At 32.9% G+C, this 71,283-nt stretch overlaps 7 protein-coding genes and 1 pseudogene across 10 annotated transcripts in view; 2 read left to right on the top strand and 6 right to left on the bottom strand.

Annotated features, from left to right (window-relative positions):
* The window catches only part of LOC124846031 (uncharacterized), a 17,671-nt gene extending 9,043 nt beyond the window's left edge, over positions 1 to 8,628 (bottom strand). The window contains exons 1-3 of the mRNA XM_047323242.2: positions 8,327 to 8,628; positions 1,488 to 1,854; positions 989 to 1,163 (exon numbers count right to left, since the gene is read on the bottom strand). Coding sequence (XP_047179198.1) covers positions 989 to 1,163; positions 1,488 to 1,702 — 390 coding nt within the window. The 5' untranslated portion in view covers positions 1,703 to 1,854; positions 8,327 to 8,628. The remainder of the gene's footprint in view (positions 1 to 988; positions 1,164 to 1,487; positions 1,855 to 8,326) is intronic.
* An 8,708-nt stretch (positions 8,629 to 17,336) lies between these two features.
* LOC124846032 (nucleolar-like protein) lies at positions 17,337 to 30,666 on the top strand. The gene is made up of 13 exons (XM_088097697.1): positions 17,337 to 17,807; positions 18,684 to 18,822; positions 18,988 to 19,055; positions 19,288 to 19,347; positions 19,438 to 19,641; positions 19,712 to 19,840; positions 20,268 to 20,951; positions 27,236 to 27,428; positions 27,529 to 27,722; positions 27,994 to 28,098; positions 29,101 to 29,240; positions 29,557 to 29,835; positions 29,948 to 30,666. The coding sequence occupies exons 1-13, from the start codon at positions 17,418 to 17,420 to the stop codon at positions 30,210 to 30,212; spliced, it is 2,850 nt and encodes a 949-aa protein (XP_087953823.1). The 5' UTR covers positions 17,337 to 17,417; the 3' UTR covers positions 30,213 to 30,666.
* Positions 30,667 to 31,340: 674 nt separating this feature from the next.
* Positions 31,341 to 32,820, bottom strand: LOC124821576 (uncharacterized). Its single transcript, XM_047293485.2, has 2 exons — positions 32,581 to 32,820; positions 31,341 to 31,977 (listed from the first exon to the last, which is right to left on the bottom strand). The coding sequence occupies exons 1-2, from the start codon at positions 32,598 to 32,600 to the stop codon at positions 31,623 to 31,625; spliced, it is 375 nt and encodes a 124-aa protein (XP_047149441.1). The 5' UTR covers positions 32,601 to 32,820; the 3' UTR covers positions 31,341 to 31,622.
* Positions 32,821 to 34,340: 1,520 nt separating this feature from the next.
* On the bottom strand, positions 34,341 to 35,860 carry LOC124821578 (uncharacterized). The gene is made up of 3 exons (XM_047293487.2): positions 35,570 to 35,860; positions 35,118 to 35,171; positions 34,341 to 34,897 (listed from the first exon to the last, which is right to left on the bottom strand). The coding sequence occupies exons 1-3, from the start codon at positions 35,659 to 35,661 to the stop codon at positions 34,546 to 34,548; spliced, it is 498 nt and encodes a 165-aa protein (XP_047149443.1). The 5' UTR covers positions 35,662 to 35,860; the 3' UTR covers positions 34,341 to 34,545.
* Positions 35,861 to 41,227: 5,367 nt separating this feature from the next.
* On the bottom strand, positions 41,228 to 42,555 carry LOC148194199 (uncharacterized; annotated as a pseudogene).
* A 2,214-nt stretch (positions 42,556 to 44,769) lies between these two features.
* Positions 44,770 to 51,119, top strand: LOC124843943 (putative methyltransferase PMT3). Of its 2 annotated transcripts, none has more exons than XM_047320781.2 (8): positions 44,770 to 44,927; positions 45,849 to 46,350; positions 46,918 to 47,082; positions 47,191 to 47,373; positions 47,585 to 48,179; positions 49,036 to 49,148; positions 49,284 to 49,504; positions 50,394 to 51,119. In XM_047320781.2, exons 2-8 carry the CDS (start codon positions 46,072 to 46,074, stop codon positions 50,713 to 50,715), a joined length of 1,878 nt encoding a protein of 625 aa, XP_047176737.1. In that variant the 5' UTR covers positions 44,770 to 44,927; positions 45,849 to 46,071; the 3' UTR covers positions 50,716 to 51,119. The 2 variants fall into 2 exon arrangements, with proteins under 2 accessions (XP_047176737.1, XP_087952635.1); XM_088096509.1 differs by lacking the exon at positions 44,770 to 44,927 and adding an exon at positions 45,049 to 45,064.
* A 3,479-nt stretch (positions 51,120 to 54,598) lies between these two features.
* On the bottom strand, positions 54,599 to 57,919 carry LOC124843945 (large ribosomal subunit protein eL8y-like). Of its 2 annotated transcripts, XM_088096296.1 has the most exons (8): positions 57,811 to 57,919; positions 57,685 to 57,729; positions 57,394 to 57,595; positions 56,827 to 56,996; positions 55,969 to 56,097; positions 55,724 to 55,816; positions 55,469 to 55,622; positions 54,599 to 54,798 (listed from the first exon to the last, which is right to left on the bottom strand). In XM_088096296.1, the coding sequence occupies exons 1-7, from the start codon at positions 57,811 to 57,813 to the stop codon at positions 55,491 to 55,493; spliced, it is 774 nt and encodes a 257-aa protein (XP_087952422.1). In that variant the 5' UTR covers positions 57,814 to 57,919; the 3' UTR covers positions 54,599 to 54,798; positions 55,469 to 55,490. The 2 variants fall into 2 exon arrangements, with proteins under 2 accessions (XP_087952422.1, XP_047176739.1); XM_047320783.2 differs by lacking the exon at positions 54,599 to 54,798 and having other exon boundaries at positions 55,273 to 55,622.
* A 6,265-nt stretch (positions 57,920 to 64,184) lies between these two features.
* Positions 64,185 to 66,113, bottom strand: LOC124843946 (protein LIGHT-DEPENDENT SHORT HYPOCOTYLS 4-like). 2 transcript variants are annotated; one of them, XM_047320785.2, is made up of 2 exons: positions 65,326 to 66,113; positions 64,185 to 64,600 (listed from the first exon to the last, which is right to left on the bottom strand). In XM_047320785.2, the coding sequence occupies exon 1, from the start codon at positions 65,950 to 65,952 to the stop codon at positions 65,353 to 65,355; it is 600 nt and encodes a 199-aa protein (XP_047176741.1). In that variant the 5' UTR covers positions 65,953 to 66,113; the 3' UTR covers positions 64,185 to 64,600; positions 65,326 to 65,352. The 2 variants fall into 2 exon arrangements, with proteins under 2 accessions (XP_047176741.1, XP_047176740.1); XM_047320784.2 differs by having other exon boundaries at positions 64,185 to 64,590.
* Positions 66,114 to 71,283: the final 5,170 nt, after the last annotated feature.

The following is a 71,283-nucleotide window of genomic DNA, read 5'->3' as shown; positions in this document are numbered from 1 at the left end:
GATTTTACATAGGACCTACCTAAAAGGAAAAATTATACTGATACACACATGTATATGCATACAAAAAAATATTGTAAAGAAAACAACCTCTAAAGCAAAACATTAAACTATCTTAAATTGGAAAATCATAACCATAAATATTAATAAGAAATAGCCGATAAATGTGAATACAATTAACCTTCTTTCCTTTCAGTTGATTAAAAACAGCACATTTAAATTTGAAAAGAAAGAAAAAAGTAATGGCAATTATGATATATAAATCAGAAAACCGAAATTCATTCAATTATGAAACATAAATTAGAAAATCACCATACATATTGCATGTACCCGTTTCGGGCTAACTATTGCCAATTTCAGTTCATTACAACCTATTACCCTAAAAAAAGAGTTCTCAGACATCATTTCTACTCCCTAATTCTAATAGAAACAAAAAAAGACAATAAAATTTATCATTCCAATAATATTGCATCATTCAGCCTTTTGCGTAACCTACAGCCAGAACAGCGATGATAGCTGCAATTAAGAATATGGACAATTGCCGTCATGGATCCGACCAACACCCTGTTCTAGCATTAATGCTGAAGGATAAAAGTCAAGGCTATCCACCTAGGAAAATAGAGGGTGAGAGAAAGATGGCTTTGTTGCACTCGCAGAATAGAAAGGCAGAGACTAATAATATAAGTTTTTGGAACCTAACAGAAAAGTGGAAACTCTCGTTCAAGGTCATTGATCCTGTGATTACATGGTCAAGATCACAATCCAGAAGCAATCTGACCTGGCTGCAACTGCAAGTTAGCTCGCTCTAGGGGCCAAAATTCGTAGAATTGTACAAGTCAACGAGTTAAATCACAATTTTAACAACACTTGCTACTATAACATTATTGCCAACATCTGTTAATATAAAAATTATTAAGGTCATACATAAAGATGGTTTTACTTGGATATATAAAGATAGTTTCATTTAAATACATATAAAGATAGTGTATACCTCTCCAAATGCACCCTTTCCAATCATAGTCAGCGGCTCAAAATCATCAGCCCCCATCTTATGTCTCTGAAGCCGCATGTACTCCCTCTCCTTTTTCTCTAAATACTGAAGCAAGTTGTGCTGCTCTTCCTCAGACACTTCGGCATCTGCCAACTTCTTTTCTAGCATATTACGTCTGCAAAAAAAAAAAAAAAAACAATAATTCAGGTCTTATTAAAGACTTAAAACAATCTCCATTTCCGTTAGCTATTAGCACATAATAACACGTCACTTCAGAGACCATTAGAGAAGATCTCACGCAAAACTATATTCCAGAATCAGTTGGAAGAGAGCTTGCTTGGAAAAAAAAAAAGCAGCAGCAGTAAGGAAAACACATTTCAACCAGCTCAGAGATGACAATAAGCATGCTAGAAAATTACTTCATATGTACAGAACTCATCAAGAACACTAGATTGAATTGTCATCATGGCCTAAAATATATAATTTGAAGTAAAGATACCTTTCCTTCCTCTCCTGCAGGCTTTGCATCTGCTTCTTGTAATGATTTTCTATGTACTGCTTTGCAGCTTCAACCTTCTGTTTGGTTACATTTGAAGGCGGTTCTTCATTTGTTGGGGGCTTTGGCCCTTCTTTGGTCACGCCTGTAGTTTCTTTTGCAGACTTCATTTTATCATTTCCCTTGAACTTACTAAACCACCGCCTTGTAGTTTCCATTTTATTCGTTCACCTCTTATGTCTCTGTTTTGTGTTTCTACTTTACTAAAGATCAAAAGCTTTGCCAAATAAGGATCTCGTTTTATCAGACATGAAAAACAAGGTACTACTATTCTTCACCAGAATAACTCAAGGCACATCAATTGCTATGTCTGTCCAAAGAAGAAAATAAACAACACTCAGCTAACAATCCACCACAAAGTAATAGCTGATCGGAATTAAAACTTTAACACTCATTCAAGTATAGAAGCAGCATTCAATTTTCATTAAATAGGAAACACCAATAAAAGAAAAGAAAACAAAAATAACTCAATAGTTCGTTTGTTAAGCAAGTAAAGGATAAATCAGATGAAAAGGTTGATCATAACTAATCCAACTTCAAGTAAAGGAACTATCAGAGAAACTGCAGTACTGAAAGTAAAATTTAAACCTAAACGCATCATTGTCAAACTTGTGAGTCGAAGAAAATAACAGAAACCATGACAGTAAAAAAAGGAAGAAAGGTAATCTGCATAAAACTCTGTATATTCATTCTCAAAATGATTACATCATATATATACTGTGCAAAAAGGGAAAAGGTGTGACCTAAAATCTTGAATGATAAAAGCATATTTTTGTACTACCTATTGACAGCTCATTGTTGTTCTAGAATGTCCACTAATAACAGAAAAGATTCCTCTGCTATGCTACCATTCTGTTATTGATTACGTGGTATTTAAACCAGAATGATATGGTTTTTCTATTAGCCCCCCACAAGCTGGAGGTGCAAAAATGTTGTGCAACTGCAGCTTGGATAAGTTTAGCTTGAAGGAATGTGGAGGTAAGGCTTTTGTGAAAATATCCGCGAGCTGGTTGGCGGAAGGAACAGGGAGTAGTTTCATCAAGCCTTCTTGGGATTTTTCACGCACAATGTGACAGTCTATATCCAGATGTTTCGTTCTTTCATGGAATACGGGATTGGCAGCAATGTGAAGGGCACTGTTATTGTCACAGTAAAGTAGAGAAATCTGAGAGGGGAAAATATGGAGATCTTTGAGCAAATAAATGATCCATTGTAGCTCGCAAGTAGCGGAAGCGAGGGCTCTATATTCAGCCTCGGAGGATGATCGTGATACAGTGGTTTGTTTCTTGGTTTTCCATGAGATAAGAGAGCTTCCAATAAAAAAACAATAACCCGTGATAGAACGTCTTGAATCCACACAGGTGGCCCAATCAGCATCACTAAAACCAGAGACGTGAGTAGGACAGATTCTAGGGAAGAATAGACCTGTACCTGGGCAACCTTTAAGGTAACGAAGAACATGCATGGCTGCAGCATGATGAGCTTTGGTGGGCTTGGACATGAATTGACTCAGTTGTTGTGTTGCAAAAACAATGTCAGGCCGAGTATTTGTCAAATAAACCAATCGGCCGACAAGGCGCCTATATGGCAAGGGATCATCAAGATAGCCAGAAGCATCATTGCGAAGCCTAAGAGTACTGTCCATTGGAGTGGAAGAGGGTTTGCAGCCAAGCATTCCTGAATCCATAAGCAAGTCTAAGCAGTACTTGCGTTGACAAAGTGAAATCCCCTTTGAAGAGTGAGCCACTTCAATTCCTAGAAAGTACTTGAGCTTTCCTAAATCCTTGATATGAAAATTGCTGTGAAGGATCTGTTTAATGTGGTTGATTTCTTGGACAGAGTTACCAGTTAGCACAATATCATCCACATATATTATCAAGGCAGTAAAAACTGAACCATGCTTTTTGGTGAAGAGACTATGGTCAGCATGAGCTTGTTTATAACCACATATTAGCAATAAATTAGATAACTTTTCATACCATTTCCTGCTTGATTGCTTCAGCCCGTAGAGGGATTTGCGCAATTTGCAGCTTTGACCAGAACGATATCCTGATAATCCCGGTGGCATCTCCATGTAGACATCCTCCACAAGGTCTCCATGTAGGAAAGCATTACTGACATCTAATTGTTGGATGTGCCAGTCGTTGATAGAAGCTAGGGCAAGGATTATACGAACAGTGGTCATTTTGACGACAGGGGAGAATGTTTCGAAATAATCGATGCCTTCAATTTGTGAATACCCCTTTGCTACCAATCGCGCTTTGTAGCGCTCTATGCTTCCATCGGGTAACCTCTTGATTTTGTATACCCACTTGCAACCTATGGGTCGAACAGAGGGAGGAGTTTCAACCACATCCCAAGTATGATTCAACTCGAGGGCTTTGATCTCACATTGCATGGCGTCACGCCAACACTGTAGCTTCACTGCTTCATAGAAACTGGCGGGTTCACACTCAGAAGATATGGCCATGAGAAAACGATGATGTGAAGGGGAGACATTGGTGTATGAGATAAAACTTTGAATCGGATGTGAACATCTTGTGGATGATTGTGCAGACTTAAGGGAAGGAAGCTTGTATTGATATTCGGAAAGGTATGGAGGAGGATGGGTGTCACGTTTTGAACGGCGCGATGGTGGGACATCAATTGGGGTTGGTGTGTGGCGGGTTTGGATTTCTGGTGAAATGGAATTAGGGTTGGAGGTTGTGGTTTCAGGGAAAAGGGAGAAACTTTGTTCTGGTAAAGATGAAGACGTGTTTGGGTTGGGGCGATGAGTTTCTGGGGGTTTTTCTTGTGGTGTGGATTGAGAATCTGGGTTTGGTTCTATGGTTAAGGTATGTTGGGTTATAAGTGTAGGGAGTGAGGGAGAAGTGTGGAAAGGAAAAACTGTTTCATGGAAAATAACGTTTCTAGAAATGAAAATTTCTCTTGTATTAATGTCTAGAATAACATATCCTTTTGTGCCATTTTGTAAACCCAAAGAAACACCTTTTCTAGATCGAGGTTCAAATTTATGAATTTGATTGTGAGTGGATGCATAACATAAACAACCAAAGATTTTGATCATTGAAAAATCAGGCGGAACTTTATTTAGAAGTTCAAAAGGTGTTTTATATGAAATGATGGGTGAGGGAACACGGTTAATGATAAACACAGCATGTTTGATAGCATAGGACCAAAAATTTGATGGGATTTTGGATTGAAACATGAGGGCCCTGGCAACATTGAGAATATGCTGGTGTTTGCGTTCCACTCTCCCATTTTGTTGAGGTGTGTAAACACAACTAGTTTGATGTATAATTCCTTTAGAATTGAAAAGGTCTTTTAGAAAAAATTCCGGTCCATTATCGGATCGGATACATTTAATTGTGGTTTCAAATTGATTTTCAACTAAGTTGATAAAATTTTGTATATGCATTCTCACTTCACCTTTTGATTTTAATAGAACAACCCATGTATATCTACTAAAATCATCAAGTATAGTGAGGAAATACTTGTGCCCATGAATAGATGTTTTGGAAAAGGGGCCCCAAATATCCATATGAATCAATTCAAAAATTTTAGAACCTCTACTAGAGCTAGGAGAATAAGGCAATTTCTTTTGTTTAGCTAAATGACAAATGTCACAGATTTCATGAGAATCCTTTGAAATAAAAGGAAATTGTTGATTCAAGACATTAAGACGGCTACTAGATAAGTGTCCTAATCTAAAATGCCAAAGGTTGGAGTTATTGATGGTGGTGGTAGTATTGTTGGTAGATGGGCGTCTTTCCTTTCCGATTGTCAAATGAAAAAGTCCTTCCTTTAAGTTAGCTGAACCAATCATCTTCAATGTGTTCATGTCCTGTATTTGACAAAGAACATTAGAGAACTCATTTGAAAAAATTATACGGCAAGGAACAGTAGTTAATAATTTAGGAAGAGATAATAAATTAAAAATAAAATTTGGAACAAGAAGAACATCATGAATAATGAAATCCGGAGAAAATTGTATGCTTCCAGATATATGGGCCTGAACAGTAGACCCATTTGGTAGATTGATGTTTAATGGCTGGATTTCAGAATACTCAAAAAAGTGATCTAATGAATTTGTGATGTGATCGGTGGCTCCGGAATCAATTACCCATGGTGTGGTGTGTGAAAAATTATTGAGTGTATGTGCGGTGTTAATGGAAATAAACCTACTGTCAAGACCAGAGTTGTGAGATTGGTTTGAGTTTGAGTGAGTGAGATTGGCCCTTGAAGGGATTTCTGAGTTTCCCCCACCAGATCCAGAAGCTTTGTTAAGAAGGCTCATTAGTTGTTGGAATTGGGCCGTAGTAATGTGAAGCCCTTGGCCCAGAGTTGAAACATCTTTTCTTTCTCCTTCATGAATTAGGGCCGGCGCAGCATCTGAAGAGGAAGATGCAGTAACATTATTCACGTTGCCTCCGACGGTTGTGCCGCTGCTACCAAAGGTGTATTTGTTATTGAAAAGGCGTGGTTTTCCTGGATATTTGGGATGTCCAGGGGGATAGCCAAATTTGGTATAACACACATCACTGCTATGTCCAACACGATCACAATGGGTGCACTTTGTCGGGTTGATGTTGTTTTTCTGGAAGCACGAATCAATGGTGTGTCCGAGGCGGCCACAAAATTCACATTTGCGAGTTGGTTTTGTCCCCCCTTGCTGTGGATGGCCTCGACCTTTACCAGAGATGACATTGATGAAGGGATTGGTTTCCATGGGAGAAGACGGGTGATGCTGTTGGCGCTCATGTTGGATGATCATGGAGAAAACACGATTAGCAGAGGGAAGAGGGTCAAGTAATAAGATTTGTGAGCGAACCATGGCAAATCGATCGTCGAGCCCTTTCAGAAAGCGGATAATGAAGTCTTGTGAATGGTAGGTGCGAGCAGAGCAAGAACAAGGGGTCAGGGTTCGGTAGTTGTCCAACTCTTCCCAGAGTGATTTTAGATGGGTGTAGAAGTCGGTGACGGAAAGCGCACCTTGTTTGAGAAAATAGATTTCTTCCTGTAACTCAGCGACTCGAAGCAAATCGCCTTGAGAAAAACGCTCGCGAAGATCAGTCCAGACATCAATAGCTCGTTCAAAAAACACAACACTTTGAGCTATTGAAGGAGAAAGGGAATTGAGGATCCATGACATTAATAGAGTGTTACATCTTTCCCAAGAGGGGTGTAAGGGATCAGTGGGTGCTGGGATGGGGATGTTGCCATTGAGGAAACCCATCTTGTTTTTAGAGATGAGGGCCATTCGGAAGGAACGAGACCATGACTGGAAGTTGTTGGCCGAAAGAGGTGGGGAGACCACAACAGATGAAGGGCTCTCACTTGGGTGTATGTAGAAGGGGCTGGAAGGATTTTGGTTGGGATCAACAAAGAGAGGAGGAGGTAGAATATTTTCGTCCTCATTTCCAGAGGATCCTGAATCGGCCATGAAAGAGGTAAGCTAGAAAAAGCTTGAACCTTTAGATGGCTCTTGATACCATAACAGAAACCATGACAGTAAAAAAAGGAAGAAAGGTAATCTGCATAAAACTCTGTATATTCATTCTCAAAATGATTACATCATATATATACTGTGCAAAAAGGGAAAAGGTGTGACCTAAAATCTTGAATGATAAAAGCATATTTTTGTACTACCTATTGACAGCTCATTGTTGTTCTAGAATGTCCACTAATAACAGAAAAGATTCCTCTGCTATGCTACCATTCTGTTATTGATTACGTGGTATTTAAACCAGAATGATATGGTTTTTCTATTAGAAAACTTATGGGCTCCCAAAAATATATGCTTGGAATACTTACCTAGTATAAAACTCCATATAGAAAACTATTAATGATACATATGCATAGCATAATACACTTAACATGGCAAGAATTAAAATTTCCACTTCATCAAAAAGACAAGTAGCAAATAACAATAATAAAGTTGGATGGTACATTATTAGCACTGAATAAGATCAAACCATATAAATGAAAAAATCATATATAAATTTATCAAAACATATGTTCCAAAATTGAAAATATTTGAAAAAGAGGTAAAATATTGAAATCATTTGAACCCTAGTACAACACTGTCATTTTCAGTTCAATGGGGGGCAAAATTTTCAATCGATTTCAAGCTTGTTCCCTCGCTTGTTCACTCTAAGAATGACATTACTTAAGCTCATCTAAAAGTAGTTTCATTTGCAACTTAACTCATTTTCTCTAATCAGAACCATAAACTCTTAAGAGTTCACAAATTAAGGAGTTAACTCGAGAATTTAACAAACAAGACAAAAATGTTTCAAAAGTGAAGCCACCAGTCACAAATTTCAGAAAACTGAAGCATTTCCCAACAATCCCGATTTCACAACAAATCTTCCAAAACCATCTGATTTTCCATACCATCAAGCCTTTCCATAACTTCTAGGTTTCTTCAAGAGCGCACACAAAATACACACACAAGGATATCATATCCAAAACCAACGAAATCAAAAGCCAGAATACCTATCCAGCGCATTGTAATCAAACAATTCCCTATGCATTTCAAAAACACTCTTCTGGGAAGCAAGGAACATGGTCAAAACACAGCCTTTTTGGATAATCCCAAAAAAAAACGATTTTTTCCCTTTCCCCACATGTTCCCACCGACCCAGTGACAGAAATACGATAGGACCCCCACAGACACACCCAAAAGAACAAATAAACAAAACCAAGAATCAAAGTCAAAACTGATTCAACAGCAGCAGCAAAAGTACAATTTTGGATTGAAAAAGGAGGAAAAAAGGAACCTTGAATCTGGAAGTTGCGAGAGAAAGAAGTGAAGAAAGGGGGGTGGATGAGCGTAGAGAAGCAGTTTGCTTTGTTGTAGTTGTTGTGGTTGATGATGACGATGGTGGTAGTGACAGTGATGTGAATGCGATTCAATTTGCTGGTTTTAGCTTTTTGTTTTGTTGTGAGTTGAAAGTTCACAGTTGAAAGTTGGAAGGCACTTTTAGAATAATATTAAAGTTGGATGGATATTGGATTACACAGCGGAAACCGAGTTCTTTCTTCTTTCCTTTCTTTCTATTCCACCTTACCCAACACAACACACTACGTTTCTTTCTCTTCTTTTCTTTTTCTTCCTCCTTTTGTTGTTACCCTAATAACACGGATTCATTAATTCTTTCGATTTTCAAACATCCACGACTAAACACGCTCTAAATTTATTTCTAATCTTCTAAATTCAATTTCTTTCTATTAAAAGTTACTTTCTTTTATCATACTCACTTCATAAGTGCAAAGCGTTTAACTTTTGTTAATGATCACAAATTTAAGCTTTAAATGGGTTTTAAAGAATTACAAGACTTCAATTCAAAACATTATTTCAAGAATTCAAGGTGAGTTCAAGTTCTCTAATGGTCATTTAGTGTTATTGCTAAACTTTCAAAATATATCAATATTAATAAATTAAATATACGTTGAACATTTAATACATTTAATTTTAATATTTAATTTCATTTTAATGTTTAATTTAATTTTAATATTAAATTTAATTTTAATATTTAATATTTCTATACATGTAACGTGTTTGATATCACTTGTGACTATACGGTGACTAAAAGATAAAACTGTTATAAATAATTATTTTGATTTAAAAAATATACTTAAAAGATAAAATTAGAAACAAAATATATACACCAAAATGTAATTTTATTGTAGGTAATTTTTAATTTTTTTTTAATGTTTTTTTATAAATAATTATTTTAATTTTAAAAAATGGTTAAATTTAAAAAACACGATCAAATGGAACGGTAAAATTTTAAAAATGTCAGCTAAAAAATAAAATTGACAAAAAATAATTATTTATTCTATAAACAAAATATATACATAAAAAATTCATAACAGTATAGATAATATTAGTTATATTTATTGTTTTTTATAATATTTATAATTTTTCACTGCATAATTAATATTTATAATGAATAACTTTGTATAGATTATTAAGTTAATAAAAATAACGTATGTTTACAGTGAATAATTTTGTATAGGTTATTAGATTAATAGAATTAATTATATTTGTAAGGACCGTTCCAAAACCATCTCAGTTAATTACGGTTAGAAATATGAAAATAATAAATAATGTGTGTACCAAATAGCATATATTGTTTGCATACTAAAATATCGGTTACACCTAACAGAAATATTTTTTCTTTGAGATTCGAAGGTTAGTTTAAAGATATATAGTTTTGGGAATATTACTTTATAAGTTTTTAAAGTTTAATAAAGGTTTTCATCTCTCTTGAATTTTAAGCGTGGATTAACAAACAAGATTCTAATAGTAGTAAGTTAAGATTTTTATATGATCATTTATATTAGAGTTTATAGAAGAGTGCGTATTCTTTGAGAAGTAGTTATATTAATATGATCAATTTTATGGATCTAAGTTTTTATTAGAATAATGCATAAATGGAAAATATATTAATAATATGATAAATAATAATTTAACATACTAAATTATTAAAATTTAGTTATAATATATAAATATGTAAGTTTAAGCTGTTACATAATGGAATTTTTTTTAAAAAGGTTCATATTTTAATATGTTTATTGAGTCTAGTAAAAACATATTTTAAGTTTAATTTTGATTCTTTTAATTTTAATATATTTTAAATTGTTTTTCTTTATTTTTTTAATGAATTATTTTCTCAAAATTATTTCTAAAAATTTAGAGAATATATGTTCTTTTATATATTGAAATACATTAAAACACTAAAAAAAGGAGTTTCAGTAGTATTTTAAAAAATTTCACAAATCAATTTTTCCTGATTATTGTAAAGATTATATGATCTATAATAGTTGATACACAATATAGCTTTTAGGAAAAAATTTAAAGCAGAAAAATAATAATATAAATATTTTTATACGGGATTGTTCCAACCTGAACTATGTCTAATTATCCTTTAAGACCTCTTAAAGAGTTTCATTGATTTTTTACAAACATTATAACGAGTATGAATCGTTTCTGATATACAACAAATATTATCAATCACTCTTACTTCAACACTAGTCAACATGACTATACGAGTTTAACTACACTAGACAAATTGTCTATGATGTTTAACACCATTAAGATAAACAATACAAGAGTTTGAATTCACTTTTGAATTTAACACAACAAGTGTTTTTAAGTTCTTACCAGACAAAAGATTATTATTGTATAAATGATATATGAATAACACAATGAATTTCTGAAAACTTGTAATAGTTATTTTTCTTTGAATGAAAAACTTTAGACGATATAAACTTAAAGGAAAAAGTAGCACAGTAAGGATTCAAGGAGTTGTTATTCTATTATTCTCTTGAGTTAGTCCTCTTTATATAGTCTTCTTCAATAGATAATTGTTAGACATATAATTGACTTCCATGTAGACTTCATAGCCTTTTTAGGTAGGTAGTCAGACTTATGTTATAAAGTTGTTATGCTTTATTAGAGTTTTCTTCAAGAGTGGTTTGTACAGTTCTTCAAAGCTTAAAGTTTTGAGGAACATTCCAAAAATATTTTCTTATTTTTTAACGTATTTATTTATCTTGTGAGGGAATTTCAGTAAGGTCTTGTGTTGTCAACATTTGTACAAACAAATAGCAAATCATACAAGCCAAAAACCATTTTTTCGTATATTTAATAAATGTTTTAAACATTAGTGATATTTAAACACCCTCTGTCGTTTAAAACATATTGGCACATGTTAGCTCGTCTAATAAAAACATCCTTTAGTTATGTTTAGCGAAACTTGTGTTTAGACGCTTTATCTTTTTTACCATATAATATGACGATTAGACACATTATTAGCAGATCTATAACATTTAGTGTTTTTATGTATACATTGGATGCTTTTGTGATATCATATGTTATAATCTCATTTGATAATTTTGACACATTTAACTGATATTCTCATAGATGATTAATTTCTTTAGATGATTTTATCTTCAACACTGTTTGGATATAAATTCTTAAGTTTTAGTGTTGAGTTAAGCATTTGTTAAACATTTTCACATGTGAGATGTTTGTTAAATATTGTTTGTTAGATGATATATATATATATATATATATATATATATATATATATATATATATATATATATATATATATATATATTAAAATTGGAAAATGTTATTTTCATAAAATGTTATAAATGTTTATTTCATTCAACACATATTTTGTTTAACATTATTCTTAACAAGTACAATCTTTAGACGTTTCACTCAATAAATAATATTTTCTTAAGTATTTGTAGGTTAAATTTCAAAACATGAATTACTATTAATAATGTAATCTCTTTCAATAATATTGTCTTAACATATATTTCATAACAATTTTAACACATAAGAAGTTTGTTTGGGATAAAAAAAATCTATTTAAAATTTATTTTTTTTATTTTGTTCTTTAAGCTTTCATATCAAGATGTTTGGGTGCATGTGGATGTGATGAGAAAAAATAAATTAAGTTGAGTTTGAGTTTACTATGTCTAATGGTTAGGTTTAATTATTTAAACAAAACAAAATTCTTAAGTCAAAATTGAGGAAGTTTTAAAAATCTTGAATAGATAGACTAGTGAACTTGTAATATTGAAATTGTTTAATTCCATATAGACTTTATCAATATCAATATGTGAAATAAAATTGGTGTAACTTCAAAGGATAATGATACTTTGACAAGATTTTAACATCATCTACGTGTTATTTTGCGATTGGTCCAAAATTACTCCACAATCAATAATGATAATCATAAACATCAACATGAACCAATCACAAAATGATACATAGATGATGTTAAAATGTTGTCAAAGTATCATTATCCAACTTCAAAGGTAGTGAATAAACAATAATGTTGTTTTACTTTCCCAATGTTGTGGGTTTAAAAGAAAGGATAGTGATTTGACAACAATTTTTTTAACAACATTTTAACATCATCTACGTGTCATTTTTTGATTGGTCCAAAATTATTCTACAATCAATAATAATAATCATAAACACCAACATGGACCTATCACATAATGACACGTAGATGATGTTAAAATGTTGTCAAAAAAATGTTGTCCAAGTATCATTATCCAAAATTACTCCACAATCAATAATAATAATCATAAACACCAACATAGACCAATCACAAAATGACACGTAGATGGTGTTAAAATGTTGTCAAAAAAATGTTGTCAAAGTATCATTATACTAAAAGAAATAATGATACATGTATATTGCCAGTGAAGCAGCTTAATACGAACACGAACAGCCTCAAACCCCAACTTCATCGCAATTTAACCATATTTTTTGTCATTCTCTTTTTTTCCAAAAGTTTTTTTTACGTATCTGAGATTGACAGTTACTCAAAATACATTGTTTAAGTGACGTGCTACACTACCCAAGCAACAGCTAATCACGTAAACCAAAATGTCTTGTTTATTTTAACCAAGAACACATTGTCCTAATGAAGGACAAAATATCGCTAAAGTGACAAAGGAATCAAATGTACCATTTAATTATAGATTTAATTATTCTGATAATTTTTATTTATGTTGGATTTTTTTTTTCAAAGTATTTGGTGAGAGAAGTTTTAATATTATAAAATTAGAATAAATATGTTTTCAATTTTTTAACTTTAAATAAAATTTAAAATTAATTCTTTTATGAAATTTTTGACTAATTTAATTTATAATTTTTGGAACTTTGTAAATTTAATTATTTTAATTAAATTTTGTTAATTGTTTTTTTATATTTTAAATATATTTTCAATTAATATTAAAGTAAAAATATGTCAGAATCAGTAAAATCCAAACACGTATCGTTAGTGGAATTCACGTGTCAAGAGGAAGGCTCGACACTCAGGTGAAGAACGCCAGGTGTAAAGCAAAGGAGACCCGGGGAATCAGTTAGTGGAAAGCAGGTGTCGACTGAAGATGGGACGTTCGTTGTGACGTGTGCAGCAAAACTTGGATTTTCAGAAAATCTGCTCCACTCTCTACAGGCACCCTCTTTTCACGTTTCTGAAGAACCTCATTTTCTCCTCCTTCTCTCTACCTCCTCTTCATCTTCTCCCTGAGTAAACACTCACTTTCTCTTCTCCGATCTCCGTTCAGGCACCGTAGGAGCACTTCCGGCGTCCCAAGCTTTAGTTTGATCCGATTGGTTTCAAATTCTGAACGGGTAAGTTTTCCTTGTCTTTAACCGTTCGTTCTTGAAAACATGCAAACCAAGTTCTGCTTACATGGGTCCTTAGTTTCATTCTGAACGAGTTTGGACTGTTGTTTTATTTTGGTTCGAAGAGTTGTTGAGCGTTGAGGGTAGAAAGAATCGTAGTTCGGCAAACTGAGTCTCAGTCTGTAGGACGTACGTTCACGCTCAGAGGTAAGGGAAGCTTATCTAATTTAATTGTATGTTGTTGTACGTTCGTTGATAATGAATGCTTGTTGATGAATGGTTGAATGTATGTATCAAGTATGAATACTGATATGGTGGTTGATGTGGAATATGATTTCTTGGTATGATATGGATTGTATGAAGTAATCAAATTGATTATGATTAGAATTTTATAAAGTTATGAAACTATGTATTGAGAAATGAATTGAATATAAATGAAATCTGAATATGTATTCCCCATGATAGTGTATGTTCGTAACTGAACGGTCTTTGACCGTTCGGTTCTTCTGGTAAATATAGTTGAAATGAGATTCTTTCATTTGGAGAGATTCCTAGTTGAGGACGAGCGTCCTCGTGTGGTAATACTATGCTTGAGCGTTCGGCCAAGCACAGTTGTATCTGGGTATCCTGTAAGAAACTAAATTTCTATATGTAACGGTATATTTTGTTGTTCGTAAACACTGCTTCGATAGTATCTTATTATATTTATTAAGCCTTTTATTATAAGTTCATTAGTGCTCGGTCTTACACCAAGCGCTCGTTCTCGTTTCTTATATAATTTATTTTGATGCAAAGTAGCGTTTGTCTAAATAAAATATTCTCCTTCACCGTGCTCGGTCATTGACTGGCATTCGGAATTCTTGATGTAAATTTAAATAAGCTAAATATTCTTAAGCGTTCGGTTTCTTCAGGTGAATCCTTTTAAGTATTCTACTATGAAAGTCTTGAAGTATATACGTCCATTTGGTTCCGGCTTAGAGCTTTAGTATTTAGCCTAGTTCTTTCTGCGTTCGGTTAGAACTCTCAAGGGTCAGTTCATCTAATTGACTCACTTTGTAAGTAACGTCCGTTCTAGTCATTCTTGCGATATGTAGTTGACCTCGGTTTCTTTCGTAATTCGATAGTAACCCTCTCGGTCTTATTCTATTCTGGAACTGGAGACCTCTCTGTCTCGTTCCAAGTGTTCGTCCTCGTTCTGAGTGAGGATTGAACGTTCGGTATCGAGTATCCGTGAGAATTTTTGAACAAAGATGAAATTTAACTTATTGGTAATGAAAGATGAATTTGAGAAAAATGATAATGAAAGATGAAATTGAGAATGATTATGAATGAAATAGGAAGAGAATGTGATATGAATGAAATGATGTGGATTTGAACGAGCGTTCCAGGGAGGAACGACTCGTGGATGAATATTGGAATTGGTAAATTATGACTGTGGGCATGCTAATGCTGGCAGTTCATCTTGATGTTCCGTGAGTACTCGTCCTCACGTAGAGGAGGGTAGGTCATGTGTGGGAACGGCAGGAGGTCCTAGTCCTTAGGGGTACTTTGGACGGAATGGACTAACCTCGGGTGGCAGCTGATGAGAGTATTCCAGTTACTACATCACCCGGGTGCATGAACGCCTGTAGCTACGCAGATTTCATACAGTCCGGACAGTCAGTTTAGTGATAGGCTTGTGTAATACATACGTTGAAATTTATTTGGTGTTGAATTATTTGAAATGTATGTTTATGCATGAATTAAATTACATAAGCTTACCCTGTGTTTCCTGTCGTGTCTGGTTTTGTACGTCCGTCCTTGTCATTGCAATGATCATCCGTGTGGATGTGAGCAGAAGGAGTCGAGTTGTTGGATAAGGCGCTGGAAGAAGAAAATTTGGAAGAAATCGAAGTAAAGACCGGAGAGTAGGACGTTCGGGCAATAGTCTAGTTATAGTAAGGTGGACGTCCGCTCACCTTTCCTTTTGTTTAAGTATGAATGATCGGTATTGTTATTTTGTAAACCGGTCGCATAGTTTGGGTAGTGAGGTACGACTTTAATTTGTAACTCTTTCTGTAAGGCCGTTCGGCCATGAGCGTACGCTCGTCTCTAGTGTAAGACTAATCTGGATTATTATTAATGTAATTATTCTATCATATGGTTTATTGCTGTATTTTTGGGATGTTACAAAATATATTAAATTATGTAAACAATTCATTTGTCATTATGAAATATATAAAATTTAGTTAAAATAATTAAATTTATATATTTATAAAATTAGAAAACTAAATTAAAATAAAATTTTGAAAATAAATTATTTTTAATTTTTACTAAAAATTAAATGGCTAAAAACATATTTATCTTTACGAAAATTCTATAAGTATTTGATTAAACAAAATGTGAGTTTTGAATTTGTAGGAAAACCATATTAAAGTTGTAAGTCTCTCGTGAGATGAGATTTAATATTATACATTTTATTTTCATGGTTTTGTTTTCTTTTAACTTATTTCATATGCATATTTTGAATTTTATAATAATCATGTTTTAATATGTGAACTCACCATTTTGCATGTTTAACAAAGAATATTAACTTACTAGTTATAATATATTTATTTTACATTTTAAAGTTTTAATTTCAAGTTGTTCTTGAAATATTGTCTATAATACATGATATTGTGAGACCTATATTTATAGATATTTTATGTTTCAGTATATGTATGCATATATTTTAGACCTTGATAGTTATTCTAGTTTAACGTGAATATTTAAATATTTAGTAAAGAATACTAAATAATTTAAAGAAAAAAAATGTCAGAATCCTCAGATAAAGATTTTATATTAGTTCCTGTTATTTGAATCTTACAAATACCACTACATTTTAATCCATGTAACAAGTATTCTTAGCATCTACTTTTAACAAAAATAATTCAATTATTTGTTTACTTACTTTTTCAGACATTTTTTTAAAATAATAATAAAATAAAGATTATTTCAAAATCTAACACTACCATCTTTACACCTAAACACTTCAGGAAAAAGAAAATAGGACCTTTGTATATGTATGTATAATGTATAAAATATAATATTTAAATAAATTATATAATATGAAATCAATAATTTAAATTTCCAAGAAGATTAATCCAAGATTATATAATTATTATCTTCTGAAAGATATATATATATTTTTCTTCTAAAACATCTTTTTGAAAAACTAATAATATTATTATTTATTGAATACTTTAATGTATGTATTTGAATAAAATTTTATAGATAACTATAGCTATTAATATTTACTTTTAAATTTGAGGAATTAAAATGTTTCTTTTCTAAATTTGAGAATTAAATATTTCAAAATTTACCGACTACAAATATAATTAAATTAAGTAATAGTGATGTTTTTGTTTTAAATATTTTAGACTAAATTTTTTAGTATTTCATTCATAATTCTTTAGAGTAAACAATCAATTTAGTTTATAAATTATATTTTCCTATCTTTTTAATCACTACAATTTTAAAAAAATCAAATTAAACTTTGAAACATTGAAGAATTAAAACAAATAGAACTAATTTTTGGAAAATAAATTAAACCTTAGAATATTTGAAGACCGTATCTATTTAAGTTTTTCTTAGTTTGAGACAGTAACATCAACAAAACGCACATACACAGCAAACCAAAGAAAAACCCTAAACTAAACCCTGTGTTGTTGCTTGCAAAATCAATGGCGAAATCATCAAAACGCAGCAGCAGTGGCAACAACACTGACTCGAAGAAGAAGAAGAAGAAGAGCAAGAAATCAGGTCCCGAAGGCGTAGCCATGAAAGTGAAGGCCAAAAGCAGCAAGAGCACTGGCGGCGGGAGTGGCAGCAATCCCTTCGAGTCGATTTGGTCGCGCCGGAAATTCGAGGTGCTGGGTCAGAAGCGGAAGGGCGAGGCCCGCCGCATGGGACTGGCCCGAACCCTGGCAATCCAGAAGAGGAACAACACTCTCTTGAAGGAGTACCAGCAAAGTGCAAAATCATCGCTCTTCGTTGACAAGCGAATTGGAGAGAATGACCACGCACTGGACGAGTTTGGGAAAGCCATCTTGCGATCCCAACGTGAACGTCAGGTTCTGGATAATTTATTTTTATTTTGTAGAGACTCAGAAAATAAGTGGATACCTGTGAAAAAATGATTAAGTTTAGTTTTGGTACAGCGTAGACGATGACATCCTGTTAATATTACTGGTTTTTAATGTAGTTATGGTACTATTCGAGAACCTTAGCTTTGGAGGAGTGCTGGCTACATATTTTGGTTAAAAGACATTCAAGCAAAAATTTTTAAACGAGTGAGAAACTCACTAAAGGCTATGATTTTAATGGATTTTTGTTAATGAGAGAATAAGTGTTTACGAGAGTGATCTTGAAGATTGGGTTGCGAGTATTTTTTTTTTTCTTTTGCACGCATAGATGGTAATGTAAATTTTGTTGGCGAGTCTCATCAACATGTGCTAGTTAAAATTCCTTCAAGTAAGACTTTTTTATATAAGAAGTTAGAGACACAAAAGTTTGTTATTTTGAAGAAGTTTTAACTAATGACGGAAATTGAGTTAAAGTGAATATGTCAGAGATTGTGCTGTAAGCATTTTTCTTTAGCATTCATGAATGGATGACAGTGTAAAAAAGTTTTGAGAAGTTCTAGTAACGCACTGTATGTTAGAGTTTTTGTTAGCATCTGTCCGATGTTTTATACTTTTCAGTGTATTTAATTTAATATTAGTATTTTGTAAATTTATTTTAGAATAAATAGCACAAGCAATGGTGATGGATTACAATGTTTTCCAATCATAAACTGCCTATATGTTGCAAGTATGTTGGTGTTTATCATAATTATATTAGAATTCATATGAATTTTGATTAGTTGGCAGTGAAAAAACTATTTTTTTTTAGTTTAACTCATTGTTGCTGATGTGCCATTACTTATTTATTTCTTTGGGTGTTTATAGTTGAACATGAAGCTGAGTAAGAAAAGCAAGTATCACTTGTCAGATGGAGAGGAAGATGATTTTGAGGGAATTGATTCTCTTGGAAGAGATGATTTTGAGGAAGAGATGCATCCTGACGATGTTGATGCTGAGACTTACGGTATTTTAACTATGTGATAGTTAGGTGATTTTATGCAATGTTTTTTCATGACTGCTGAAATCAATGGCTTATTTGTGAACATTCTGCTTCAACTGTAACGAATGACTTGGTAAGCTGGTGAGTTGTTTTTGTATGTTGGGTTTATATTGAGTGCCGGTTTTGCAGAGGAAAGAGATTTGGTTCAGCATAGGATGCAGATACCTGGAGAAAATGCAGTTGATGGGGAGGAAAATGTAAGGCCTGTTATGTTATTACTGTTGACATGCTTACTTTTTTTTTTGCTGTTATGATGGCATTGTGCCTACATAATGTGTTATATCATGTATGGATTGCCTAATCTGCTAGTGATTTCTAATGTGGTGATTATCAGAAATTTTAATATCCTGTCCATCCTAAATTTTTGCAATTGTTGCTCAATATTTGAAATACTTTGAAGTTGGTTCTTAAATTTGACATTTTCTGCAGAGACACAAAAGCAAGAAGGAAGTGATGGAGGAAATCATCACAAAAAGCAAATTTTACAAGGTGGGAAATATTTCTCTTTCATTAGGGCTAAAATGGTTTCTTTGTCTTTTATATTTGTTGACATCTTTTCTTCACTCCGATATTTTCCAGGCTCAAAAAGCTAGAGATAAGGAAGAAAATGAACACTTGGTGGAAGAATTGGACAAGGACTTTACTTCCTTGGTTCACTCTGAGGCCTTGTTATCTTTGACTGAGCCAAACAAGATGAAAGCTTTGAAGGCTCTAGTGAACACAAATGAACAAAGTAGTAAGGACCACATACCTGCCAGTCGTACCATAGAAAATTCTGTGCAGGTACCATTTATCCATGAACTTCCTCTTATTATAAGAACATCCTACGTTCTAACTTTCTCTTTTATGGCAGGAAAAACCTGACGATTATGACAAACTTGTCAAACAAATGGGATTGGAAATGCGTGCTCGCCCTTCAGACAGGACAAAGACACCAGAAGAGATTGCTCAGGAAGAAAAAGAACGTCTAGAGCAATTGGAGGTATGTTTGAGCGACTTTTAACTCTAGTTTGTTTTTGAACATTTGATAAATTAACTTTACATATGATGGAGCATTTTCCCACATATTTGGATAATAAAGCTCTGATCTTAGCTATATAGCTAAGCTACATTTTAAAGTGGTTTAGACTATTGTTATGGTTGAAGTGGAGGAATGGGACTGAACCCTGGGCTAGTAAACTAAATTCATGCATGAATCATGAGTGATATTTGTATTTAGTATAATATTTTGTTTTTGGGGGTGAGTGAACCTGGTGGCTCTGTAAGGTTGCTGCCTTTTTAATCCTGCGGTTGTGAATTCCAATCATGGACTATGTGCACAGGGCAAAGTTATATATATATATATATATATATATATATATAATTTAATTTTAGAGTAAACTAATGAATGCTTTTGTTCATTAATTAAGGAAGAGCGGCAGAAGAGGATGGTTGCTGCTGAAGATTCAAGTGATGAAGACAATGATGATTCAGAAAAGGCATCTGAACAGAAACCAAGATCTCTCTCTGGGGATGATCTAGGTGATTCCTTCTCTGTCAGTGAACAGATTGTGACTAAGAAGGGGTGGGTTGATGAGATTCTTGAAAGAAAAGATGAAGATTCTGCTAGTGAAGATGGTGATGATGACGATTCTGATGATTTGGGAAGCTCTGAAGATGCTGATGAAGAATCAGACGAGGGGGAAGAACATGAGAAGGATCTTTCTTTAAAAGATTGGGAACAAAGTGATGATGATGATATTGGTGCAGATTCAGAAGACGAAGATGATAGTGATGAGGACAAAGAAACAGATTCAGAAGACCCTGACGGGGTAGAAAGATTAGATGATGCGGTTCATATAAAGGCAAAGAAAAATGATTCTGTTAAAAGTGTGAAAAGGGACAAGGATTTTTCAAATGGGAAGAAGATAGATGTTGCAGGAAAACAGTCAAAAGAGTCAGAAATTCCTTATATAATTGAAGCTCCCAAGACCTTTGAAGAATTATGTACACTGGTTGATAACTATTCAAACTCCAACATTATTTTGATTGTCAATCGGATTCGGAAAAGTAATCCAATCACACTTGCTGCAGAAAATCGAAAGAAAATGCAAGTATGAAACTCATACCTTTCTTACTTTTTTGTCTAGACTTTGATATTCTCTTTTCACTTCTTGTACATACGTGTACTGCATCTATAATTGTTTTATTGGAAAAGTGCAAACTCTTGGATGTTTTCAACTTGGCGATACTTTTCCTATAATATGAACTTCAAAGTTTCATTGACAATTAATGGAAAACCTGTATCAATAACTAAAATATTTCCCTCAACTGTGTAAATATATTGGTTTTTACAGCTTTCATACTCTATAATTTAATGAAACCTAGCTTAGGGAACAAAATATTGTTGCTGTAGTTACTGCCTATAGGATCACTAATGTCTATAGTTTAGTGATTGAAAAATTTTCCCGAATTGATTTGATTCAAATATGTCATTTTTTATTGAAGGAATGCTGCATCGTTGTTTTGGTCAAACTAATGGATTAATAATACAGGCCAGATGATGACTTGTGTTATTATATATAGACTTAGTTTGTATGCATGTGCTTGTGTGCCTATATTATGTTGTAACTTTTTAATTGTTTATTCATCTAAATTTAATTATTTTTCTTTTGAAAGCCATTCATGTAGATGTACACTCTTTTACTATCCTCTTTTGGTAAGATCCTGGAATTAAGCATTGAGTATTTGAAATGTGGATATGAAGGTCCAGTTTGTATTTCCATTCATGGGGATGAAATGTATAGGTATTATGAATAGCTCACTATGTATTTGAAATTTGTTAAGATTAGGAGCCTACGGTGACATCTTTAATACTTGAGATAATTTGAGAGAAGAATTGACCTAGAGATACAAGCCAACAGATGGCCGATCTGGTTATCAGTCAGGAAAATAAGTTAAGGACTGTTAGGATATTTATCCTATTTTATCATCATTATAGTGTGTCAAGGGTTACCCTATTTATCATGATTATATTGTGTCTAGGGTTACCCTATTTATCATGTATTTGTGTATCAATTTATTCTTATAAATAGAAGATTGTGAGAGGGATCAATCAAGCCCTCAAGAATTATTTCTTTTCAATCTTAAGTTGGTATCAGAGCGGGTCGATCCCGCTCTGGTTTCTGTCTCGTAATATATATCTATCCGGCGCCATAGTTCTTCGTCGCCCGCCGCTGCCCGCCGCTGCCCGCCGCTGCCCGCCGCTGCCCGCCGCTGCCCGCCGCTGCCCGCCGCTGCCCGCCGCTGCCCGCCGCTGCCCGCCGCTGCCCGCCGCTGCCCGCCGCCGGCCACCGTCAACCGCCGGTCACCGTCGCCGCCGCCGGCCACCGTCCGGCCACCGTCAACCGCCGGTCACCGTCGCCGCCGCCGGCCACCGTCCGGCCACCGTCGCCGCCGGCCACCGTCGTCCGTCGCCGGCCGCCGTTCACCGCCCGCCGTTGCCGGCCACCGTCGTCCATCACTGTCACAGTTTCCTTCGTCTAAACCCTTAGGGTTTTTTTGTTCCTCGCTAGTACTATTTGTCTTCTTCAGAGATGGCGTCTGGCAGTACTCTTTCCTTCTCTGGAAGTCCATCAATTACCTCCGAGAAGCTAAATGGAAAAAATTATCTATCATGGTCTGCTGCTGTTGAAATGTGGTTCCTTGGCCAAGGGCATTATGACCACCTTGAGCGAGATGGAAGCCATGTGCCTACTGAAAAAGCTGATCAGTGGAAACAAGCAGATTTCCAGTTGTGTACCCTGTTATGGCAATCAGTGGAACCCAAACTTCTTGTATCTTTGAGGGCTTTCAAAACTTGTCACTCCTTTTGGAAGAAAGCCCAAAGCATTTATGCCAACGATATTCAACGTCTCTATGACACTACGAACAAGCTTGCATCTCTTAAAATGGCAGACCATGATATGGTGTCCTTCATGGCTGAAGCCCAATCTGCTGTCGAAGAACTTAGGATGTTTTTGGAAGTAGATCCATTAGAGGATATCAAAAAGAAACTAGACAAATTTTACATGGTGTTGATCCTTCGTGCCCTACATCCCGATTTTGATCATCTCAGAGATCAACTTCTAACTAGTCATGAGGTTCCCTCTATGGAAACATTGACCACTCGCCTTCTGCGTGTCCCGGTATCTCAAACTCAAGAAGCGCATGAACTAGTGGAACCATCTGTCATGGTTGCCACACGAGGAAGAGGAGGACGTGGCACTAGAGGAGGAGGACGAGGAGGTCGGGGACGTACTCAATGCACATATTGTAAAAGGATGGGTCATACTCAAGAGAATTGCTACTCCTTACATGGTTTCCCTTCCAAAATCGCCAATATTTCGAAGACTGAAACTTCCACTTCGAAAACTGAAACCTCCACTTCTATGTTTTCTGAGGATGAATATCAAGAGTATTTAAGGTTAAAGTCTAACAGCTTGGCACAACCATCTCAATCTCCCAATACATCAACAGCCTGCGTTTCTCAATCTATGGAATGTCAAAATTCATGGGTAATTGACTCAGGTGCTTCTGATCACATTTCTGGTAATACCTCTTTGTTCTCATCTATTTCCTTTCGAGAAAAACCTCATTTCATAACCCTTGCAAATGGATCTAAAACTTCTTCCAAAGGAGTCGGTCATGTTTCTTTGTCTCCCTCCCTCAATCTCAACTCAGTCCTTTTTGTCCCTAATTGTCCTTTTAATTTAATTTCCTTAAGCCAGTTGACTAAAATGTTAAATTGTTCAATAACCTTTGATCATAAATCTTTTGTTATACAGGAGCGTGGTTCGGGGAGCCAGATTGGAGAAGGATATGAAGCTGGCGGATTATACCATTTTGGATCTCGTCCAAGGGTGTCTTGTGTTGCTGCTCCTAATCCTAAAGTGCTACATGATCGACTTGGCCATCCTCATTTGTCCAAATTAAAAAAGATGTGTCCTGAACTTAGTGGTCTCCAAACTTTAGAATGTGAGTCATGTCAATTAGGAAAACATGTTAGATCTTCCTTTCCTAAAAGGTCTCAATCAATATGTAATTCTAGTTTTTCCATCATCCATTCTGATATATGGGGACCTAGTCGTATCTCCTCCTTTGGTTTTAGATATTTTGTTACCTTTATTGATGAATATTCAAGATGTACTTGGGTTTATCTTATGAAAAATCGTTCTGAATTGTTAGTTATCTTTACATCCTTTTTGAATGAAATCAAGAATCAATTTGGTCAAGTAATCAAAATATTAAGAACTGATAATGCAAAAAGTATTTCTCATCCTCCTTTTCTGCCATCTTGAGTTCCCATGGTATCTTACATCAGTCTACTTGTCCTCATACACCACAACAAAATGGTATAGCAGAACGAAAAAATAGACACTTGGTTGAAACTGCTCGTACCCTTTTGCTTGGTGCCCATATTCCTGTCCATCACTGGGGGGATGCCATCTTAACTTCATGTTATCTTATTAATAGGATGCCCTCCTCCTCTCTTGATAATAAAGTCCCTTTCTCCATTTTGTTTCCTAATGATCCTCTCTTTCATACATCTCCCCGAGTGTTTGGCTGTGTATGTTTTGTTCATGACATGTCTCCAGGTCTAGACAAACTCTCCGCTCGCGCTCTCAAATGTGTCTTCTTAGGCTATTCTCGACTTCAAAAAGGATATCGGTGTTACTCTCCTGAAACTAAGAAGTATTACATGTCTGCCAATGTCACATTCTTTGAACAGACTCCTTACTTCTCTCCATCTGTTCAGGATGTTTCTATCCTCCAGCAAGTCCTTCCTATTCCAATGGCTGAGTCAAATAGCTCCACTGTCTCTGTCATTCCAAGTCTTGATCACAATCCTTCTACACCTGTTTCTCCACATACTGAGATCATCCCACACAGGGCCTCAATGGATAGTCCACCTCCCCAAGACAATGGTGAATCTCCTACTTCAGATTCTTCTCCCTCGTCACCTCCTCCCACGCCTCCTGGTGCAAATGATTCAGCATGGCCTATTGCCCTCAGAAAAGGTACTCGTTCCACTCGGAACCCTCATCCCATTTATAATTTTCTAAGCTATCATCGATTGTCGCCCTCCTATTTTTCTCTTTTATCCTCAGTGTCCTCTGTTGTTATACCCAAGAATGTGAAAGAAGCACTTGATCATCCTGGATGGCGACAAGCTATGATTGCAGAAATGCAGGCTCTTGACTACAGTAATACTTGGGAGCTGGTGCCCCTTCCCCCAGGAAAAAAGGCGGTTGGTTGTCGATGGGTGTATGCAGTTAAAGTTGGCCCTGATGGTGAAATTGATCGGCTCAAAGCTCGGCTTGTTGTCAAAGGTTACACTCAGGTTTATGGTCTTGATTATTGTGACACTTTCTCTCCTGTAGCCAAGATGACTACTATTCGTCTCTTCTTTGCCATGGCAGCCATTCGTCACTGGCCACTTCATCAATTGGATATCAAGAATGCCTTCCTACATGGTGATCTTGAGGAAGATGTTTATATGGAGCAACCTCCTGGGTTTGTTGCTCAGGGGGAGTCTGGTATGGTATGCAAATTGCATCGATCTCTATATGGCCTTAAGCAATCCCCACGTGCTTGGTTTGGAAAGTTTAGCTCCATTGTTCAAAAATTTGGGCTAAAACGCAGTGAAGCAGACCATTCAGTTTTTTATTGTCATTCTTCTCTCGGGAAATGTGTTTACTTAATAGTATATGTTGATGATATTGTCATTACAGGAAATGATGCTGTTGGAATATCTCAACTAAAAGAGTACTTGTGTAGACATTTTCAAACCAAGGATCTTGGAAGTCTCAAATACTTTTTAGGCATTGAAGTAGCGCAATCAAAAGATGGAGTTGTAATCTCCCAAAGGAAGTATGCTCTTGATATATTACAAGAAACAGGCATGATTGATTGTAGACCGGTAGACAGTCCCATGGACCCAAACCAGAAATTAAGGACAGAAGAAGGTGAATTATTCTCCGATCCAGAGAGGTATAGGAGGCTGGTTGGCAAACTGATTTATCTCACTATTACAAGGCCAGATTTATCCTTTGCAGTTGGAGTGGTTAGTCAGTTCATGCAGGCTCCATGTGTTGACCATTGGAATGCTCTCATTCGCATTCTAAGGTATGTAAAGAAGGCTCCCGGGCAAGGATTGTTATATGAAGATAAAGGAAGCATTCATGTCTCTGGGTATTGTGATGCAGATTGGGCAGGTTCACCTATTGATAGACGGTCTACAACAGGATATTGTGTTTTTCTGGGAGGAAACATTATTTCATGGAAAAGTAAGAAACAGAATGTAGTAGCTCGATCAACCGCGGAAGCCGAGTATAGGGCAATGGCATCATTAACATGTGAACTTATATGGGTGAAACAATTCCTTCAAGAGCTTAAATTTTGTGACATCCATACTATGAAGATGTATTGCGACAATCAAGCTGCTCTCCACATTGCATCAAATCCAGTGTTTCACGAGAGGACTAAACATATAGAAATTGATTGTCATTTTGTTCGTGAAAAGTTGTTGACCAAAAAAATATGTACTGAGTTTATTGGGTCAAACGATCAACTCGCAGATGTATTGACTAAGTCATTAAGGGGTCCTCGGATTGAGTTTATTTGTTCCAAGCTTGGTACATACAATTTGTATGCTCCAGCTTGAGGGGGAGTGTTAGGATATTTATCCTATTTTATCATCATTATAGTGTGTCAAGGGTTACCCTATTTATCATGATTATATTGTGTCTAGGGTTACCCTATTTATCATGTATTTGTGTATCAATTTATTCTTATAAATAGAAGATTGTGAGAGGGATCAATCAAGCCCTCAAGAATTATTTCTTTTCAATCTTAAGTAGGACATCTGAACAATTCCCTCTCTATAGGTTTGAAATCTTATTTAAAGACAAATCCTAACCATTCGGATTCATTTAATCGTAGTTTTCTTTATTAACTTGGATAAAATGTAAGTGGAAGGTTAAAATAAAATATCAACTAAGAATGTTACAATGCAGTGGACTATATGTAAACTAAAAAGATTGTACAAAAATTATATAATGGCATAATCATTGAACTCTAACTCAGTCCTCCTTATCCTGTTTTATTTTGCTTTTACTTGCTTCTGCACCACAGAGTTAATTTAGTTTGTTTCCATTGATGTATATATGGCAATGTAGTTTGCCTGAACGTTATTTTTTTTCTTTTTGTGGTAGACCAGATTGTACTAGCACTATTTTTGGATGAAACATTTGACACTTTTATATTCTGTTTCTAAATATTTTGTCAGGATATTGTGGTTTGTTATTGTTAAATCTCTAACTATTAGAGGTGCTCATGCTATATCTTCTCTTTTTAGATATTCTATGGAATATTGTTGCAATATTTTGCTGTTTTGGCAAATAAGAAACCACTGAATGTCGAGTTACTCAATCTGCTGGTGAAACCATTGATAGAGATGAGTACGGAAATCCCATACTTTGCTGCAATATGTGCTCGCCGCAGAATTGAAAGTACTAGAAAGCAATTCATTGAGAGTATCAAGAAATCAGGTCAAAATAAAACATAGTTGAACAGTTGCATTCTTTATGCTAACATGTTGAGAACTATTTGTTAGATGTTTTGGTAACACTAATTATTCTCTTGGCACAGAAAGTAGCTCTTGGCCTTCTTCAAAAACATTGTGCCTCCTGCGTTTGTGGTCCATGATATTTCCATGCTCTGACTTTAGGCATCCAGTTATGACCCCCGTGGTATTGTTGATGTGTGAATATCTGATGCGTTGCCCAATTGTATCTGGTCGGGATATTGCCATTGGCTCTTTCTTATGTTCTATGCTTCTCTCAGTAAGTACTTCTTCAACATACTTCATTGAGTTTATTTTGTCTAACTTATATGCTTTTCATCTGCTTTTAATCTATTTGAATTCTGTCGTTGAATGGTGGCTATATGTACAGTCAAAATGGAAAATTTCATTAATGGTATATGATTCCACAAACGAGTTTAGTTTTTGAATGATTACTTACTAAGATATTTATTGTATTGCGGAACTTCAATTTTCACTTTTCTCCCTTGTTAAATTTTGTGCTTGCTTATGTACTAAATATAAAATGGCAGGTATTTAGACATTCTAGAAAATTCTGTCCGGAAGCAATAATGTTTCTTCGAACTTCACTGCTGGCAGCTACTGAAAGTAAACATATTTCAGAAGAAGATTCCCAGGTAATAATATTTCCATTGATCATCTGTAGTTTGAGTCATATTATGTGACGGGTGTATGTATGTTATTGGCCTCCTCCATTCTTCTTTGAACAAGAAAACAGTTGTAGATATTTTAGTTTTAGCCCTTTGGTAGAAAACTGTCGTCCTCACAAATATTGTGAATATTCTACTCTTTTCATTTAGACTGTACCCACATTTCCTTGTAAAAAGTTTTGTTTTTTTTTGCTACTGCAAATTTACTTGAGAAAACGAGCATTCTGACAGTTGCTGTACATTTTTTGGGCTTCTGTTCTGATGCCCTATACCATACATTTTCTTTTTCCAAGTTTACAATTCCAAGGATAATTTAAGTTTCTCTTGATAATAAGTAATAAATATGGGAAGAACCATTTTACTTTTTCTATACTTTTAACATAATAAGAGCAGAAGATGATGGAGGATAATTATGATATCCCAGCCATGGTTATCAAACTCTCGAGTTAACTCGTACGAGTTTACGGTCCCAGACATGGTTTCCGAGTTAACTCAGAAGTAAACTCGTTTTTTGCATAAACTTGGTAGAATCGACTGGGAAATTGGTAGAATCGTGTAAAATCGTGAGTTTGGAGCGATTTTGCGAACTTGAAAGTTATATATTTAATGAAATGCATCAAAATTAATGGCAATAGTCCAAGTATTTATGTTTTACAATATTTATTTTTATGAACAATATAACTATAAATTTTGTTTATTTTAAGTTATATAATTTTGTAAACTTATTTGAATTAAGATATTATTTATATAATTTTTTTCATCTGAAGTAAACTCTACGAGTTTACGAGTTGAGTTTACTCGACTCTCTCGAGTTTATGTAAACTCTCGAATTTGATAATCTTGATCCCAGCACTTGGTAAATCCACAACCTAGTTATATCATCTTATGGAACTGATATCCCAGTACTTATTAAATACTACAGCTTCATGTTTGGACACTGAAATGACCATATAATTTGTTTTATCCCAGTTATATCATCTTATGGAACTGAAAGCACTCAAGCCTCTCCTGTGCATACATGAGACAGTGAATGCGATTAGCACTCTGAATTTCTTCAAGATTATAGACATGCCAGAAGACTCCTCTCTCTTCAGTGAAGTTGATTTCAGGTAACAATAAGTTGTTAGAACCATTTATCCAAAAAGGAAAAAAAGGTTACGTCCTTGTTATTATGTTGGCAATCTTTGTTTTGAATGGGGTCTCGAGGCTTTTTAAACCAAAAAATGTTAGTATGAATACTGTATAATATGTGCTTGATTTGCATTATCAAGAACTGGTCATTTAGATTGTGTTATAGCTATAGTCTTGATAATTAATACTGGCTGCTGCTAATATTGAAGATTGTTCAGAGTATTGCTTGTTCATTTCTTTTTGAAGGCTTATGGTTTTCATTTATCTTGGCTAATTATTATTCATTCATTACAGGGCCAGTGTGTTAGTTACAGTGGTTGAAACTTTACAGGGATATGTTGACATCTATAAAGGCCTAAGTTCATTTCCTGAAATATTCTTACCAATTTTGAGAATATTAAATGAGATAGAAGAACAGAAAAATATGCCAAATGCATTACGAGATAAAATAAAAAATGTGGCTGAGATTATTAAGTTGAAAGTGGATGAGCTTCACTCTTCGAGACGACCACTTCAAATGCGGAAACAAAAGCCAGTATCGATCAAACTACTGAATCCTAAGTTTGAGGAAAAGTAAGTCCCTCCTTTTCCTTTGCTTGAATTTGATGACATGTTTCCTTAGTCACGGTGAATCTGAAAAATAACATAAATTAAGCACTTGAATGTAATATTTTTTGTTCTGCAGCTATGTCAAGGGTAGAGATTATGATCCTGACCGGGAACGAGCAGAAATGAGAAAATTGAAGAAGCAGTTGAAGCGTGAAGCTAAGGGGGCTGCACGAGAATTGCGTAAAGACAACTACTTCCTGCTTGAGGTGAAGGAAAAAGAGAAGTCTTTACAGGAAAAAGATAGAGCAGAGAAGTATGGAAGAGCTAAAGCTTTCCTTCAAGAGCAAGAACATGCCTTCAAATCAGGACAGCTTGGTAAAGGGAGGAAAAGAAGGAGATAAAAGCTTGCATATTTTCCCACATTCACTGTGTTAAAGGGCTTTACCTTCGTATTAATCAGCTCAAGGAGTGGTTTTCTACTGCCTAGCTTCTAGAGTGGATAAATGATGAACAAGCTTGGAAGAATATTTATGGGGTGGTTAGAGAATAAGCTAGGCCTTACTTTCCCCACTCAATATTGAAAGTTGAAGCAAATAGTAATGATAAGAAAGGGTATAAAGAGCTGAGATCATTCATTTGACAATACTCTTGCCTTCCCAACTTCATCTCCTGGGAAGGTGTTACTCATGACTCATGTATTCAAGTTTTGGGATTAGGAGGTGCAACTTCATGTAAGTTCTCTGTAAACAATATCAGCCGCCACATGGGTTGAACTAAGTTAAAAATTTTGCAAATGAATTTTCAATCTAATTTGTACTCTATTTTCTTTCTACAATTATATGGATTCTTCTATCACTCATGATGTAAGGATTTTTGTTAGTAAGCCATTTTTTAGGACTTCCACAAGTGTGGAGTTTTGAGGCATATGTGGATCATGACGACAACAATTCTTGAAAATTGATTTTTTCCTGTATTTAATTGAAAAATACGTTTGGTAGTGTAACATTTCTTGGTTTATTTCTAAACGTTATTTAAGGCAATGCTATAAATTAAGAAATATAGTTAGTATTTTTATTTATGATATTAAAATGCTAGTTATTATCCTCGTAAATTTTTATTTGCAGCATTTAATACTGTGGCGGTTTTTAACGTAGTTGTTGCCCTCCCTATCCTTATCTTCAAGTTAGCTGAATTACGAGAACAACTAGTTAAGAATAAAAGGTTCAAATGTGTAAAATAATCAATTTTTTAAAATTGCAGCAAAAATATGAAAAAAAAAATTAATAATTTCTAAAAATTACATTCAAACGTAAGAATTACTTCTGAAATATAAAACCAAACAGGCCATAAACCACATCTTATACACTTGTGCATTGTCAAGCAAATCAATGTCTGCAGATTGTTTTTAAATTGTACACCTCTTTATACATTTAGTTCCCAGGAATTGAACTTAAGATGTTCTGAAAAACATTAAAACAAAACAAAAAGTGTCCTCTTAATTCAAATAAAAAAAAAATTCAAGAACAACATGCAAAATAATTTAACCATACAATCATTCATGAACAAACAAGAAATGTTTAACCAACAGAGACTTCAGTCTCATCAAGTAAAAGCAAACATGGATACCACACTTCAAATATCAACACAAATTACAACACATTTTGTACAACATCAAATCACCCAAATCATGCCAAACATGCACCATCCAAACACAAACAAGCCTCAATAACAACCAACTATATATGTTCATAATTTTTCACGTCAAAGAAGTAAAAAGTAGTAATTTGTCGTGGGTTTACTTCTTCAAAATTTCAAACCAAACACGCATGTTGATCACTGCGCAGTTTACGAAAATAATCTCTAGGATTGCGCTCAAAGTCGTCCCTTAAAATGTAACAGTCTCTCCCTGGAGCCTTCATTGTCCTCCCACTTCTGCAACAACATGGATAAAAACATCTGAAAATCACCACAATCATCTCCCAAAGAAACCAAACAACAACAATGACCATCAGAGCAACCACAACAGCAACAGCAACAAGCAACCACATTTCTCCATCCATTCCAGCTTCATCACAAGAGTTATCCTTAACATTAAATGTATATCCTGTGATTTTTTCAAGTATTGGATTAATCTTTGACCCTAAGCAACTTATCAGGGACACCAACCTGAAACATAGTAGCATTTGTCTTTGTTTGAGTAATCCATATCAAATTGGATTAACAGAACCAATATAAAGATACCATCAAATTATAATAAATCTTATTCTTTAATGTATATATACTATGTACCGCTCTTTATATGTATATATGATCAATTTATATTTTTATATCAATTAGTAAAAGAATTACACTGTCTCGAATGAACGACATTGGGTATAATCTCACCAGTTGATGACATAATCCATCATAGTTTGAAGACTCCGGAGAAAGCTCTCAATAGTTTGAAAGAACCCCAAACGAATATCACTTTTATGAATCTTATTAGCCACGTTTAAAGTTGGGACGATTTCATTTCTGTCCTTAAAATGAAAAAAAAATATATTTGAAAAAGTTGTTTTAGTCCCAACAGAGATAATCGCATCGGGTGCTTTTAAGGATTAAAAACGGATTTTTTTTTTCAAAAAAAAAAATAACTAAAGTTCTTCTTCAACTTAAGAGAGAGAAAAAAAATCAAGATCTAAAACAAGATTAAACTAAAACTAAAATCTGCACAGTGTATGGAAATTATCTCATAAAAATATATATAATATAACAATGGCATAATCTTACCAATTGATGAAGCTATCCATGGTGGATCGAGACTCTAACAGTGTAGACGACCTCAGAAGAAAGTGTGAACCCTTGAAGACCTAAAATTGTTGGGAAAAGAGAAGGAACCAAGGATTGGTGGATAGATAGTGACAGGAAGAGAAGCGAGTGAACTGTTTTCAGTGGCTATGCACTTGCAAGAATGTTTGATTTAATGCTAAGCAAAACAGGTAAATGATGAAGTTTTAATTTAGTCATCCAAAGAATTTCTATATATGTAAAAAAAGTATAATAAATAAGGTTTTCTTATTAGGTTTTATGATAACAATTTAGTATTTCCAAAACCAATTTGACATGAAGTTGAGTTGTACGGAGAATTCAAAAGTCAGTCAACACAATAACTTAATTACTAAGCAGCTCATAATATGGCAGTATTAAGTACTTTATAAGATGTTTCCAAAGTCACAGAATTTGACATTGGTAATGTTATGTTTTTCAGAGGTATCATATGTGTTTATTATTTTATTTTATTTTGCAACACTCTACAAATTAACTTGTTTTTTCATGTAAAAATGTCACTTTTATCTATTTGTTTATTTTACACAACATGCTTATTAGAAAGATATCATTTAATCAATTCAAGTAATTAAATTATTAAATCTTTAATGGATCATAATTAACTTCACGCAATATGATAGCTGATTTATTAAATTTTGTTGAATGATTTTTTATAATTATAATAATATATTTCATATTAATGACATTATTTTATTTAGGTTTAATAGAATTTTAGTTTTGATGTTTCTTTCACATTCATTGTGTTAAAACACACAAGGCTTTACATTCTTATTAATTATGAAATAACGGATTTTTACTACCTAACTTATTGATAGATCTTTCATAAGAAAATCACAATGGAGATACAACAATAATGAAAGATAAGTTATGAAAGCCCAGAGAAGTATTTATAGATCCATAGTAGTTTTAAAATAATAACAATATAATATTTTGAAATTTAAAAGGTTCAAATTGTGAAACAAATTTCTAGTAACTTAAATACATAATTATAAAATTTACCTCTTAGTTCTACCTGTTTTTTCTCTAGAATATTAACTTACGTCTTCATTCATTTGAAGATTAGAGACGGTAGAAAATTGATTTTTTTCAGTATATTTTTTATTGAAAAATACGTTTGGTAGTGTAACATTTATTGGTTTGTTTCTAAACGTTATTTAAGGCAATGCTATACATTAAGATATATAGTTAGTATTTTTATATATGATAGGAAAATGCTAATTATTATCCTCGTAAATTTTTATTTGCAGCATTTAATACTGTGGCAGTTTTTAACCTAGTTGTTGCCCTCCCTACCCTTATCTTCAAGTTAGCTGAATTACGAGAACAACTAGTTAAGAATAAAAGGTTCAAATGCGTAAAATAATCATTTATTTTTTAAATTGCAGCAAAAATATGATTTTTTTTAATAATTTCTAAAAATTACATTCAAATGTAAGAATTACTTCTGAAATATAAAACCAAACAGGCCATAAACCACATCTTATAAACTTCTGCATTGTCAAGCAAATCAGTGTCTGCAGATTGTTTTCAAATTGTTCACCTCTTTATATATACATTTATTTCCCAGGAATTGAACTTAAGAAAATGTTCTGAAAAACATTAAAACAAAACAATATAAAATTTCCTCTTAATTCAAATAAAAAAAATTCAAGAACATGCAAAATAATTTAACCATACAATCATTCATGAATAAACAAGAAATGTTTAACCAACAGAAACTTCATTCACATCAAGTAACAGCAAACATAGATACCACACTTCAAATATCAACACAAATTACAACACATTTTGTACAACATCAAATCACCCAAATCATGCCAAACACAAACAAGCCTTAATAAGTTCATAATTTTTCACGTCAAAGAAGTAAAAAGTAGTAATTTGTCGTGGGTTTACTTCTTCAAAATTTCAAACCAAACACGCACGTTGATCATTACGCAGATCACGAAAATAATCTCTAGGATTGCGTTCAAAGCTGTTCCTTGAAATGCGATAGTTCCTCCCTGGAGCCTTCATTGTCCTCCCTCTTCTGCAACGACGATAAAAACATCTGAAAATCACCATAATCATCTTCCACAGAATCCAAACAACAACAATGGCCACCAGAGCAACCCCAACAGCACCAGCAACACGCAACCACATTTCTCCATCAACTCCAACTTCATCACAAGAGTTGTCCTTAACATTAAATGTATATCCTGTGAATTTTTCAAGTATTGGATTAATCTTTGCCCCTAAACAACTTATCAGGGACACCAACCTGAAACATAGCAGCATTTCTCTTTGTTTCAGTCAACCGTATCAAATTGGATCAATAGATTATCTCATTAATATAAAGATACCATCACATTATAATAAATCTTATTGTTTAATGTATATATACTGTGTACCGATCTTTATATGTATATATGATATATTTTTATAATAATAAGTAAAATAATTACAGTGTCTCGAATCAACCACATTGGGTATAATCTCACCAGTTGATGACAGAATCCATCATGGTTTGAAGACTGTGAAGAAAGCTGGAACCCCTGAATAGGAAGAAAACAGGCTCTCAATAGTTTGAAAGAATCCCAAACGAATATCACTTTTATGAAGTTGATTAGCCATGTTTAAAGTTGGGACGATTTCATTTCTGTCCTCAAAATGAAAAAAAAAATGTTCTAATTTCTGGAATTTGAAAAAGTTCTGTTTTAGTCCCAACAAAGATAATCACACCGTGTGCTTTTAAGGATTAAAAACGGATTTGTTTTAAAAAGTAACTAAAGTTCTTCTTCAACTTAAGAGAGAGAGAAAATGATCAAGATCTAAAACAAGATTAAACTAAAACTAAAATCTGCCAAGTGCATGGAAATGATCTCATAAAAACAAGAAAACAATTTAAAAATCTGTATATTATCTGGATGCATCTAAAATGGCATAATCTTACCAGTTGGTGAAGCTATCCATGGTGGATTGAGATTCTAATAGTGTAGACGCCCTCAGAAGAAAGTGTGAATCCCTATTGATGAAAGCATCCATGGTGAAGAAATGATGAACCTTTGAAGAAGAAGAAGAGGAATTTGGATTAATAGTGTTGAAGTAGACTAAGGGTCAATTCGTTTGTTGATTTGAAAATGTTAAGAAAAGAGAAGTAAGCAAGGATTGGTAGAGATAAAGTGAAAGAAAGAGAAGCAGAGTGAACTGTTTTTAGTGGCTTCCTCGAAACTATGCACTTGCAAGACTGTTTGCTTTAATGCTAAGAATTTCTGTATATGTAAAAAAATATAATAAATAAGGTTTTTTTATTGAGAAATGGTATCATGACTTTTACATTCTTTTGAGGGTAAAATGGTCTTATTTTGTACTTTTAATAAAGAAGAGAATAAAAAAAAGTAAAAATAATTAAAAGATTTGTGTACGTCAAAATATTTTTTTATTAGGTTTTGTGATGTTAATTCAGTATTTTCAAAACCAACTTGACATGAAGTTGAGTTGTACGGATAATTCAAAAGTCAGTCAACACAATAACTTAATTACTGAGCAGCACAAATTAAGTCATAATATGGCAGTATAAGTACTTAATAAATAAGACATGACAAACCAAGCTTTTATAAAAATTATGAAGATGTTTCCAAAGCATAGAATTTGAACAAGGGACAAACCTGAAATTGGTAATGTTACACTTTTCAGAGGTATCACATGTGTTTTTTTTTCAAAACTCTACAAATTAGCTTGTTTTCTCGTGTAAAAATGTCACTTTTATCTATTTGTTTATTTTTAATTATAAAATACACAACATGCTTATTAGAGAGATATCATTTAATCAATTCAAATAATAAAATTATTAAATCTTTAATGGATCATAACTTCACTCAATATGATTACTGATTTATTAAATTTTATTGAATGTTTTTTATAATTATAATAATATATTTCATATTAATGACATTATTTTATTTAGATTTAATTAATATTTTAGTTTTGATGTTTCTTTCGTATTCATTGGATTAAAATACACAATACTTTATATTTTTATTAATAATAAAACAACGGTTTTTTATTATTTAATTTATTGATAAATTTTTAATGAGAGAATCATAATGGAGATACAACAATAATGAAACATAAGTTATCAAAGTCTAGAGAAGAATTTATAGTTTTAAAATAATGATATTGTAATAAGGTTCAAATGGTGAAGTAAATTTTTAATAATTAAATTTATTATTATAAAACATACATCTTAGTTTTTTCTATCTTTTTTCTAGGATATTGACTTATGTCTTCATTCTTTTGAAGATTATAAATAGTTGAATTGATTGTGGTGAAGAACTCAACACAATCATCCAAGATAGAGAGTGAATTGAGAAAGTTGTTTCAACAAGTGATAATCTCCATATAGGTTGATGAAGCTTCTTCAAAAGTAATGAACTCCATGGAAGAGACGATGTAGCAGAAGTAATTTGATGAAAAGATGAAGATGATGCTTTGAATGGTGTGGTCTAGTGTAGTTCCTCTAAGAAGGTTGAGCCAATCTTGAAGGAGAAAGTATGAAGAAGTCTAGTAGAAAACATATCCTAAGTGAGAACTAAAGAAGAGACGATTTGCAAATTTGGCAAAATATCTTTTAAAGTTCTAAAAATATACAAAGAGTGTCTCTCCTTTTATAGGTGTAGGAGAAAGGCTAAAGTACAAAAGGCAACCTAAGACATTTAATGAAGGAGCCTAAACATTAAATGTGAGGATCCTTATGCTTTATAATTAACTAGTTAAAGCATTTCTCCATCATTAAATGAAGAAACCTATGCTTGTAACTAACTTAGTCAAAACATTAAATGAAGAGGCTCCTTTATAACTAACCCCTTCTAAACCCATTTTGAAACTCATTTTTAAGCTATAATTACCTTATTAAGGCACTAAAGATGCCCTTAAGTTATTCTTAAGGTCACCAAGCCTTATAAACAAAGCTAAACCATGTTTTTGGCCAAATACAAGGTCTGAAATGAACTATACTACATATTTATAAGAGATACCTAAGATAAAAGAAGGCTAAAAATGCGATCCTCCACAAAAGTAAATTTCTTGAAGTTTCATCTTTCTCTTCCATTTTTTTGACAATGGTTCTTTATGAGAAGTCCAATGTCCTCTAAGGTTTGAGGGAAAACAAGAACAAGCTTGAAAGTCCTTCTTATTCTTCCAATCTCCTAGCCTTAGCTTAAGTTGATGGTCCCTTGATTGATCTCCGTTTATTTCCCAAGATGGATTCCATCATAGTCAAACATAACAAGTTTTATTTTCTCCCTTTATGAGGTATTTCCTTCTATTAAGGTGCATGTAAGGCCCAGCCCTTGCATGTAGCTCAAGAAATCTCTTAATCAATCTCTATTGTTATATCTTCTAAATGATGTGCATAACTTTCTAATTGAGGTTCTTAATGTCAAATCAGGTCTTCCTTTGTGAATAGAGTTCTAGAGATTACTTATGAGAGTAAAGACTTTTTAAACAAGGTATATAAAGTTAGTTTTAATTTCTTGTCATATGAATTTTTTTTTGGTTAATTAATGTTGTGGTAATTTGAGTTTGATTACTAGATCGTGTTTGCTGTAATTGGTTTGATGAATGTAATGTATGTGTGAGAAATAGAGAAGATTGGGAGAAAATATCCCTTGTATCTTTTGCATACACATAGGGTAGTTTATTTATAATGTAAGATATGGGCCAATGCCCTTAATACATAATGGGTTGAGCCCAATTAACAGAAACACACATTTTAACATCTAACACTCCCCATCAAGCTGGAGCATATAAATCATATGTTCCAAGCTTGTTACAAAGATAATCAATTCTAGCTCCTTGTAAGGACTTAGTGAATATGTATGTCAACTGGTTGCTTGAGTTAACGAACTCAGTCTTGATATCTCCGGATATGATTTTTTCTCGAATAAAATGACAATCAACTTCAATGTGCTTGGTTCTCTCATGGAAGACAGGGTTAGAGCTAATATGGAGAGCAGCTTGATTATCACATATAAGTGTCATGTGAGTGACATCTCCAAATTTCAATTCACTAAGTAATTGTTTAAGCCCCACAAGCTCGCAAGTAGCTGATGTCATAGCTCTATATTATGCTTCTGCACTGGACCTTGCCACAACACTTTGCTTCTTACTTTTCCAAGATATCAGGTTGCCACCAATAGAGACACAATATCCAGAAGTAGACCTCCTATCAGAAAGGAAACCAGCCCAATCAGCATCTGAATAGCAAACGATTTTTGTATCGTTGTTAAGACCATATAGCAAACCTTTTCCAGGTGATCCTTTAATATACTTCAGTATGCGAATAAATGCATCCCAATGGTCTTCACATGGGGAGTTTAGGAATTGACTCACCACGTTAACTGCGAAGGAAATGTCAGGTCGTGTAACAATAAGATAGTTTAATTTACCAACTAATCTTCTGTGCCGTTCAGGATTTGAGAAAGGCTCCCCCTGATTTGGTAGGAGTTTGATGTTAGGATCCATAGGTGTCTCAACAGATTTAGAGTTCATTAATCATGTTTCCTCCAAGATGTCTAACGCATACTTCCTCTGAGATATGACAATACCGGTGTTGGATTGTGCTACTTCAATACCCAACAAGTACCGGAGTTTGCCAAGATCTTTGGTTTGAAAATGATGACAAAGGTGTTGTTTCATCTGAGAGATGCCAAGATAGTCGCTTCCTGTGAGAACAATATCATCGACATACACTGTTAAGTAGATACATCCAGCACTTAAGTGGCGATAAAACACTGAATGATCCGCTTCACTGCGAGACATACCAAATTGTTGAACAACACAGCTGAATTTACCAAACCAGGCCCGAGGAGACTGTTTTAGGCCATATAAGGATTTGCGAAGACAACATACCAATCCAGATGACTCCCCTGAGCAACAAAGCCAGACGGTTGCTCCATATAAATTTCTTCATGCAAATCACCATTAAGAAAAGCATTTTTGACATCAAGTTGGTGAAGAGGCCATTGGCGAAGAGCGGCCATGGCAATGAATAGGCGAATAAAGGTCATTTTTGCCACTGGAGAAAAAGTACCACCATAATCCAAACCAAAAATATGTGTGTAGCCTTTGGCAACCAGTCGAGCTTTCAGACGATCAATAGTGCCATCAGGGCCAACCTTGATAGCATACACCCATCTGCAACCAACAACAGACTTTCCAGATGGTAATTGGACAAGCTGCCAAGTTCCACTTTTCTGTAAAGCACTTAATTCATCCAACATAGCTTGAGTTAAGGCATCACCCACAGACTTGGGAATTGACACAGAAGAAATGGAGGAGAGACATGTATAAAAAAATGGAGATAATCTGTGGTAACTAAGAACAATATAATGGTGGGAAGGGTTATAGGTAAAACGTATACCTTTACGGAGGGCAATAGGCAGATCATACTCATTTGCTGGAGCCGGAGGAGACACAGGAGGCGACACTGGAAGTGAGTCATGAGGGAGACAATTGCGACGACTGTAAACCTGAAGGGGTGGTGGTGAAGGACGATCCTGTGGTGAATGAGAGTCTAAAGAAGGAGGAGACAAAATGGGTGGAGCATCACCAGGAGGATCACAAAAAATAGGAATATCAACAGTAGTAGGTAGAGGTACAAAACTAGAAGATAAATGTGAAAAGTAAAATGAAGATTCATCAAAAGTGACATTAGCAGAGATAAAATGACGATTGAGGGAAGGGTAAAAACACTTATAGCCCTTTTGTGACCCTGGAAATCCTAAGAAGACACATTTGTGAGACCTAGGAGATAACTTATCAAGACCAAGACTAAAATCATGAACAAAACATGTAGACCCAAAAACTCTAAGAGGTAATGGATGTAGAGGGTCTTGAAGAAATAAGATAGAATGAGGGATTTTGTTATCTAGGACGGAAGATGACATGCGGTTTATAAGATAACATGTCGTGGGAACTGCATCACCCCAAAAACGTGAGGGTACTTGACCATGAATTAGAAGAGTACGAGTTGTTTCAATAAGGTGTCTATTCTTGCGCTCAGCCACCCCATTTTGTTGAGGGGTATAAGCACATGAGGTTTGGTGAAGAATGCCATGAGAAGCCATAAAATGTTTAAACGATTGAGAAAGATATTCACGGCCATTATCACTACGTAAATTTCGAATAGAAACCCCAAACTGTGTTTTTATTTCATTGAAAAATGATTGGAAAATAGGAAACAACTCAGAACGATTCTTCATTAAAAACAACCAAGTACATCTGGAATAGTCATCAATAAAAGTAACAAAATACTGAAAACCTAAAGTGCACTTAACACGACTAGGTCCCCAAATGTCAGAATGAACCAATGAAAAGGGGGACGACGCCCGTTGTGAGACACTACGAGGAAAGGAACTACGAGTATGCTTTCCTAACTAACAAGACTCACACGACAAACTTGATAATTTTGACAACCTCGGGACAAGTTGTTGTAGTTTGGCAAGACTAGGATGACCTAACTGAGCATGAAGAAGGGATGGTGACTCCATGATTATGCCAACACGTGGAGAAGGGTGGAGGGTATAGGCCATGAGACTCACATTCTGTGTCAATCATGTGTTTCGAACTCTGGTCTTGCAACCAAACAGAATCTTTAGTAAATGAAATAACACAATTAAGGGTACGAGTTAGATGACTTATGGACAATAAGTTGAAGGGAGACCCAGGAACATAAAGTACATGATCAATGGATATGGACGGAAAAATATCAACAGTACCAACACCATGAGATGAGACTCTAGACCCATCAGTCATTGTTACCGAGGGTAAATTATCCGGACATGACAAGGAAGAAAACAAGGACTTGTTACCAGTGATATGATCGGTGTCGCCTGAGTCAAGGACCCAAGGTCCGAGAGAGTGAAAGTGAGTCAGACCAACAAAAGGTGTACCTGTACGTGCAATAGATACGGATGTAGTGGAACTAAAGTGCTGACGATCCTCATACCATCTGAGAAATTCGTTAAAGATTGCAGGTTTTTCTACGGTATTAGATGAAGTAGGATGGTTTGCAAAAGGTGATCGGGGAGATGGATCAGAATTAGCCATTGCTACAGGTCGAGGAGGACACCCATGAAGCGCATAACATCGATCAATTTTGTGGCCTAACTTGCCACAGTAGTCACATTTTGGACGTCCTTTACTTGGCTTGCGAGACCGACTTCGATCATCACGTTGGATAGCCATAACTGAGGAATCATCAATATGAGGAGATGTCTCAGTGACTGGTTTGCTCGGTATACGCAAAAGAGCAGAACAAGTAGAAGTAAAGTTGGGTATGACAGGAGAACCCAAAATCTGATCACGGACATGAGAGACATCATCAGAGAGTCCGTATAATGCCAACAACATGAAGAACTTTGATCGTTGTTCCAATTCTTCACCAGGAGTGGAAGCAGGAGGTAATATATCATTAAAATCATGAACAAGGGCATGAATTTTACCCAAATATTCTGCCATGGGACCATGATTGCGCGGACCAATAACAGTTAATAGGTCCTGACAAACACCATAAAGGCGCTGAGTGTCATTTGTGTATAACAACTTCGCTTGTGCCCATACTTCTGAACATGTTTCATATGATCGAAACATTTGTTTTAGTGAGGAGTGAATGGTGGACTTTATAACAATGCATAACTGAGCATCAATTTTCATCCAGCGGGAAGTGTCATCTATGGTAACAGTAGTCACATTTTGAGTAAGGTGATCTAAGTACCCCTGACTCTTCAACCAAAGTTTGATGTCGGACGCTCATGTTGCATGATTTGTGCCATCTAACTTGTCAATGGACAAATGTACATTCACATAATTGGTGTATATTGAGGGATCAGAAGATGAACACCCAACAAAGGTGTTTGTAGACGAGGAAGATGCCATGGAGAAGGAGAAACCCTAAAAATCCAAAGTGCTCCAATTGACGCAACGACCACAGATCCAGAAAGAGGAAGAGGAGGCGATCACAAAGGTTTTGATCGGCGACGGAACTCTCCAGCGACGCGCCGGCACGCGCGGCGGAAGCGGCGGCGCCGACGACTGTTGCGGCGGCGCGTGGGTGGTCCACTTGCTGCGATCTTTGTACCACGGTGGTCGCCCGGCCGAGGCAATTCCGATGGTGTGGTCGTCGGTCGATTCTGAAACTCCGGCGACGGTGGCGGTTGCGGCGGCGACGACGACAGCGACGACGGCGACATCGGCGATGATGTGTGCCGGAGACCGTGGAGTTGGCTGGAACTAATTCTATGCTCTAGATACCATGTGAGAAATAGAGAAGATTGGGAGAAAATATCCCTTGTATCTTTTGCATACACATAGGGTAGTTTATTTATAATGTAAGATATGGGCCAATTGCCTTAATACAAAATGGGCTGAGCCCAATTAACAGAAACACACATCTTAACATCTAATAGTATGTAAATTTGAAAGCTTAGATAGGTGTAGAAATTGGGTTTTGAGATGCAAAATGTTGTTTGAATATGTAAAGGTAGTATGTTTTCTTAATATGGAGTTGAATGGATTGAATTTGGTATGTTGGTGTATCGAATGAAGCATCTTATGTGAGTTGGCATTGTCTGAGATGCAAATTATTGTTTTGCATTATGTAGGCTTATTAGGCGAGCCTTATTCCAACTAAGCGACAATCAAAATCGAATTTGATAGAAAGTTAGGGGAGGCCTACTCATTGGGCGAGTAGACTCTTGCTGAGCAACAACCCAACTCGAATTTGACAAAGAGTTAGGTCTTACTAGGCAAATAAATTTCCATTTTGGTTTTAGTGCTCCACTTACTGAGTAAAGTTATTAGTCGTTAAGCGAGGGTTCCCCTAGGGGAACTTGTTGGGTGAGTAAATGATCTCTTTAAGCGAGACTGATAATTTTCATGGTAAGTTTTTGGTTAACATGAAATGTGAGAACCACGTAGGAAAATGGATTTATGGAATGAAGAGTGGACTGATGGGTATGAAAGAGACATGATGGAATAGAAATCTTGTATGTTGAATGTTATATTTGGGGGCCTTGACTTTTAAGGGGTTAAGAAGTGGACTTTAAGCCTAACTCAATCCTACAAAATCGACTTATAAGGTGAGGTTTGCACCCACTTATATATTATACATTGACCTTATCTCTAGTCGATGTGAGACTTCCAACACCCCCCCCCCCCCCTCACACTAAAGTATAAACATCACCGTGAGCGTGAGACTAAACATTAATAGGTGGTTCGATAGCGGATGAAACAATGTGTCTAGCAAACAATATATATCGCTGAGATATGCTTTAACCATAACTCTGATACCATGTTAAGGAGTGAACTTTAAGCCTAACTTAACCCCACAAAACAAACTTGTAAGATAAGGTTTGCATTGACCTTATCTTTAATTGATGTAAGACTTCCAACATAAAAAAAATCTTATATACGTACATATATACATATACACGTACATATATACATATATTTATCGTAGATACATATATTATATTTTTTGAGATATTAATTGTGATACTCAAATGTACTTGTATATACTTATCATGGACAAAAACATAATGCTCTATAAAGAAAAAATAAAATATCGATGCTGTAAAAGTCCATAATGCAGTAAAAAAACAGATACGTTTCAACTGTAATGGCTAATATTCTTTTGTATATGCAACATTTTAATGATTTATGATTACGATTCTACATAAATTTAACATACGATTGAAAATGGTAGCAAAATCTAACTCTAGAATAACATGGTTTTATTTAATTATATGTGATAAGAGTAATAATTTTACAAACAAAAGCTTAAACTAAAACTCATACAAATTTAGCCATCCAGGTGATTTTACCTCTTAATGAAATTTAAATTCTACAAAATAAGACAACTATATGGAAAAATATTTTTTTCACACACATATATATATATATATATATCTATATATATATATATCTATATATATATATATATATTATAGAAAAATAAAACTTTTCTTGTACATTTTACATTTGAATATAAATTTTTATAATTCAAGTGTGGTACTAAGGACAGTGAAACAGAAAGAGGAAGAGAGTACCTTAAAATTTAACTACCTTAACCATGGAACAGTGTGACACATATTTCCTTTTTCCCCTGTGCCACTTCCCTAAATAGAAAATCTAAAGCCAACACTCAAATCTGATACCTTCCCTCATTCCATATCATATACCTTCTCTCTAAATCTGACTTCTTTAACTTCCTCTTCTCACACCCCAAACTAAGATTTCATCCCATCCCAGTAAGTTTTTTCTTCTTTTCCTTCCCTTTCCCTGCTGATTTTGCCTCAAGTTTTCGTTTTTTGCTCGATCTGGATCGTTTTTCCTTCTGGTTTCGTCTGATTTCACCCTTCCAATGCTCACGGAAATGTCTGCTTATGTATATATTTAATGTACCCGTGATTGCAATTTTTTATTTTTTTAATTTCTTGTTGTTGTATTGAATGGTGGTTGAATTATCAACTAGTTCTACCCTTTTTGATGTTGAGGTTGTTTCCCATTGTGCCAGATCTGGGAGTTCCATTGGATTCTTTGACTGATATTTGATTTAGATCGAATGATGTTTCATAATCGGGTTTTCATTATTCATGATTCATTCAATTATCAGAGTCGTGGGATCTTTATGGATCCATCATTTTCATTGGTTAGGTATCAATGGATTTGAGGTCGTTATCGCTTTCTTTCATCTCATTTCTTTTAATCTTTTATTATTTTTTGTTAGCGCGCACAATTTGAGGAAAACTAGGAGTGAATGTTATGGAACGGGTTTCACCTTTCTGGTGGAATTAATTAGAATATCTTCACTTACACTCATTTATTGCATGTTAGAACTTCTATTAGATAAGGCCATAATTCTTTGATTCCTATGGATGTTAATTATCCTTGGCCATTTAGTAGGATTACTTTAGTTGACAGGGTATACCGGTACATTTGATCATGTTACCAATTATTGCTAGCATCATCTTCTATTTCTTTCTTTTTACGTGCTTACATCTCATCAAACTCACATCACACTAGAAAAGCAAAAAAGTTTTAAATTGGTTTTTGTATTTGGACCTGTTATTTGTTTTAATTATTTTAGCTCTATGATTTAATTAAGAAGACAGATTTGAAATGGATGTCTGCATTTATTTGCTGACTGCAATCTCCTTCCTTTTTTGCAGGTTAATCTTTGAAGCAGTTATCAGGAGGTCAATTTCTGACAAACTTTGTTAGGAAGCTGGACCATGCTATTTAGTTTGAACTGTTGGGGCTTGCTAGTTTAAGTGTTGTTTTGGGTGATAAATTTGGTGCCTCATGTCTGGTGAAACAATATCTGTGCTGTGATCAGTTTCAGTTCATAACTTAGCCGTGAAAAATATATTTGGATTTGCATTACTTTCATAAATGTCGAGGGGAAGATCTGATGGATCGCAAAAGAAGCGTGTAGTTGCTTATGCTTGTGGCGTGGCTATCTTTATCGGATTTTTGTATGTGTACCAAGGATCCATCTTTGGTTCTCAGAATGTTAGTTCATCTGCACTTGAATATGGCAGCAAGTCATTGAAAAGACTTGGGGTATCATATCTGGGCACAGATGATGCTTCTGATAGCAAGCAAGAGGATTCTTCACCAAGGATTGGGCTGGGAGATGGTGAGGATGATATTGTACCGAAGAGTTTCCCTGTAAGTGTTTGTGCAAGCTAATACTCAAGTCAGATTTCACTCTGTTTTTTCATGAACACTCCTTTTTGCTTCTGAGCTTGCACTTTATGACCCTGCTATTATATATCATGAAGAGTTATTTTGGTTCTATATTCTAGTTGTTTTAATTTAGTTGCTTACGGTTATTTTGATCATGTTACAATATTAATAGTTCGTAAGTGAATACGTAACTACACATATTATCAAGTTACTAATAAACAATGCAGGTCCATTGATACGAGAAAACTTGAACAAAACTAATAGCAAACTCAAGCAACTGAGGTCTTGATTACATAATTAAAATAAAATTTGTAGTTTCATGATATAATCAAGAGAGCACAGCCTCGCCATAGTGCAAGAGGTAAAATTAAAATTTTCATTATTTTCCTCACCATATTTAGGTTCTATTTCTTGGTCTCTGATGAGATACATTCACCACATGTATTGTAAAGGTTATCTAAGTCAGTAAATTTTTAAGTCCCATCTACTTGAAGGTGGTTCATGCATATCAACAAGATAGTGGAATTCATAACATTTCTGTTTTTGTAGGTTTGTGATGATAGTCATTCGGAGTTGATTCCTTGTCTAGACAGACATCTTATCTATCAATTGAGATTGAAGCTGGATCTTTCTTTGATGGAACATTATGAGAGACACTGTCCTCCTCCAGAGAGGAGATTCAATTGTTTGATTCCTCCTCCGGCAGGATATAAGGTAAAGAGCATACTGAGAGTTGATGTGATTTGCAACTTCATTTCCTTGTCGATACATTTGTATTGTGTTTGTCAATGCCAAACAATTGTTGTTTCTTTGGTGTTGCAGATCCCTATAAAGTGGCCACAGAGCAGAGATGAGGTATGGAAAGCAAACATACCACACACTCACCTTGCACATGAGAAATCTGACCAGAACTGGATGATCGTAAAAGGTGAAAAGATAGTGTTTCCTGGAGGAGGGACACATTTTCATAAAGGAGCTGACAAGTACATTGCATCGATTGCAAATGTAAGGCTTACTGGTATATGTATTATTTTCTACAATTGGTAGCATCATTGGACTTTTTGCATGTTATGCCGTTTGCCTTCGTTTGATTGACAGAAATGTGATCTATAATTTGACGGGCTTTCCAGTATCATGTTCCACAGTGTTTATTGTTTGCTGCATTCTGATTACTAAAATTCACGTTACGGATCTCACAGTGAGTTTGTATTGACAGATGCTCAATTTTTCACAAAATATTCTTAATAATGAAGGAAGATTGCGGACAGTTCTTGATGTTGGATGTGGTGTTGCGAGTTTCGGAGCTTATCTTCTTTCATCTGATATCATTGCAATGTCCTTGGCACCCAATGATGTGCATCAAAATCAAATTCAATTTGCTCTAGAGAGAGGAATTCCTGCATATCTTGGTGTCTTGGGAACCAAGAGACTCCCTTATCCTAGCAGATCTTTTGAACTTGCACACTGTTCTCGGTGCCGAATCGACTGGCTTCAGAGGGATGGAATACTACTCCTTGAGCTAGACCGGTTGCTTAGGCCAGGAGGTTACTTTGCATACTCATCTCCAGAAGCATATGCTCAGGATGAAGAGGATAGAAGGATATGGAGAGAAATGAGTGCCCTTGTGGGACGTATGTGTTGGAGAATTGCTGCCAAGAGGGACCAGACTGTCATCTGGCAAAAACCTCTTACAAATGAATGTTATATGGAGAGGGAACCCGGCACTCGCCCTCCTCTTTGCCAGTCTGATGACGACCCAGATGCAATTTGGGGAGTAAATATGGAAGCTTGCATCACACCTTACTCTGACCGTGGGTACCTTCTTATCTTCTATTTAGGATATATGATGTTTTTTGCACTTTATTTCTATACCCTGTATACATTTTATAGTTATTTTTATTTTACTAGAAATATATTGTTGCTTTGCTTCTTTTGGTTTATCTGCAAATTGTATATTTTTTTTATGGTATCATGAGCCATACCACAAATGTCTTCGCTTTCTTTTATTGCTATTTTAGTTTATCTCATAAATGAATGTAATGGCCCTGTTAATAAGCTTCCACTTGGTTTGGTAATTTTAAATTATGGGTACTTATAATAAATTGTAGACACTCAATGACCATTTTGATTATTTGTTTCATCTTCATCTCCCTAATTAGATTGAGCAGTATTCTCTGCGTTCAATATCGAAAAGGTGATTTGATTGACACGTGATTGTGAGAAAAAGAGAGGAAGAAGGGAAAGAGTGAAAACATTGACTTACAGGGCTGTTTAGTTTTAGAGAATGGCCTAATAAGAAACTATGATATTATGGTAATGTAATAGATATTTACTGAATTAAAGTAAATTAGATTAAGCAGTGCTCGTTCCCCCTTTTATATTGAAGAGGAATATGTTTACTTAGGCCAACATATTCATCTTGGCTTCACTCACAGTACTCATTCAACACTCGTTATTTTGTATTGTATTGTCCGTGGATTGCTTTTGAGCTGATACTGATGAGCTCGTTGTGAATGTTCCTAGCTAAAGCATTATTTGAAATACTACAGTTTTTTTCCATCTTCTTAGCCACCGTTAGTGAACTTGTCCGGTTTGAGTGCATGCAACCTATGATAAATTATGATAACAACTTTTATTGAGGTTTAACCATTTTGTTGATTTTATCAGATGACAACAAAGCCGGGGGTAGTGGATTAGCTCCATGGCCTATGAGACTGACCACTCCTCCTCCTAGATTAGCTGACTTTGGCTATTCAAATGAAAAGTTTGAAAAGGATACGGTAATTGGAATTTCAATTTATTCTCTGGCTTGTTATAATGAAGTTCTTGTTCTTGTAAACAGCATATAAACTTTTGAACTAACAAGATACAATTAGATAAATGTGCTATAGGCTTAATTATTTCTTGTGGTGTAGGAACTATGGCAAGGAAGAGTTGAGAATTACTGGAATCTGGTGGGTCCTAAAATGTCACCAAAGATGGTGAGGAATGTGATGGACATGAAAGCAAACATGGGTTCATTTGCAGCTGCTCTCAGAGGCAAGGATGTTTGGGTGATGAATGTTGTACCACGTGATGGACCAAACACGCTAAAGCTTATATATGACAGAGGCCTCATAGGGTCTATCCATGACTGGTATTACAACTGGTTCTCCTGAAGCATAAATTTATTATTGCATCTTTGATATCTTTCACTGACTCACTCCACCTTTTAAGTCTCATTTGAATATACTGATTTCAAGACCCATCTAAACTTATTTGACTTAGCTGATTGGGACAGAACTTCTTTATTTGACTAATTAAGCCACTGATATTTGTTACTTCATTGCTTTAACCTGTCGTGTGTCTCCTTGATTCAGTTAAAGTTTTTTCCACTCAAAAGTAGTTACCACTAATTAGAAAAAGGGTTAAATATGTTTTTAGTCTCTAGCATAATGCAAAATTAGAATTCGTCCCTATTCCAAATTTAGATTCAATTTGATCCTCAAACTTTAAAAATGAATAGATATAGTCCTCTTGATCCAATTGCGTTAAATTATTTTTATGTGTCAAACAACATCTCGGGCTTTGAGTTGTTTACACTGTTTGATATATTCCAGTTTAAGTGCAAGTCTTGAACATTGTTTAATACATAAAAATAAATTTAGCGTCCTTGAGTTAAAAGGACTATATTTATTTATTTTTAAAGTTTGGAACCAAAATATATCAAAGTTTACATACATGTATGAATTCTAATTTTTTGTCTAAGTTTAGGGACTTCAAATATATTTAACCCTTTAGAAAATCAACCATTGAGATTGTAATTAATTTTAGAATTTGTTATATATGTTTTAAATCTCTTAAAATTTAGTCTTCAAAGTTTTAAAAATGCAACGGGATTTTATTCTCTGAAGTGCTTTTCTTCAATCTGAGGAACCAAATCCTTTTACTAGTAGCTCCTACTTGTAGTGTCCAAAAACAAAATCCGAGTACGGATGTGATTGACAAAAGTGATGCACTGAAGAGTGAAGAATATCTTGTAACAGGTGTGAAGCATATTCAACATACCCCAGGACTTATGATTTACTCCATGCATGGAGTGTGTTTTCTGACATTGATAAGAGAGGGTGCAGTCCAGTGGATCTACTGATTGAGATGGATCGTCTATTGAGGCCTACTGGTTTCATCTTCATAAGGGATAAGCAAGCTGTGATTGATTTTGTGAAGAAGTACCTAACAGCATTGCACTGGGAAGAAGTTGCAACTGCAGATGCAGGTTCAGACTCTGACCAAGATGCCAATGAAGTGATTTTGGTTGTCCAGAAGAAATTGTGGCTCACCAGTGAAAGTTTTAGGAATACAGAATAGGACAAGACAACCACAAGAACCATATATGGCTTTTCCATTTCCACTTTCTTATAAATTATTCTCTGCTGCTACAAGGGATCCAAAGCATGCATGCCCTCAGTGTTGGAAGCAGTGAACAACAACTGCATTTTGTAGCATTATTACATAATATTTATCATTTTCCTTATTTAACTCATTTTTGTGATAATGATGCAAGTTATTATTAAGCCAAAGGCATTATTATGCTTCTATAGGCTATTCATTATTTTGCCCTTCATTAGGGTATAATGTAAGCTACTTAATAATCAACACATAGTAAACTTTGTCTTGGTGATTGAAGATTAGGACTTGTCACACTAATGTGTAATATTTATGCAGGTCTTTTTCTGCTTGGAATGAAATATTATATAAGTTTCTTGCTTTCACTTTACTACTTATTTCAATGTAGATCAATCAAAGATTACAAAAGTCAACAAAAATTTAATTAACACTAACCATAGACTCTAATCTTTAATTTGTCTTTAAATATTCTAGGCAATAATATACATTACTAAACTAAATGAGAATCTAATGTAATATGGTTTTGTGGCGTATATCATTGCAAGAGTGTGGAGTGTAACATTTTAAAATCCTTTATTAGAAGTAACATTTTAATATATAAAACATGATACACTTCTTCTTTTGTCCTATTTTGTATTTTTAATTTTATCTTCTTAATAACTACTTAATAATTATTTATAACAAAATTATTTTTCAGTTTTATATTTTAGTAACTACTTTTTTAAATTTAAATAATTACTCATTATAAATAAAATAATTTAGAGTAAAAAGTTAATCAACTCAACTATTGAATTGAAAATAATAAAGTAAACTAATATTAATATATAAACACTACTGAGAATAATTGAAGTAGGATGATTATGTAATTACAAGTGTTTTTACTTAATATATACAATACAGATACTGAATCAAACATATTATATACTATTTCAATCAAATTTATCAGATAAAATATTTATATACATTTTCACATCATATATATCATACAACTTTCAATTTATCTTGCATCATAAAAGAATCAATACATAAAAATATATAATCAATTTTAATTCATTAATATTCAAATAAATGTTAAAATAAAATAGATGCAAAAGACATGAATAAATTATGTTTCATATCATTAAACTTATATATCCAAGTATACTCATTCTAATCATTCAAGTAAGTTTAAAAAGTATTCGTTAACACAATAATAATATATTCCATGGAATAGCTAATATTGTTCAAATTGACCATAAAACCCAAATTCAAGGAAAAAGTTAACAATGTCTAATGACACAATTTAATCCAAACCTGAGCCCATTAAATGACTAGTTCTAACTCTTTTAACAAGTTTTACACTCCATTATCTATCAACACATTTTCCACATCAAAGTGCATATATAATCACTTAATTCTACAAAACACTCAAACATGTGTATAAAACATAACCTTCAATGTTCTAAAAGTAATAGTAATAATGTATTTTTCTCTAATCAATTTAATTATCCCTAAATACCAAATAATTCTTATACAACAAAACTACCTAAAGAGATTTGAAGTTAAAAAAAATTTCCTTATTTAGAAGTTGGTTGGATTCCAATTAATTAAAATAAGAGAGTAAAATGACACCAAAATTTTAGGAACCTAGTACAAAGTTTTAGTGACCTAATATACGTAACCAAACAAATTTTAAATTTCAACCAACACCAAAATTTTAACATCATAGTACAATACAATATAACCAAACAAATTCCAAATTTCAATTAAGAATTAAACTTGATCAGATAATCTTTTTTCTCAACTTATGACTAAACAAATTTTAAATTTCAATCAAGAATTAAACCAATTGAAAGAATAACTTTTCTCAATTAAATAAACTAATAGAATACATGATCTCTATAAGTGTTTTTATATTGGTTTACTCCAACAAAGCTACGTCAAGTTCTTCCTTAAACACACTTAAAGGGTTCATCTTTAAAAGATTACAAAGAGTTTTACCACTCTTGTTTACAAACTGTCCAACCTGGATAGACAAGCTTATTCATTCCTGATTTTATCTAACTAGACCATTTAGTTCAATAGAACTAAACAACCAAGTGTTTTAATTCATTTATGAATATACTAACACAACAAAGTTGTTTTTGAAAGACAAGTACATATTCAAAGCTCTCAAAAGGGAGGATAATTTCGATACAAAGAAATCTGAAAACTTGTAAAACTTTTTCTTTTACAAAGAAAGCGTTAAATGATGAAAGCTGAGAGAGAATAACAACTTAAGATAGAGTGTTATTCTTGTTGTCTTCTCTTCATCCATTCTTTTTTATATAGCCGTTTTCGAGTAAAATCTATTACTAAGAGAGTTGACTTCGGTGAGAGTAGGTAGCATTTAGGTCAGGTGCTAGGATGTATATTGGAAGAACAACAGTGTTTTTAGTAGAAATGACGTGTACGACTTATTCAGAGCATATAGCGTTAAGGAAACATTTCAAGAATGTCTTCGTATCTCTTAATGTCTTTCTAATTTAGTGGAAGACTTTTGAATAAAGCTTGGTACTTTCATGATTTGCACAAATAAAGAGAACAAAGCACTAAATACAAAGTGTACATGCATTTAATGTTTTAAACGTTATAGACCGTTTACACATGTTTTGTGTACTAAGTATTTAATACAGGTATTTTTTTTAGTAACACATAGTTTACAATAAAAGGTATAATGTTTAATGAAACTTTGTTTTAGATGGTTTATAATGTTAAACACATTTTCATCAAACATTATTGTAAGTTATATAACATTCTATACAAACTTGTCATAGATGATTTGCTTATGTTGTTCAACACTATTTTTGTTAAATATATCTAAATTTAATTAATGAATGTTATTACGTTAATTATTTGTTTGTTAAATAAACTATGAGAATGTAAGATTTTTAATAGAGACTATTTGAAAAAGAGATTAAAGAGCATGTAGAAAACTGAGAAAAACAAGAAAAAGAAAGGAAAATAATTACCATTTAAAAATAAAAATTACCATTTAAAAATTCAAAATCCTAAACACAATCATATACTTTTACTTTATTTTTAAATTGCAACACCCTTATAAAACAAATTTTCATACAAAATGAAAATAACATATTATATTATTAAAAATATAACTTGTTATCTTTTTTAAGGACCATTTTATTACATATAATATTTCTATGTTATTTATAATTTTTTTTTAAATTCATATTTAATAATGCTATTTTAAAAATTTAATAACCCATAGTGTTTCCATTATCTAAAAAATATCAACTTCATAACTATTATATATCATATACGTGAATATTTAATAAATTTGTTACTTAATATACACATATATAAGAAGCTATATATATTTATAAAAGTAACAATTTAAATGTATCCGTGCTAAAATTTATAGTGATTATTTTTTTAAAAGAAAAGAAAATAAATGTCAAACGTGTAAGATTAAATGGGTGTTGTTAAGTTATGAAGCACAACATCTTTCACTTTGTGAGTAAAGAGTAAGAAATATTTCTTATTCTTAGATTGGAAGATAGGAGAGAGAATGAGATGAAAGTACTAAAATTTCAGTATTTGGCTTAGAAACCAGATGAAAGTCATTTAAGATAGTGGACGTATAGTTTAGCATCCACACATGAGCCAAATTATCTCACAATTAAAATTTAAAGAATAAGAACCACATATAATCATTGAGAAATTTTAACTTCAAAAAATTGCTAATTATATTTCTAAACTTTAATAATTATTTATAAACAATATACTTAGAAACCAAACAAATATTCCCTTAATAGCATGATATTTATGCATTTTCTAATCCATGCAGGGACAAGTGAGACCAAAATGATATAAAGTATTTTAAGGATAAAATATTAGATTACAGTTACAAAGTTGCAGGTAAAATAGAGTGAAAGCACCAGTGCAACGACATAGAGTGGAACAATACGTTTCGATCTTTATGCCCTGTTTTGTTTTTATCTTAAAATACACCAACAAATGATAAAAGCATCATGTGATTTTTCTGCCCGATGAGGAAAACAACAGCTGCAGAACACAAAAATATGGAGTGACATCAAAGCCAAGAAAAAGTGACATGATCCAATGCCTAAGCAACATGGATCATAATTTTACATTGAAGTTTATTTATGAAAACATTTTTATAATATTAAATCCATGTACTGGCTTGCCAAATAAAGATATCACAAGAAAAGATAAAAACATCAAAAAAGTATAATCCCCTTTGGCCCTAGTTTTTTATATATCCTATTCTATAGACATTTAAACTTTCTAAACAAGTTTTCACTTGCCTCGGAAAATAATTACTGTTCATTTGAAATAGAAGTTGAGACTACAAAGAAACAGATACCCAAGTTATTTATTTAAACAAAAATATATTTTTTAAACATATTCCCGTCAAAAAGATGAAATTTTTATCTCATTATTTTTTTTCAGAAACACACTTAAATCATAACCATTATTTAACAATTATAAGAAAATAATCTATTTAGAACCACAAAATTGTAGCAAAATCTTAATGGTATTAGTATTCCCGAGCAGAAAAAAGAAATACATTTAATTAATTCTAAAATAACTATTGATAATCATATATCAAGGATCAAAATCGGGTTTTAATGGATTACGAGCTACCAAAATGATGTTAAACCTCACATTAACTTGTATAGGCTCCCTTAAAATAAAATATAGAAAAAATGACCTCAAACTTATAAAAACTGAATCTAGGACATTCTTTGGGCTGCTTCTTTTGCAAGGAGCTTCTCCTTGGCCCTGGTCTTGGCTTGGGATTTGGAACCCATGATTCCACCACCCCACTTCTTTCTGTACTCGTCATACTTGTCATTGAAGTTAGCCTGAAAAGAGAAGCAAAGACCAAAAACCAAGTAAATTCAGTCAACATCATCGATTAAAAGAGTAATTAACTATAGGCAATCGAAATGTAAAACTACATCACCTTAATAGCTTCTAGGATTCTACTGAACTCCAATTTATCTTCATTCTTGACAGTTGTCAAGCACAAAACTGAAGCCGTTTTCTTGTGGACAACCTGTCAAAAGAGCATATTAATCAGCCGAGTAAGTAACAAATCATAGATTCATACACATGAACTTTCTAAAAGCATCAGCGGCAACGTTTCAAAAAAACCAAACACCGGTGTTCAGTTTTGAAAACATTGTCTTGTTCAATAAATGTAAGTACCGTTCCCAAGCGTGCTTTGCCCTTGACAATGCAGTATGGAATTTCCATCTTCCTGCAGAGTGCCGGAAGCCAGACCACAAGTTCGATTGGGTCCACATCATGAGCAATCACAACAAGTTGCGCTTTATTCTGAAAAAAGTAATCAAAAGAACTGTTACTCCAACATCACCTGAAAATTTTTATTCATGTTTCATTATTTGCCTTGAAAAAAACATCCCTTGAAGCATCAATTAACAACAATAACACAACATTATGGTATTGGGTACAGTTGTTTGAACTGTCTATATACAAGATGAAATTGAAAGGAATGGAATGAAAAACAAAATATAACATTCCCTCAAATAAGCCTCTTTTTCTTCTCCACCAAAGGGTGAGCTGGCTACAATAAAACACTCCCTTCTCCATTCCATCAAACAAATATCTAAACAATGGAACGAAACTGCGTTCCACTCAATTAAATTCAACTTATTCTATATCAAGTATCCAAACATATGAAACTTCACAATTACGGCAACAATGGCATCCTAATCTCTAAAGCACTGGACCCCACTTAAAACAAAATTCTCGCTATTCTTATTCAACATAGGCCAGGAGTCAACAATTCTTAAGAGTACTTCAAATAATAAGAAGATCCCAAAACATAAACACAAATTGCATTCTTTAAATTACTTCCTTTAAATAAAATGATCCACATTATCTTTTGCAGTTCTCCACAACCACAACTCTGGTCAAACCTTGGCAATTTCCCACAATGTTTGAGGATTGTAGTTCCAACATTGGCAATTTAAAACCTTGGCACTACAATTAATAACAATGAAAGCGAAAAAAACAGCAACAATAACAGAGAAAAAAAAAGACCTGCTCAATAAGGTAAGTAACGTGATTGAGACCATATTTAACAACAATAGGCTTCTTGGCTTCAACACTTTTCCCATCAGCCTCGGCCTGAGCCCTCTTCAACAAACGCTCTTTCTTCTCTGCTTTGTCTTCTGGCCTGTACTTCAGCAGCATCTTGAATAGGTTCGTTGCTGCTTCCAAAAAACCAGATAGTTAATATTAAAACAGTGTTTAACTTTTAGATGAAATCTTTTCCCAGTCCCCTAAATTTGTCAAAAATCAGTTTTAGTCAATCTCCGGTTGAGTTTGCTTAGAAGTGATTTTACCATAATTAATTTCCATTAGAAGCCACAAATTACTATATTCGAAAAATTAACTTATTTTTAACAAAACAAAATTTCTTTAGAAATTACAGCCAAGTTCCAAGCATACGGCTTCTAATCTCCCATAAAAAATAGCCTTCCCCCCAAGCATGCCCTAGCGTTTCAGTCAAACTCTGACAAAATCCGTAAAAAAAAAAAAAGAAACTCAATTCAATCATTTAACATTTTATATTTGTATTAGTGTTTAAGGAGAAGTTTATTATACCGAGATTCTTGTCGAGGGTTTTGGTAAACTGATTGAGTGCGGGAGGGACCTTGAGCCTCTGCTTGAGGATGCGTTTTTTGCGTTGGATTTGAACGGTCTTCGGCCATTTCACGAACCGAGTCAGGTCTCGCTTTGGAGGCAACGCCCCTCCGATTCCGAACTGCTTCGGACGCTTCTCGAACAACGGGTTCGAAACCTTCTCCTACACCAATCAACAGAGCAAAACAAATCAAAATCACGTTTATATCACTCCACTCACTCCTCCATTTCCCCCAAAACCTTAAAACAAACCTGAATAGTCGGTAGCTTCTTCTTCGCTGGTACTCTTTTCGGAGCCTGTGAGGTCAAATCAAATTAAGTAAAAGAAAAAGTGAATGAAGATGATGATGAATGAAGCAGGTGTTAAATGCAACACACCATTGCTTAGCGCTGGTAAACGCGACGGAGTACGAAGTGCAGTGGCGACGGTGAACGAACCAAAGATTGAACCCTAAAAGAAGAGGTTTTAGAATTTAAAAGATTGGGTTGAAGGTTGGGTGAGGCCCATATTTGATGAACCCAGACCGCAACTTTCCAAGGTCTATAACTACTAAATACGCCTCTTCATTGTACTTGTACACCTCCCTTCCAACTTCTATTATGTTTTCCTAAAATGCCTATATTGTTTTTCATTCAAGAAACTACGCTGCTAAAAAAATGTGTCAAGTTGGTGGTTTGACCCAGATTGTAAATTTTAGGTTAAGTTCAATATTATATAAAAATAATTTGATACATAAATTAATATTTTTTAATTTATCAAAAATTATAATTATTATTTTAATAACCTAAATTTATTGGTCATTTTTTTATGTTAGCAGTATATTTGAATAGAAAATTTTAACAAAATAATTATTTTTATATAAAATTTGAAATGTTTTGTGAAAAAATATATTTTTAAGAAATTTAAGTCACTAACATACTAAAACTTTAAAATTTTCTAAGATCAACTCTAATAGTTAAAATTAAAATTAGAGAATCTCAAATCAAATATAAAAGTTAAGAATTTGTATTTTTTATATTCTCAAATGTATGCTTTTGTTTTGGGTACATTCTAACATTATTAAAACAAAAAAAAACAGTGTTAGTTTACCTATATTTAAGTGCCATAATTTAAATATTGTTTTTTTTTAAGTCTTAGGTGTCTCGTTCATGCTAAAGTCAATTATATCTAATTTTATTTTATTATTACTGTAAGCTAAAGTTATTTTTCAAACCAAGATTGTGATCAATAGAAATAATATAGTGAAGTTTATTTTTTCTACAATAATTTAACATCGAAATACAACAAGATTTAAAAAAATAGTCATTTGTTTCATTTCATAAAGCATCACTAGATTTCCAGAGGAGATGTTTAAACTTTTTACTGATCAAAATCTCAACAATTTCACTTTTTTCTTTATTTTGAGTTAATTTAATGTTTTCATACACACGTAGATAAATGCATATGAATAAATTAGTTGAAAGTAATTTTTTGTTTAATTTTAATCGTAATAATATGCGTACACCTTTAATTTATTGTTTGTGTTGGTAGTTAGAACATCATACTAGAATTAAAGATCTAAGAACTACATTAACTTAAGGGTGTTTCCTATACAAAGTAAGGGAAGCTAATTTAAATTTAATTCTTATCGATGATTAATGAGTCTAAATTGTATGATGATGATTCGTGATGAATTGATTTTTGCATAATTTGTTTTATAATGTTAATTTTACATGTTTGAAGTTATTAGTTGAATTGATGCTTAGGACCATGAATTTTAAGTGTGTGCAATGATGTTGTCTATGTATTGATAATGTAAATAGAATTTAATTTGTCTTATGTTAATTTATGAGTAAAGATGTGTATATTTTAAAATTAAGATAAGTAAAAGCTTAGACAAGTTTGTCCATATGACTCATTGGGCGAGGATACATAATTTGTAAGTGAGTGAGTTCTAGCATTTTGGTTCATTGGGCGAGTAACCCTCTCATTGGGCAAACTTATTAAAAGTAGTCCTAGGGTGCTATATTAGCTAAGTGAATTAAAGCTTGTTTAGGAGAGTCTGAAATTGTTGAAAGCAAGATGTGTACTTGTCTCTCTGAGCGAGATAGTCTTGCTGGATGAATTTTTGAAGAATTCAATCCCAATACTTTGTTGTTGGATGAGCTTGTAAGTTGTCAAAGCAAGGAAGTTTTAACAAAGTCAAAAAGCATCAAGATAATTTTCTCATTAGGTAAGTAATGTGGTCGTTGGACAAGCCTCCTTCCAAAGGACACTTGCTAAACGAGAATGTATAGAATTAGTTTAAATCTTGTAAAGTCTTATATGTTTTTATGTGAATTGTTTTATATGTGGTGTATTGTTTGAAATATGGTTCTCAAGTGATAATGTATGATTTGTAAGTGAAAAAAAAATATGCAGGTATTGTATGAATATTGATTGTGATTTGATATGAATAGGACAAAATGAGGAAGTAATGGTTCCTAGGTAGGGATACTGTTGTGGTTGTAATGTGTGTGGTGTATTGACAATAAGGACTAAAATTTCATCATAACTCTACTAGTAGTGGATTCATAAAAATGAAGATAATTAGTGTTGAGAGACAAAGGAGATTCATATATAGAGTATCAGAATAGTTGAACTTGATAAAGATAGAATTTAATCTATCATACTTTGTGGATCAGAGGTGGCCCGTACACATTATAATTATAGCTCTTGAGATGTCTAAATGATTGAGCAATTATATGTGCAAGGTCTCGGGGTGCTAGTCAATACAATAGTCTTTTAAATATTGTATTTGTTGTTCTTGGTTTAAGAGAGTCATAAGAGTCTTTATGTTTTGATGTAGATTGTATGATTGATGTAAAGTTAAATAGTGATTTTTTTAATGTTTCTATATAAGTTTCCTTTTCTTCAAAACTAATAAGTTTTAAACTACACTACTTTATCCTACCATGTGATGTGTTGTGATTTGTCCACTTACAAAGATCAAGATAGTCAGATGACACTAGTTAAAAAATCGCGTACAACGTCGAATATTTTGAGCTTTTAACGGCAAAATCGTGAACAATGTCATCTCAGGAGACGTTAAATTAACGTCGAATTTTCTCAACATACGACGTTAACGTTAGCGTCGAATTTTGTCAATATTCGACGTTAATCAATTTTTTTTTGTTTTTTTAATTAATTGTGATCATTTTTTACAACTCTACGAAACCTGAAAAGCATAAAAACAATAATTTTCACTTTTTGGTATTTTATAAAGCATGAACTATGAACGTCGTGTAGTGTAGTATCAACAACAAACAATAATAACCAACAACAAACAAGTTCAATCAAACAACAACAAACAAGTTCAACCAAACAACAACAAAAAACAAGTTCAACAAAAAAAAAACCAAACAAGTTCAACACATAAGTTCTTCAAAACGAAAAACGAAAAACGAAAAACGAAAACTAACCTTCAAAAGGTGGGTTCATCGGAATAAAGTTTCGTCACCAGTAAGAGACAAAGCAGAATGCACCGATGAAGGACGAGCACGAAAATAATCGGTTAAAACAAACAAAAATCATACATAAAGTAGTTAATTAACATGCATTTGTATCAAATGAAAGAAAGATTGCATGTGATGCACGACAAACTTCGTTCGAGAAAAGTTTGAGAAGGGAAGAGAGTATCGCGTACTAAGATAAAGTGAATGAATTTTCAATCTCTCGCTCAAATTTTTATTGAATTCACTAACCTTTTGACGAATTTAAAGGGCATTCGATGTTTTATATCATTTTACGTCGAATTACAATTCTAAACGACGTTTAATAATTGCATTTATTTATAAAAATGTCACCGTCATTTTCAACGTTGACTATTTAGTGGTTGGACGTTAAACGCATGACGTTATACGCTGGTTTTTGTACTAGTGTGAGAGAACTCTGAAGTGATACAATGGGTAATGGTCTTCCTATAAAGTGTAGTTGTTATTTAATAATATATTTTTGCAATGTATATGAAGTGTTATTTATCTTTCAAAAGTTTATTTTAGTTTTTCTCAAGGATTTGTGAATGCATTTTATATACTTTTATATCTTGATTTATGTTTTTTTATCAATTGTGTAATGTTTCAAATTAGTAATGTAAATCCTACTAAATTAAGATGTTACAATTATAAAAGTTATTATTATTAATATCTTAATTAATAAAATTTATTTAGTTATTGAAAAATATTTTCAATTAATAATAATTAAAATACATTATTAAAAAACTATAATTCAATTATTTTAAATTATTTAATTAAAATAAAACATTTCAAAAATTATATTTTTTAAATGATGTCAAGTGACAACTAGTGAATAATAATAATAATAATAATAATAATAATAATAATAATAATAATAATAATAATAATAAAAACTGTTAACAGGAGTGACAAAAATTTAAGAATTTAGTACTACATTTCTAAAAACATAGGATCTTTTAATTCGTATTAGTTCCTCAAATTTGATATTCATATTTTACTAATTTTGAAGGATTAAAATAAACTTTTCTTTTAGTTTAAGAACTATTTGTCAAACTTCATAAATTAAAAATATAATTTTAAATATAAGGTCATCATTAGGGACTTTTAAGATAAAAAGACACATATATAAAATTATAAAAAGTACCAAAAACTTCTTCAATATGAGAAGTAATATTACTATATATTGAGTTTTTCCTATGAAACATTGTTACACCACAAAAAAGGTGTTTTTCTTACAAAACCATAAATTAGAATATTAAGTAATGTAGACTGATACTCTAATTGAGAAGTAAGCAATGTGTCTGATTAGTGACAGTAAACCCACTATAAAGCATACTTAATTAAAGACATTATTGCTTTAATAATTTTCTTACACACCTTTATCTTTTTCTTATTCAAACATCAAACATCTCGACAAATTAACATTGGGAATCTGTACGGAAAGATCTGTAGTTAGTGTAATCCAAATCCCAATTGAAATCAATCTCTTAAATTATGTATTTATATCTCACTTCATCATTTTCTTCAATCCTCGTCTTTTATCCCCTAAAAAGTAATGTGAACGTATATTATTAAAGATTGACTAAAAATTATAATGATTTTTTTAATATTTGATTTAGTATAATGATAAGGACTTTAAGAAAAAAAAATGTCTAGCTTAGATTTATTATTTTTTAAAATATTTCTCTTTTATTTCCACTCCATTAAGGGTAATGTTGGCAAATTAAAGTAAAAGGATATAAAATTAAAAGGAAAAGTTACAAAGTGTGGTTATTGACTATTTTTCATTGCTAAAGAAAGGTGATATATTTGTAAGGAATATATTATCCAAGCTCATTTGTGATTTCTTGTAAATTGAACCATAGAGAATGTAATTATGTTTACAATTATCAATAAATAATATGTTGACAAAAAAACATGGGATAGTATATTGCAGACATTTTTCTCCACTCAAATTTAGTAAAAATAATATAAGGGTGTGGTCCTGTCCTTTACTGCATGCATGTGAATTATGTATTTTGATTTGGCTATTCACATCTTCTGTTTGCTGGGAAAATGTTTGACAAAATACATGCATTGCATTCAGAAAGAAAATTACCTTTTCAAAATATAATAAAAAAACTAAATATAAATTCTGTAAACTGTTAAAAGCTTCTTTAAAATTTCTATAACAAACATTAAGCAGAATCATTTTTATTAATGGATTTTTTTTCTTTCAAAATCGATTTATTCCACCAGAAAATATTCCCAAATACAAAACATTCTGACACTACTAATTATAAGTTTTCACAAAAAGATTAAGCACATGTTGTGAAATATCATATTAAAAAAACAATCTGTTCTCCAAAATCAGACAAACACATATATAGTACTAAAAGTTAACATTTCCTTAAATCACAGAAACACTAACACAATGTTCTCTCTTCCATGTCAGTTTCACCACATTTTTCTGATATCTTTTGCATGACATGTATAATTTTTTTCTGTATCTCTTCTGAGATGGATGGTTATCATTAGTTCTACTACAACGCAAAGTTTAAGAACATTTTTCAAGCACTTTTTGGACTTCAAAAAGTACGTTATATCAGTAAAATAGAAGCTAAGCCTCTTCCCTAATAAAATTACGTTTTGCACTCTTTAACATATATTTCTAACGAAGATCCAAACACAGATTAAGACCCTGACATGTGATTTTGAAAAACTGATAAGAGTTGATATGTGAATACCCTACTGAGAGATTCACTGGTTTTTCACTCCCGCTGAAGTAGGAGAAGTGATCAGAAACCCCCAGAAAGAGAGAGAAAGAAAAAGGTTCATTAGAAGCACAGACTTCAAGAACCAAACACTAATCACTGCATGTAGAATTTTATGGGTTATTTGATAAGTAAAAAAGCTTCACATTTTCTAATTTTATCATATACAATGTTTCTAAAAGTTTTTAGAGTGAAGAACAAGAGACTTGAGACGCATGAGATTGGACTTGCAGTCACAACTCACATTAAAATTTTGCTGATTTGCCCTGCGTGCCCAGAGGACTTGCGCCATATCCAGAGGAAAAGTCTCTCCACAGGGCCCCCCTACCCTAGTATCAGAAAACCCAAAAGCACGAAAACATAGGAAAAAAATAAAAATAGATGTACATTCGCACGTACATAATACTATATAGTAAATAGTATAATGCTAGAAATTAACCAGTGGATGATCAAGTGCGTGTGTGTGATACTTGCAAAACACTTACTATTAATTCATGTGGAAGGGTAAAAAGAAGACACAAGTAATAGCATTTCACCACATCCAACAAAGAAGACATGGAACATGATCTGCAAATCCATTACTCGTCATAAATGACCCACCTTCAAGTACATAAACATATTTATTACAAATTTGACAGTGAATAGGTCACACAATAACCCCTCTCACTTCTTCACACCCTTCGAGCTAGCCCTTCTACCAGTAACACTGCAGTTTCCATAGCACAGTTCTTCTTTTTCCTCAGGGCAAGTCTTACATTGCAGGTTTCAAATTAACCATCACAACTGCAACCCTTATTATTGCAATATTATCAAACCTCTGAACACTTCCCCAGCCACGTAAATTATACTTGCCTGAAATTTCCTTTTGTCAACCATAACATCAAGGGAAGCCTCAACCGCAATTTAAAACCTTCAAGAACCTCAAGTCAAACAAATCACAACTTCTGTTTAATATAAGAAAATACATAACAAAGAAAAACAGATGGCAACATCACGTACTATGCATATATTACTTAGGATACAAAATGCAATACATAACAACATATAGCAAGCATTTAAACTATATGTGTAGACAGGTAATCAAACTCAAATACAAAGGGAATCTTTAAAACTATATATTATATGCAAAGATTTAACTTGTGTTGATAGGGTTTGATTTTTTTTTGCGATTTCTGATAGTTTAAGACATCACAGACAAATACAATCATGTTTGCAGCTTCAATGCAATTGCACAGACCAAAAAAGTTTGCTGAGACTAAAAGAAATCTCAAAGTTGCAGATACAATTACAGTTGCAGACAGTTAAAACTTCAATCATATAAATAATAATAATATAACATGCGACTTTATTGATCTGTCTGTCTACGTAGTAATATATGTCATGAACTTTGTGAAGAAATTGTTAAATGGTTTACTACTATTAGAGTTTTGGTCAATCTGTGTATGACATACTGAGGTTTCATTAATTCTTTCTAGGTAGGTGGTAGAAGCCATGGATTTCTGTTAATTCTTCTAGAATTGTTTTTAAAACTCAACCTCGTATGTAGAAATCAGTTGGGACCATGAACATGTGGTGGACCTGAAATTGTAGACTATAATATAATAATGATGATGATAATTTGTAGAGTTTATGGTTGAGTCCTTACTATATATATATGCATATATTATATATACTACTGAGTGGTAGCATTTGAAGAAGGTGGCTGAGGGGGACGCTTGCGCTTTTTTTTCTCGTAGCTGATGCCTCTAGCTTTGGCCTGAGAGTCACGAACTTCACGAAGGTAGAGTCTCACAGCACGAGCACCAAAAGGGTTGGCTTCAGGCTTTCCACCGTTCTCTTCAAACGCTGCTCTGAGACGCCCTATGAGGGCATCGAGGCTTCCCCATGCTTGGCGCAGAGGGCAGGGACACGGTGCAGGAGGGTTTGGATGCCCAAAGAAGGGACAAAGATGTGTGTGAACCTTGGTTTTACCGAACTGGTCGAGGTATCTGAGGAACTCAAGAACATGAGCACCACTGCAGCGAGAGAGGGAAAGTGGGGGCCTGTGGTTTCTGAGATACTGCCCGAAAGTGTTCCAGTCTCTTCGCTTTTGGTTCTCATAGCGGCTTGGGGTGGAAGGTGGTGATGAAGATGTTGTTGTTGCTGATATTGTGGAAGAAGATGATGCTGAGGAGAAGTTCAAGGAAGGGGTTAGGTTTGTGATAGTGTTGTTGAGGCCCGTGTTAATCATGTCTTTGCTTGGAGAGGATTCAAAATCCTGAAATGAGCTCATGGTTGGTTTATGAATTCTGATCTAGATTGGACTCTTTTCACTGGTTAACATGGTTGAAGAAAAAGAGAAAAAGAAGGAGAAGAAGATGAAAATGAAAACCTGATCAGATCAGATTTGAGGAAGAAGAAGAGGGTAGTGTGAGGAAGTGTGTGAGGAAAGAAGGGAAGGGTTGGAATAATGTTATAGGTGAGAGAATGAGTTGAAGAGAGGGTAAAAGAATAGTGATTAGACTATAACATGTTTTGGTATGGGGCTAGGTTGAATTTCCTTTGGTTTTTGTGAATTCCTAGAATACTTTTGTAATATTCTAAGTTTAGTTTTTCTCTTTCTTTGAAAAAGGTATTTTACAGAAAAAAATTTAAAACATAAGTGTTATCTTATTCTGTATATATGTTATTAGAAAACCAAGTTCATGCTAACATACTTAAAAATGCTCTAGTGTGTGTCTGTATGTTGAAACCTGCATGATGCTAGGTTTTTCTGAAATCTTTTGTGGGGGGGAAGTAAGATTTTTTTTTTTTTTTCTGTGAAAAGAGTAGGAAGGGATTGCAAATAGGGTATTGGTGAGTGAGGCAAATGGAGAAAAGGGAGGGTGTAAATGAGAAAGAAGGGGTGGTGTGTTTTGGCCTTTAGGGCTTTTGTGGAAATGAAAATAGGTTGATAGTGACAGTGAAAGGTGACTGATGCAGACAGCATAAAGTCATGGAGGGTGAAAAAAATATGAGAAAAAAATAAATGAGGGAATAACATGATTTTGTTGCACCTTCCTTTTGGGTTGATTGACAACACCTTTCCTGAAATGACAACTTTGCCCTTCTCTGTCTGATATGACTAACTTTACTTCATGAGTGGGATCATCATCAGCCAGAGCCTGAATTCACATGCACAGTAGTGTGTAGGAATAATAATTAGGGTTTGCAGAAAAAATAAGAAGAAATCACCTTCATACATTGCATTTCAACTGTTAATCCCCAGATATTTCTGTTGCAGATTATAATCATTTCCTTTCAACCATGAAATCATTGACCACAAAGGCTTCATTAAATTAATACCTAATTGTGGAAGTTGATGGATTCTGTGTTAAACACTTAAAAAGGAAGAAGAAGTCATTTCCATCACACAGAGTCAAGTTTAATCTGTGCTAAACACTTGAAAGGGTTTCTGTTGAGTTTATGTCTAGTTCAAGTTATATTCTTTTCACATTAAATTATATCCTTTTAGTAATTAGTAATTTTTTTTTATGAAATGAAGTAATTTATAAACAAATCTGTTTGAATATATTTTGTTTTGAAAAATATATACAGTCAATCAAATATTTTAATACAGATACAGTAAATCAATATTGTCTTCTTAAAGTGAGGTGAATTCATCAAAGAAATGCATCACCATGTACAGTTTAAAAAAAAAAACGCAGTCTGAATAGAGATGTAATTCCAGTAGAATAATTTTTTTCACAATAAAATTATCTAGAATAAAAAGAATGCATTGACAATGTAATTTTCTGTTTTTATTTGATTATTGTGATAAATTGGTTGACTTTCATATCAACTAGGATAAAAGTTTATATGTTTTTCAATTAGTTGGTGATATAAATTTTATTTTAACTACACTACATGTTATATGTTCACAATACAATATAAATACTTGTTTTTTATAATTAGAAATCATATATAGTAAATTTTATCCTAATTATAAAAACTATATTATACTTAGAATGTATAATTTATATCATCGTATATTTATATTTTTAATTATTGATACATTGGAAAACATTAAAATTCAAGTTGGATTAAAGACACTGGATATTAAAATGACAAATAAATCTGTCATGCAAACATAAGAGTCCAACTTCTGAATATATATATATATATATAGTATGACAACGCATTCATTTCCTATGCATTGATTTGATTTCTGATACTATTGGAGTGAACAAAGTAGATCTAAAGAACAACGCGAGTTAGGTTATATTAGTAACAAGTAAATTCTTTGTACATAAAAAGTATCAAGATTTTTTTTTTGACAGGATAACAATTGCAAAGTTTGAGATCACCCAGAAAGCATTATCAACTTGAAAAGTCTACTCGGGTATTGAGCGTTTACTAAAATTTACTTAAAAAGAACTGAATTTTTTTTTTCAATAAAAAATTGTAACTTTGGAAAAAGAGAATAGAATCGAGTTTCTTTTATTATTTAGAATCTTCATATATGTGTGGATAACACATACATTTTTTTCTATTTTATTCTATAGATACAGTTGAAAAATTTGATTAGTGCTCGAGCCGGATGATGAAAAATTATCATATCCGGTTCTTTTGGAGGATGGATCTCTAAGAATTCACCTATCCCAATAACAAAAAAACCTGACTTGAATATATATATATATATATATATATATATTTATAATAACAATGTGTTAATATTTTCAATTTATTTAGAGCTGAGATTGAAAAGATCAAATGTATCTAGGTGAGGTATTAAAATTTTGAAATATATAATCAAATTATAGATATAATTCTTACTAAATTTTATATATATTGTCAATATATATTTTTACTAATATAGGTTTTAAATTACATAATTTAGTATAATTATACTTCTTCATCTAAAATTTTATTAAAATTAAAAATAATGTTAACTCATATGTGAAATAAGTTTAATTGTAAACACAGCCAGATGTACTATTTTTTTTATATAGAATTTGTGTAGATAAACTTTTTATACTATTTTTTTAGAAGAGAAAAAATAATATATTTTTATAAATTAAAATTAATTTATGCATAACTAGTTAAAATAAATTAAAGAATTAATATGAAAAAAATATCTACAACATTAATTAGCCTAAACTTATGAAAAAATTAATTTCATTTTTTCTTATATTTAGTTCTTTTAAAAGCTGTATAAATGAATTTTTCAAAATTAAATTATGGTTTCTCACTTTTAGTGTGATTTGCACTTGAGAAGTGAAAATAAATTAGTATATCAGTTTAAATTCACAATGATGTATTATCTTTGTGAATTAATTATCTAATTACTTAAGTTTCTTTAATATGCGAATTAAATATATGTTAATGATTGGAATAAAGCTAAGATTGAATGATGATATCTTAAAATAATGAAACTCTGTATGTATATGAGTGAAATCTTTTCATAAAGAGTGGTCAATTTGAGTTAGTTAAATTTAACCATGGTGTACATATGATTTAGATGGATGCATTATATTATCTAAGTTGAAGTGAATTTTTATATGTCTCATGATTATTTGGAATTATTTAAAAAGAATAGTAATATTTGAATATATGAATGTTAAAGTTGAAATTAGAGGTTTAGGAGCCAATAATGCATAAGAAAAATAATTTTTTAAGAGATCATAAACTCCTTAGAGGGGATTGAGATGATATGGTAGCTATTTGAAATGTTGCTCAATTTTTCATGCTAGTGTACTTTTTTGCTAACTAAAATTAAGCTAAGATAATTTTATTTCCTTGAGTCACTTAAACAAGATCACAATTCACATTAATAAGAATTTTGATTGTTGGATGAGAAACACTTGATGCAATGTATGTATAAATCTATAAGTTATAGTTAAATGTTGATATTTATGAGAATATGATTGTGAAATGTGAACTTTTTTAAGGTATTATTTATATATTGGGATAAATATGATTAGATCCATATGATATTATTTATGAATTGTACATACCTATATATATATATATATATATATATATATATATATATATATATATATATATATATTAAACACAAAATGAAAACAAATATTTTGGCTATAGTGATGAAATGATTATATATATTTATGTCATTTTTGTAAAAATTTGAAAAATATTATTGTATTAAGATTTTTTATTACAAATGTAAGGCAATGAGCTACTATAGAGACATGATATTTTCAACTATAATATTTTTATAAATCAAATATTGTATCTATTGTCTAATAGAAATCTTCTATATGACGAATCGTCTTTTAATAATTGAAATACAATCATGATTCCTTTATCTTTTGATAAAAGTAATTCAAAAATACTTATTGTGCTTGTTATATATGCTTTTTTATATTAAATATGAATGTGCTTTATATATATATATATATATATATATATATATATATAAATTAATTAGTGGGTGTATATTTATTTCAAGTTATATGGTACATATGTATTCATTAGTAGTTACTTAAAAGTTTTTGAATTTTACTAAACCTTTTTAAAATAAAAAATAAAAAACATTTTATTTTAAAAAGTTAAAAAAATAAAACTAAAACTACACTGCATCCTATAACAACTTATGTATGGATAAATTTGCTGGATTGAAAGTTACTAAAATGTTCAACTATTTATGATAGGAAATGAAGAAATATAAGTGCTTTTAGCTGTCGCCAGCTACCTAGAACTGTTTCCTATGACATAATGGAGTGTGATAATTAGATCATAGATAAGTTTCTGTTGAATTTTAATGGCATTTAAAATAAACAAAATTACTCTTTAAGCACTTTTGCAAAAGAAATTAAAAAAAAAAACTAATTTGCTATAGGTTAAAATTAGTCTATAAATAATAATTTAGAAAGAAATAAAGAAACACTTCATATATAAGTTAATTTTTAATTAAAAAAATATTTTTCAAGTATTCTAAAAATACATATTTTAATCCATGTAAGAAAATCTTAAATTTCATTGTGTAGGTGGTTGCTACAAAAGTCACAATAATGTACATGATGAATATTGCAACTCAATTAAAGCCATTAGACACTTTTCTAAACTACTTCACTTTTTGTGGATAGCTACTTTTTAAGAGTACACACACACACAATAATAATAATAAAACACCTCCAATAGCACTTATTTGTATAACGACTTTTGTAACTTCATTTTCAATATATACTAGTTGAAAAAATGCCGTATCAAGATATATTTTATTTTTAGAATTAATTTCTATATTCAAGATATATTTGGGTTAGCAAAATTAAAAATACTTTCAGAAGAAAATTTTCGTAAAATAAAATTAATTATTTACATATTAAAAAATTAAAATTAAAAAGGGTAATATGAAACAACCTTTACCAATTAACTTACCCGTAAGTTAATTTTAATTTATAAAAAAATTAATTTCATTTCCTCTTGTTCTTACTTTTTTTAGATATATTTACATAGAAGAGAGAAAAAATATTTGAACATACTCTTAGTTGATTGAATTTGTTACTTCAAAAAAGATAATCAAAGGATAAAAATAATTACATGATAGAAGAGTTGTTTGTGCAACGAGCCTTAAACTTCTTTATAAATGTTTTTAAAAAATGTAAACAATAATTTTTTT

Source organism: Vigna umbellata, chromosome 8 (genome assembly GCF_029865625.1).
Source record: "Vigna umbellata cultivar VRB3 chromosome 8, Vumbellata_1.0, whole genome shotgun sequence".
Lineage (NCBI taxonomy): Eukaryota > Viridiplantae > Streptophyta > Magnoliopsida > Fabales > Fabaceae > Vigna > Vigna umbellata.
The sequence above is the reverse complement of the archived record's forward strand: the minus strand, read 5'-3'. Positions and strand labels throughout refer to the sequence as shown.

Excerpts from the sequence above, each read along its gene's own strand:
- LOC124846032 (XM_088097697.1), top strand. The coding sequence starts at position 17,418 with ATGGCGAAATCATCAAAACGCAGCAGCAGTGGCAACAACACTGACTCG. Across the intron at positions 19,348-19,437 it reads CAAAAAGCAAATTTTACAAG|GCTCAAAAAGCTAGAGATAA; the intron begins GTGGGAAATATT and ends GATATTTTCCAG. Across the intron at positions 19,841-20,267 it reads AACGTCTAGAGCAATTGGAG|GAAGAGCGGCAGAAGAGGAT; the intron begins GTATGTTTGAGC and ends TCATTAATTAAG.
- LOC124821576 (XM_047293485.2), bottom strand. The coding sequence starts at position 32,600 with ATGGATAGCTTCATCAATTG. Across the intron at positions 31,978-32,580 it reads ATGGATAGCTTCATCAATTG|GTTGGTGTCCCTGATAAGTT; the intron begins GTAAGATTATGC and ends ACTATGTTTCAG.
- LOC124821578 (XM_047293487.2), bottom strand. The coding sequence starts at position 35,661 with ATGGATGCTTTCATCAATAGGGATTCACACTTTCTTCTGAGGGCGTCT. Across the intron at positions 35,172-35,569 it reads ATGGATAGCTTCACCAACTG|GGGTTCCAGCTTTCTTCACA; the intron begins GTAAGATTATGC and ends CTTCCTATTCAG. Across the intron at positions 34,898-35,117 it reads ATGGATTCTGTCATCAACTG|GTTGGTGTCCCTGATAAGTT; the intron begins GTGAGATTATAC and ends GCTATGTTTCAG.
- LOC124843943 (XM_047320781.2), top strand. The coding sequence starts at position 46,072 with ATGTCGAGGGGAAGATCTGATGGATCGCAAAAGAAGCGTGTAGTTGCT. Across the intron at positions 47,374-47,584 it reads ACATTGCATCGATTGCAAAT|ATGCTCAATTTTTCACAAAA; the intron begins GTAAGGCTTACT and ends TTGTATTGACAG. Across the intron at positions 48,180-49,035 it reads CATCACACCTTACTCTGACC|ATGACAACAAAGCCGGGGGT; the intron begins GTGGGTACCTTC and ends TGATTTTATCAG.
- LOC124843945 (XM_088096296.1), bottom strand. Across the intron at positions 57,596-57,684 it reads AGAAGCTACCGACTATTCAG|GAGAAGGTTTCGAACCCGTT; the intron begins GTTTGTTTTAAG and ends TGATTGGTGTAG. Across the intron at positions 55,623-55,723 it reads GAATCCTAGAAGCTATTAAG|GCTAACTTCAATGACAAGTA; the intron begins GTGATGTAGTTT and ends TTCTCTTTTCAG.
- LOC124843946 (XM_047320785.2), bottom strand. The coding sequence starts at position 65,952 with ATGAGCTCATTTCAGGATTTTGAATCCTCTCCAAGCAAAGACATGATT.